Source organism: Zingiber officinale, chromosome 4B, assembly GCF_018446385.1.
Source record: "Zingiber officinale cultivar Zhangliang chromosome 4B, Zo_v1.1, whole genome shotgun sequence".
Classification (NCBI taxonomy): domain Eukaryota; kingdom Viridiplantae; phylum Streptophyta; class Magnoliopsida; order Zingiberales; family Zingiberaceae; genus Zingiber; species Zingiber officinale.
This window is the reverse complement of record NC_055993.1, coordinates 83,395,422-83,467,510: the sequence shown is the minus strand read 5'-3', so window position 1 is coordinate 83,467,510 and position 72,089 is coordinate 83,395,422. Positions and strand designations below refer to the sequence as shown.

The 72,089-nt window shown below is 36.3% G+C and overlaps 3 protein-coding genes across 4 annotated transcripts; all 3 read left to right on the top strand.

The window, feature by feature from the left end:
- Positions 1–13,454: 13,454 nt before the first annotated feature.
- On the top strand, positions 13,455–36,475 carry LOC121975324 (DNA mismatch repair protein MLH1-like). The gene is made up of 17 exons (XM_042526903.1): positions 13,455–13,775; positions 17,829–18,001; positions 18,084–18,156; positions 18,249–18,383; positions 18,493–18,703; positions 19,127–19,275; positions 19,395–19,493; positions 24,273–24,342; positions 24,430–24,565; positions 27,566–27,660; positions 27,758–27,866; positions 29,462–29,627; positions 30,120–30,281; positions 30,664–30,829; positions 30,907–31,064; positions 35,808–35,928; positions 36,034–36,475. The coding sequence occupies exons 1-16, from the start codon at positions 13,509–13,511 to the stop codon at positions 35,850–35,852; spliced, it is 2,214 nt and encodes a 737-aa protein (XP_042382837.1). The 5' UTR covers positions 13,455–13,508; the 3' UTR covers positions 35,853–35,928; positions 36,034–36,475.
- Positions 36,476–38,600: 2,125 nt separating this feature from the next.
- LOC121975323 (GDP-L-galactose phosphorylase 2-like) lies at positions 38,601–42,245 on the top strand. Its single transcript, XM_042526902.1, has 6 exons — positions 38,601–39,066; positions 39,161–39,273; positions 39,358–39,660; positions 39,749–39,934; positions 40,050–40,310; positions 41,759–42,245. Exons 1-6 carry the CDS (start codon positions 38,958–38,960, stop codon positions 42,092–42,094), a joined length of 1,308 nt encoding a protein of 435 aa, XP_042382836.1. The 5' UTR covers positions 38,601–38,957; the 3' UTR covers positions 42,095–42,245.
- A 4,792-nt stretch (positions 42,246–47,037) lies between these two features.
- On the top strand, positions 47,038–62,605 carry LOC121975322 (autophagy-related protein 2-like). Of its 2 annotated transcripts, XM_042526899.1 has the most exons (14): positions 47,039–47,454; positions 48,407–49,446; positions 50,208–50,353; positions 51,298–51,551; positions 51,659–54,781; positions 54,891–55,003; positions 55,367–55,571; positions 56,775–56,888; positions 58,632–58,739; positions 58,827–58,959; positions 59,406–59,608; positions 60,327–60,523; positions 62,059–62,240; positions 62,315–62,605. In XM_042526899.1, the coding sequence occupies exons 1-13, from the start codon at positions 47,269–47,271 to the stop codon at positions 62,117–62,119; spliced, it is 5,883 nt and encodes a 1,960-aa protein (XP_042382833.1). In that variant the 5' UTR covers positions 47,039–47,268; the 3' UTR covers positions 62,120–62,240; positions 62,315–62,605. The 2 variants fall into 2 exon arrangements, with proteins under 2 accessions (XP_042382835.1, XP_042382833.1); XM_042526901.1 differs by lacking the exons at positions 56,775–56,888; positions 58,632–58,739; positions 58,827–58,959; ... (2 more) ...; positions 62,059–62,240; positions 62,315–62,605 and having other exon boundaries at positions 47,038–47,454; positions 54,898–55,003; positions 55,367–55,508.
- The last annotated feature ends 9,484 nt before the right edge of the window (positions 62,606–72,089 follow it).

Sequence of the window (72,089 nt, the reverse complement as noted above, 5' to 3'; positions counted from 1 at the left end):
TTACTCTTTGCCAAGATACTGCATCTTTATCTTGGAGTGCTTCATCATATGACCGGAGATCAGGTTCATGTCCTCCAGGGATCGAGTCCAAAAACTCTCCCAAAACATGAACCTATTTAGGTTGCATAACAACCCTCCCACTACAACAAGATACTTTCTGTAATTGTGTATCAATTTGTGATACGTGTTGCAGTTTTCTTGTGGTATCTCATCTTGTACAGTTGGTACTAGGTTAGACATGTCCTTTATTATTTCCTTAAGAACAAATTTACTTATGAGCACGTGGTTCATTATATAGTCATTTTCTAAAAATCAGCCATTGATGCTAACAATGACCTTCTGATTTTTTAAGACTATAAACCTACTTTTGTTTATCTAGGATAACTTACAAACAAGTGAACTCCTATCCAACTTATCATTATCTCTCTTTAACATATGTGCTAGATTACCCAAATCCGAATATGCTTCAAAATAGGCTTACGCCTATTCAGCAATTCTATATGAGTAGAGAGTTATGACTTGGAAGGAACTATGTTCACTTTCATTTTCAGAGTTTATCCTTAAAACAAATTTGGTAATTTTCTGAATAACTCATCATCTATCTAATTATTCCATAAGAGTTCTTTACCTTCTTTCTACTACACCATTCTGTTGGGGTGTACCAGATGCAGTTAGTTAGGATTAAAATCCAACTTCTGATAAGTGACTCCTAAAATCTCTCAAGAGGTACTTGCCACTACGATATTCCATAGTGACTTTTTACTTTATTCCTCCGCATCAACCTTGTACTCTTTGAACTAATCAAAGTACTTAGTCTTGCGGTACATTAAGTAAATTTATTTGTATCTTGAATAGTTGTCTATAAATTAGACAAAATATTCAATACTACCTCTTGTCTGGATAGTCATAGAATCACACAAATCAGAATGAACCGATTTCAACATATCTTTGACTCCATACCCCTTGGACTTAAAAGCTTCTTGGTTATTTTTCTTCCAAGTAAGACTCGTAGGTTGGAAAGATTTCCACTACCAATGAATCCAAACGTTCATCAACTACCAATGAATCCTACTCAAGTATAACCTAGCTTTAGATGCCAAAGATATAATTGGTTCATTTCCGAAGGTTGCTTTCTCTTAAAATTAGAAGATGTGTTACTAATTTCCATTTGTTGCATCGTGGAAGTTATTGGATTATAAATTGTCAACCATCATACCAGAATAGATAACTTTCCTATTTTTCTTGATAACAACTTTGTTATCAAAATAGACACAATATCTATAATAGTTTAGAAACTGAAATCAGGTTCTTTCTAAACTTGGTACGTAAAGACAATTACTTAAAATCCATATTTTATTCTTATCATAAGATAAACATCTCCCACTGCAACAGCTACCACTTTTACAGTAGTGCCCATGTGGACGGTGATTTACCTTTCATTTAGTTGTTGGGTTTCCTGGAACCCTACAATGAATTGCAGACATGATTAATGGCATCTTGTATCTACACTCCAGGTTCTGGTAGATAACACCACTAGACATGTTTCAACTAATGAATTAAATACACCTAAATTGTTCTTAGTTCTAAGAAGACAGTCTACCTTAATGTCCAAGTCCTATTTCCAATCATTACAATTGGGACTACTAAGTCTTTTCCTATAGTATGACTACTAGGGATTGACAAACATCCTAAGAATTACAAAAATATTTGGTCAAGACCAACTCCTTAAAATCTCCATGAATTTTGTGTATACAAAATCGAAGAGGAGATTTTATTCATTAATTTTATTATCTCGTCAACTTTACTTTATGACGAATAAAATTAATAGTTGATCTGTCTTTGATCAAATATTTGGTCAAAACTCTTTGAATTTAAAATAACATTGATTCCTCAAACAATATTATTTAAATTTACCAACACCTCAAACACCATGAATTTTGCATGCCACGTTAGTGTGGACGTATACAAAATCAACATTTGTAAGAGGAGGGTTTTACCCATTAACTATCTTGTCAACGTAACTTTATGACAAATAAAATTATATCAAACACCGTTAATTTTGTATGTCACGTTAGTGTGGACGTATACAAAATCAATCATTTGTAAGAGGGGTTTTTAACCCTTTAATTTTATTATCTTGTCAACCTAGTTTTATGACAAATTAATAGTTGGTTTCATTTGGTCACACAAATAATAGCAGTGACTCCGATGGGGAGGATACTATTAGATGTGTCTAAGTGCATACCATTACTTGACACTAAGTCCATTAATAAGATTATGCCCCTTCCGTTGGGGAAGATCACACGCTCTTAATTAACTTCCTATAGTCATCCAAAAATGGAAGTCTGTTCTAGTGATCTGCAAACAAGCTCATCCGTTATGGAGGAAGGCACTCAGAGCCAACGCGAAAGCTTGTTTGCATCACTTACAAACCAGTAATGGAGACCATGTGATTTACTTAAAAATCCCTCTCCCACTTAGTTATTTATAAATGAGGAATTTTTAACTATGCTAGCCTACTAAACTTGTAAACTAACATGCACACACAGCACAATATAAAAGTAATAAATAGAAAATCTAATTTTCAACTATTATGGCTTTTATCTATGGTTGTCCTCCGTGTGTTGTCATCCCAAGCTGCTGCCATATTTGGCCACCGCCATCGGGTCTAGCTGTCGCATCCATCTTGCTCCTTGTTCCGCTGCGCTCTGGTCCTTAGAAGGTTCCACGCTTTGCAAGATTCGATCCGCGACATAAATAGAATTTTACAATTTTGATCCTATATTCCTCGAAAGAATGTACATGTAAACTAGATCGAACATAAAATAAAAATTTACATCCATCGATCCTATATTCCATAAAAGGAATGTACATGTAACTAGAACAAAAATAAAATCCTAATAAAAACTAAATACAGCTCTTGCTGTATTTTATAATACAATCATGCACACACATATAAATTGCCCTTGACATGTCCAAGGGTCCAATCACACACATAAAAACTATAAGCCATAATAGTTGGATCCTGCATCCACAAAGTTAGCACATCCTACTATTAACCTACCTAAATTATGTATGACATGTGCATAATTAAACTAATACCAAATACACAGATGCAAAACCCTAGCTCTGATACCAATTGTTGGTTGCTACTCGGAAAACCTAGAGGTTCTACTGTACAAAAATTTGTACAAAGGTCTGAACCTTTTCCTAGCTACCATGTGTTCTTTTAAATTAAATTTTGGATCGCCTGCGGAACTTAACACGTTTGATCCAAAACTTAATCTATTTGTTCTTTTAGGTTTTGACTTAGATCTCCTGCGGAACTTAACACGTTCGACCCAAATCACCTTAAGTTATTAATTCCATCAAATATTAATTTCCATAATTGGTTCCCAGTACTGACATGGCGAGGCACACGGCCTTCTTGGATATGGGAGCAACTACCACCGACTAGACAAAACCTTTTATAGAAATCTAATATTTAATTTCCTAAAATAACTTTAGGTTAACCAAAAAGAACAATCAAATCACAAGGAAAAGAAAAACCAAAAGAACACAACATCGAAAAACATATTCGAAATTCTAGAACGTAAGCCTCTTGTATTTGGTATTATTTCCATAAATAACTAGCATGATGCGGAAAGAAAAATTACTAGTTATACCTTGTAGAAAAACCTCTTGATCTTCTACCGTATTCCTCTTCTAACCTCGGACGTTGTGTGGGTAACGATTTTCCGAGATGAAAAACCACCAACCACCTTCTTCTCCTCCTAGCTAGGTTCGGCCACAAAGAAAGAAGCTTCACCAAGGACGAAGAATAAAACACCAACCAAGCTCCAAGGGATACAAGCTTTCTCTCCTTCTTCTTCTTCTTCTCCAAGTAGTATCCGGCCACCACAAGAACTCCAAGCAAGAGATAGGTTTCGGCCACCACAAAAGAGGAAGAAAGGAAGAGGATGGCCGGCCACAATAATTTTCTTCAAGGATGAAGAATTTCGGCCACCACCAATGCTCCAAGGGATGCTAGAGACGAGACTTGCTTTCTCTCCTTCTTCTCCTTCCTTGATCCGGCCACAAACAAAAGCTCCACCAAGAAGATAGGTTTCGGCCAACAAGAGGAGAAGAGAGAAAGGGAAGGGCCGGCCACCACACCAAGGAAAAGAGGGAGAAAAAATAATAGAGGTTTTTCCCATGAAGGCACCCTCACCTCTTCTTTTATATTCCTTAGCCTAGGCAAATTAGGAAATTTAATTACAAAATTTCCTTAATTCTTTTGCCATGTAAAGAAAAATTATTTTAATTAAAACAATTTTCTTCTTTTAAAAACAATGGTCGGCCACTTTAAAACAAAACAAGGAGAGTTTTAATTAATTAAAACTTCCTAATTTGTCTCCAGAAATTTTATAAAAAAGTTCTCCAATAATTTTTATCCCTTTTATGATTGGTTTATAAAAAGAAATTTCTATAATTTTAATTTTTCAACATGTGAATAATTTATAAAGAAGAAAAATAAAATATCCTTTCTAATCTACAAATAAGGAAAGAGATTTAATCTCTTTCTTTAATCTTTTGTAGAGACTTATAAAAGAGATATTTTAATTTTTAATCTCTTCAATAAATTATATCTTTCACATAAGAAAATTTTAAAATTAAAATTCTTTTAAATTAAATAGGGTCGGCCACCTAAGCTTGGGTTCAAGCTAGGGCCACCCAATGGTTTGGCCGGCCCTAGCTTGATCCACAAGCTAGCTTGGCCGGCCCCTATAACATGGGTATGAAGGTGGGTATAGGTGGGTATAGTACTCTATAAATAAGAGGCTACGATAGGGACAGAGAGGAGGAATTGGTTTTGGTCTCCCGATAAAATTAAGCATCCCGTGTTTGCCCCGAACACACAACTTAATTTTATCAATAATAATTCATTCCACTAAAGAACTATTATTGAACTACCGCACCAATCCCAAATTACATTTTTGGGCTCCTTCTTATTATGAGCGTGTTAGTCTCCCTGTGTTTAAGATATCGAATGTCCACTAATTAAGTGAGTTACTGACAACTCATTTAATTAATATCTAAGTCCAAGAGTAGTACCACTCAACCTTATTATCATGTCGGACTAAGTCCACCTGCAGGGTTTAACATGACAATCCTTATGAGCTTCTCTTGAGGACATTATCAACCTAGTATCTCTAGGACACAGTTTCCTTCTATAATCAACAACACACACTATAAGTGATATCATTTCCCAACTTATCGGGCTTATTGATTTATCGAACTAAATCTCACCCATTGATAAATTAAAGAAATAAATATCAAATATATGTTCTTGTTATTATATTAGGATTAAGAGCACACACTTCCATAATAACCGAGGTCTTTGTTTCTTTATAAAGCCAGTATAAAAGAAACGACCTCAAATGGTCCTACTCAATACACTCTGAGTGTACTAGTGTAATTATATAGTCAAGATTAACTAATACCTAATTACACTACGACCTTCCAATGGTTTGTTCCTTTCCATCATGGTCGTGAGCTACTGTTTATAATTTATAAGGTACTGATAACATGATCTTCTGTGTGTGACACCACACACCATGTCATCTACAATATAAATTAATTGAACAACTACATTTATCATAAATGTAGACATTTGACCAATGTGATTCTTATTTCTAGATAAATGTTTATACCAAAAGCTAGACTTTTAGTATACACTCTAACAGCAAAGACTTCCTATATCCTTGAAATTACTCTTTAGTTAATGGCTTAGTAAAAGGATCTACAAGCATATTACATGTAGGGATGTACTCAAGAACTATTTTTTTCTTGTTAACAATATCCCTTACAAAATGATATTTAATTTTTATATACTTGTCTTTGCTATGATATTTTGGATATTTGGAAAAAATTATAACAGCTTGACTATCACAATACACTGTAACAGGACTCTTACTATCCTCATCAATCTTTAGATACTTCAAGAACCTTTTCAACCAAATAGCTTCTAGCATATCTGTTGCATAAACAACACAAGTCACACAGCTTACATTGTCAACAAGGCTACATAAGCCTACTTCTTGTTATTCCATGAGATGTTACCATCATTCAGCAAGAACATAAAACCAAATGTGGATTTTTTGTCATTAAGGTCTCCTACCCAATTTGCATCTGTATAGCCCTTCAGGCTCATCTTAAATCCTCAAAATTAGATACAACAATCTGTTGTCTATTTAAGATATCTGAATATCCTTTTCACTGCTTTCTAGTGTCTCAATCTTGGGTTTAACTAAAAATGATTGACTAAGTCAACAACATAACTTATATCTGGATGAGTACACAACATAGTGTATTTTATTTAGCTAAGTTCCTATGAATTAAATAGCTAAATAAAATTCCCAAAACTAGTTAGGGAAAACCTTAATCAATATGATCATTAACCCTAACTATTGATTAACCTCACTAATCTAATCCATCAATCAACTATCAAATAACTATCAAGAATCAATACTAAAACTTATCCAATTTCATTTCCCTCCACTGTTGATTCACTGTCTGAGGAGATGGCTATCAGAAAAATAGTGGTCGAAGCAAACAGGTATTGTTGTCCTCCAACCTAAAACACCTCAGATTTGTATAGAGCAAAGATCTGGCACATCCCCGAGTATAGATATGGCACAAGGGAAAAGAATGATGACACACGGTGAGGAGATTCCGGTTATCACCAGTGAAAGGGATGAAGGAAGGTTGTGGGTGGTAGACCTAGGACACCACAGCGTGTTCTTGCTCATACCTGAGGGTCACCGGCTCGAAGTGGACTGACGACAGTCGTCTGGAGGTAGGTCAAGTGACAATCTGCCGGAAAAACTCCTCGGGTGGCAGCAGTCGATGCTCTACCTAGATCCGGAAGGGAAAGGGTCAACACCAGGGATCCAAAGATAAGAGGAGGATCGTTGACTCATACCTGTTGCGAGGAGTGACCGAACAGGCTCGCGATAATCGGGAGAGGAGATGGAAAGCTCGATCGCTCCATCGATGGTCAATGTAGCCCTCGCAGCGGCGGCGACAAATCAAAGCTAAGGCATGACTCTCTGCCCCTTGGTCGAAGGTTGTCCCGTGTAGAGAGGGTGACTCAGAGAAAGGAAAGAAGAAGCTTGGCCAGCGGTGGCCCAACATCTGTCGGGCGGCGTGGCGTCGGGCGGCGGAGTCAAAGAGGAGAGTCGGTGGAGATCGGGGAAGAGGAAAGAAACGGAAGAGCCTTTAGGTATTTATAACTTGAACTTAGGTTTAGGTAAATCAAAACCTAAGTTTATTCCTCAATTAACTCTCATTTTTTGGTATTCCAAACAGACTTTTCCCAAGCCTATAAATTCATCCCCTCGAAGTACGACATACGAGCTCCGAAAAATTTTCAGAAAATTCTTAAAAATTCCTTTAAGGTTATTCGTCCATTAAACATTATTAATATTATTATTTTGTTACGGTATTTTACATTGGGAGTAGGGTTGCTTATATACCTCTACTCGGGATGCCTCGAAGGGTTCCAGGTGCCTAGAGGGGGATAAAATTTTATTCCCTTCACAACAGATCGCGGTCAAACGCGATCTGGATAAAATCTGATCTCGGGCGCCTGGACCAGGGAAGTCAACCAAGTTGACTTTTTCCAATCCAGGCTTTTCGCTCCGGTTTCGCTCGCCTCGGTGTGGGTCTTCCACTCCAGTTCCTCTTGCTTGGGTGATCTCGATCATCCGGAATAGGGCTCACCGTACCTAACTTTCGGCCTTCTCGAGCAAGCTTCCGCTCTGACTTCTCGTCCCTCGGAATCGTCGCGTGCTTCCTTCTCGTCCACCAGCGTACTCTTTCTCAACTCTTCATCCCTCGGATGCACCGAGCTCGTTGGCTCTCTCTTGTGCCAACCTTCTCGCTAGCTACGTCTTTTGCTCCTCGAGCAATCTTTCGCTCGGGCTTCTTGTCCCTCGGAAGCACCGCACTCTACCTTCTCGTCCGTCGGTGTACTCTTCCGCAGCACCTTGCCCCTCAGATGCACCGAGCCCGTCGGCTCTCTTTCGTGTCGTCCTTCTCGCTAGCTGTATCTTTTGCTCGACTGTCTGTGCTCTTAAGGTCCTACACACTTAGACACAGGGTTAAACACAACAGGACCTAACTTAACTTGTTTGATCACATCAAAACTACCTCGAGGTACCAACAATCTCCCCCTTTTTGATGTGAGCAGCACAGGTTAAGTTAGGGTAAACCAACATAAAAGTGAAGGATATAAATTTTACAATAAAGTACAAAATGTAAAAAAAAATAAGCTATCCCTCCCCTAGACTTAATCTTCATCTTCTCCCCCTTTGATCACATAAAAAAATGGGGTACAAAAAAAAATTTAAAGGGAACTTGTCAAAAAAAAAAAAAGAAAGTTTTTAGTTCTAAGAGAGGCTTTGATTTTCCAATATTTTTAAAAAACTTCTCAAGTTTTTGAAAAACTTAAAAATAATTTTGATATCACTTTTTAAAAAAATTACAATGTCAATATTTTTAGAAACTCTAAGTTTTGCAAAAAAATTCTAAGTAAAAACAAATTTACAAAAAAAAATTCTAAGTTAAAAAGACTGCAAAAAATGTTTGAGTAACTATTTAAAGCATTATTTAATTATAATTAAATACTTTACCAGGTAGTCAATTAAACATTTTATTTCATTAATTGGCTACCAAGCTGTGGCGAGACATTAGATCCTCTTGATTATTGGAACAACAACCACTTTCTAGACAAAACCTTTTAAGGAAATTAAACATTTAGTCTACTCTCTGAAAGCCTTGAGTCCAATTAAATTTTAATTTAGACATGATTTTGGAACCCAATATAAATTCCTTCCAACTGGATTAATCAAGAAACTTTTGGGAACATATTTTTGTGAGATGTTCTTAATTTGCCCCTTATGATATTTAAAATACTAGTTCAAATTATTATATCTCTTATTGTTTTGATTTTTAACATTTAAGCATGCACGATTTTTTAAAATCTTCTACTTGTATTTTCAATTTATCAATTTTCAATTTTAATTTTTCAAAATCTTCTAATATATAAGATTTGACTAGAATTAACTTTAATTATTTATTTTCTTTTTCTAGTTTGCAACGGTCTTTAGATAATAATTTAATAAATTTAAATAACTTATCGGGAGGAAGAGATCGTACCTGACTTACCTTGTCGATCTCGTTATCCGTAACTCCCATGAACTGTTGCTTTCTTCTAAAGACTCTTCCCCTTCATCGATGCTCATCTGCGATGAGCTTTCTGTGTCCTCAGAAAGGAATTCAGCTATTAGGGATGTCCCGGCAATTTTCTCGGTCTCGGATTCTTCTGACGATGACTCGGTGTCCATCAAGGAGTTGGTTTCGGCTTCAATTGGTTCTTCGTAGAGTTTCAAGAACTTTTCCCAAAATTCTTTTGCACTTTGGTAGTTGCCGATTTTGTTGAGATCCTCCACCAGCAGTACGCTTATTAAATGATATTCAGCCTTACCGTTTGACGTAAAGTCGTCGCGCTGCTTTTTGGTCCAGAGGTATTTTTCAATTTCTTCTCCATTTGTGTTCTTTGGTACTTCATAATCATATTTCATTATTAATAAAATATTAAATCTATTTTAAGAAATACATCTATTCATCGCTTCCAAAACGTGAACTCCCCCTCGAATACTGGTGGGTAGATGCTGGCTCCGACCATCATCTTTTGCTTCGATCGACGGTTAATCCTCCTGAAGCGTCATGACTCTGATACCACTTGTTAGGACCTCGACGGCCAGCTAGAGGCGGGGTGAATAACCCCTGTAGAAATCAAAATAAAAAGAACCTTTCTCGGCTTATAACTTAAATAAAATAAACACTTGCATAAAAATGAATAATAAACTGAAAAGAAAGAGGTACATCGAATTACTTGATTACAATTGGAAAGGTTGTTAATCCAAGATGATAAAGTGTACTAAAAAATCTCCTCTGGGTGGAGAAGCCTCTTACAACATTCAAAACTCATAAAACAAAGCTAAACAAGAACTAGGAAGTGCACAAGTGTTGCTTCAAACTATTCGGCGTTGATTTTTAGTTTTGGGAGCAGGGCTACTTATATAGCCCTGCTCGGGGCACTTGAAAGGGGATAAATTTTTATCCCCTTCGCAACAGATCGCGGTCAAACGCGATTCGGATAAAATCCAATTTTAGGCGTCCGGATCAAGAAAGTCAACCAAGTTGACTTTTTCCAGTCCGGGCCTTTCGCTCTAGTTTCGCTCGCCTCGGTTCGGGTCTTCTGCTCTAGTTCCTCTTACTTGGATGATCTCGGCCATCCGAAATAGGGCTCACTTGAACCCAACTTCTGGTCTTCTCGAGCAAGCTTCTGCTCCGGCTTCTCGTCCCTCGGAATCGTCACGTGCTTCCTTCTCATCCGCCAGCGTATTCTTCCGCAGCTCTTCGTCCCTCAGATGCACCGAGCTTGTCGGCTCTCTCCCGTGCCGACCTTCTCGCTAGCTACCTCTTTTGCTCCTCGAGCAATCTTCCGCTCCGACTTCTCCTCCCTCGGAAACACCGCACACTCCATTCTCGTCCACCGGTGTACTCTTCCGCAGCACCTTGTCCCTCAGACGCACCGAGCATGTTGGCTCTCTTCCGTGTCGTCCTTCTCGTTAGCTGCGTCTTTTGCTCGACTCCCTGTGCTCTGAAGGTCTTGCACCCTTAGACAAAGGGTTAAACACAACAAGACCTAACTTAACTTGTTGATCACATCAAAACTACCTCGGGGTACTAACACATTATTCTCGAAAAGAGATATCAACTTCATCAGTCTCTTAGACTTTAGAGTAGTCAAGGGCGTGGTGTGGTCGTGGTTCGACACCAATGCATCGATTTTGACCTCCCTAGATGAGAGGCACGTCCTCCACGCCACTGTTGTTGAAGAGACCGGCCCGCTCCATTTGCATTGTGAACCAATATAACGACCTCAGCTTCATCGACTTGAGGAGCCATGCCGGCGGCGTGTGGTGGAGTTCAAGGAGCAAGCTCACAAATAGGAAAGCTCCCAACAAGAGAGTTGCTACCCCAAACCTCCGACGCACGACGACCAGCTCTTCTCCATGAACGGTGTTATCTCAGTCTACTACGGGGCAATGGGTGCTAAAATGCGTGACAGGGGAGAATAGAGTCACGTGCACATCACATGCCATTTCCGTTTGATATTCACAGAGCAATTAACGGTAGGAATATTATCAGGAACAAAAATAAAAGAGGAGAGATATAAATGGGAACGAAAATATTTTAGGGACATAAATGGGAAAAACTGGAAACAAGAGGGACATGATAATGTATTTCCCCTAATAGAAGAGAATAGTGCAATGTAGGTATTTATAATATCTATGTATAATTCTGATATTCGTATGATAAGTTATATGTGTGTCAATTACTTTAAAGTCATTAATTTTGAAAACCTTCTTATTATTGCTATTAATGACTTAAGTTGATATCTCTGAGCACATATAGACTCCGAAGTACGTCAAAAATATGTAGCATTTAGAATGAGTCATAACATGGTTCTCTAGGTAATTGGCAAAAATGTCTTGTATGTACATAGATTGATATGCAAAAATTGTATAGTCATGTTTCCCCTCGTGTTTTTTCTAATTCTGATATTTCTATGATAAATTATGTCGGCATGTAATTGTTTTATAATCATAAACTTTAAAAATCTTCTGATCACTATTATTAAATAACTTCACGCTAATATTCCTGGGCACATTAGACATTTTAGAAACCTTTGACACATAGTTTTAATTAGTTTAAATAATTCAATTAATAATTACTTTCCACTTCACTTGAACTCCATTACAAATTCAGAAATCAAACAATTCTATAGTTTAGTCTAGTCATAAAAAATCATTTTTTTTAGATTCATTTGTATGTAAAACTCCGTCTAACTCTTTTAATTAGTCTTCTTGTTCATTTAGATTCCACTTTCTTTGATTTTTAGGGCGAAACTATTATTATTATTTTTAATGTATTACTTCATTTATCTAAGGACTCAACTTTTTATATTATTCTTATTTTGGTCCCACTAAATGATTTTGTTACTTTTGAATTGTATGTCTAAAATAATTCCCACGTCGAAGAAGTGCACTGTTTATGTATTCATAGGACATAATATCAAAAGTTATCAGGAAAAAGAGAGATATCATCAACTTTCCTCGACATGTGATGAATCTAAATAGAGGGAGGATAGAAATCATGTACACCATTAAACCTTTTTAGTTAACTGAGAGAATATTTTTTTTCTTTCAATTATTTCTAATATTTTATTAGCTTTGGAGGTAAAATATTTATTATTGATATTTCATTTGTAAAATTGATTCAAATATTTATTAAATGAATAAAAATTATGTATTCATATTTTAATTGTATTTTAAAATTTTTTATTTCTATTTTAAGTGATAAATGAATTGTGATAATGTCAAAATTTTAAATTTAGATTATATATTTTAAATAAATATTAATGATAATTGTATATAGTTAATATCACATCTTAACTGTAGTGCGCGGTGCGCGTTGTGAGTATTTTTAACTGCACCAAGCATCACGCATCACGCATCACATACCACGTAGTGTGAATGTTCTTAACTATAACGTGCGTCGCGAATGCTTTTAATTGCAGTATGTGGTGCACGTGGCGAATGCTCTTAATCGTGATGTGCAACGCGCACCATGAATGCTTTAATTGCAACGTGCGACACGCGTTGCCGACAACTTATGGCTTTCAATAGCTTAGTTGTGCATCATATATGGATGTGCGTTACGAATAAAATAATTACGTGTTACATAAAGTTAAATTTGTTTTAGTATGTATCAGTTTGAAGTTGATAAAAATGATGATCAGAAGCTTTTCAAAGTTTATGAATTTAAAAGAATTGATACACACATATAATTTATTGTAGGGTTATCAGAATCTGACATCGTAAATATTTTCGTTGTACTACCTCTTCCATTATATATCAATTTTTTAAAAATTTAAATCTCATAGATTCATCATGAATTTTGATCAAAATATATTAATGGATATAGAAATTTTTTATTAGACCCATTCTAACTATTATGAATTTTTTTAGTGCTCCGGAACTATAATAGCATTGATGGTGTTGATATTAAAAAAGGAAAAATAAAAATTGAAAAAAAAAGAGAGAAAAGGGAAGGGGAAGAGAAGAAATATATTAACGACCAAGTGTTCATGGGACGGAGGTAATATGAAAATTAAGTACATTTTTTTTTTTGAAGAATAAAACTTTGATACAAGTGGTAAGGGTAAGATGAGAATTATTTTTTTGGGGAAAAATGAAACTGGACATTCGGAAATTTGAATAAGTTCAAAAGTTTATATATATGTTATGTCATATTTTTTAATCAAGTTGAATTAAAAAGATAAATAATTTACTTTAATAATTTATGAGCACCGAAGTTCTCTTTCCCACGCGATGGAGATCGACGAGTCCAGTAGTGCAGCGGCGACGATGGATGAGCCCCAGGAGGAGGCGAGCGCGGCGCAGCCTCCACGGATCTACAGGCTTGACGAGTCAGTAGTGAACCGTATCGCGGCGGGGGAGGTTATCCAGCGGCCTGTCTTGGCCGTGAAGGAGCTCGTCGAGAATAGCCTCGACGCTGGCTCCACCTCCATCTCAGTTACCGTCAAGGACGGTGGTCTCAAGCTCATTCAAGTCTCCGACAACGGCCACGGAATCAGGGTATGCCACTATCCTCGATTTGATGCCCTCGTTTGGTGAGCCTAACGAGTAAACCCTCGTCGGGGGTTTTCAAAGTGTGCAGGTTAACCGACGGACTGCGGATATTTCTTTTCTTATGATAGTTAGGTCTCAGATGCTATCTGCTAATTCTTTACGGCAATCCCTTGCTTCATGTCCATGCAGGTGGATGGAGAGTTGTTTGATGGCGATTAATATCATACTTGTGCTGTTGTGCACATATGTGTTCTTCCTGTTGGTTGCTTCTATAAATGCTTAGTTTACTCTGGGGTGCAGAAATCAAAATAGTCTAACTGAGTGGAGTTTTGCCTTGATCACTGCAGTTTGATGGACTATTATTTATGCCCAGCAAGTTTGATCTCTCTATTCAACACCATAATTCAAGATCAAGCCCAGTCCACTTACTCTGTAAATGAGCTTCATTCGAGCTCAACTTGAGTCCAACTTGTTCACAGTTCAAGTAGCTCAAAATTGATTTAGGATGGTCACTCAGCTTAAGATTGACCTCAAGTTATAATTTGATCTAATAACACCTAAAAACAAACTCTTTTTCACGGCAACAACTGAAAAAAAAATATCCTAGTTTACTCCTGAAACAATGTCTTGTCTGTACATAGATTGATGTGCAAAAATGTTTAATACCTATTGCTAGATTTGAGATTGTTTCCTATAGGGCCTTGGAAAAGCATTTCTAATTGCGGGATTTTTTTTTTTTTTTTTCCCAACAAGGTGGCTATGTTACTGAATTTAACCTAAAGGTCTGATCACAGCACCTCAATTATATTAAGGACTGAACATTCAACAAAATGCTCAATACCTTTACAGTATATTCTTCTATAAGAATATTGTACTGGATAAAAGAAAGCTATAAACAATGATCAGCATTTACTTGTCATTAAGGCAAAAGAGGTATTTACAGACTATATAGAACATAGAATAGCTCTAAAAGTATGCATGCTTATAATTCTATATGTATGCTCATATAATCCCCCAATAAGGTATTATTACTAAACACATGTTAAGTGATCTACATTTGGTGGGCATATACATGCTTGAGATGTATTGTACACATACAGTTTGTTACATGCTTATTAGCAAGGATTTTTATAGGTTCTACACAAGTATGCTCACATGATTATATGGAAGCTTCCTGATAAGCCAAATGAGTAAATCTTTATAATGCTAAAACTCTAGTAGATCAAACTTGTTAAGGCTAAGCTCAGCTTGGCTTTGCTAAGAAACAACTTAGTACTTAAATACGTTTTCCATGAGCTGACGTGCCTTAACTAATGTTTTCATGAACAGTTGTGAACCTGTGAAATAAAACAAAATTGAACATTTAGTATGCTGAAGTGAATCAAAACAAGCAGGTTGCTTGAAATTGGTGGAAACATATAAAAGTCAACTCTTAATTTTGATAGCATTTTCCTTGCTTTACTTTCTCAAGGTAAACAAATGGAAATGGGAAGAGGTGGAAAGATAAGACTAAAAGCGAAACCTATATGGATAGTGAAAAATAAACTATGACAATTTTTTTAACCTCACTTCAATGATTCAAACATGCACTAATCACTAATGAAAACAATATGTTTGACAAGTTGCACACCTTCGATGTTCTATATGACCTTTTTGTTACAGTGACAGGTTAAAAATTCCCTTCATATTTCAAAATCCCTATCTTTTGTGTTGTAGCTGAGATGCTTACTTTGGATATCATGAAATAGGTATCTCCGTCACTGCATAGAGTTGGGAGCAATAGAATCTTGAGGTGGCAACATGGAAATGTGACAAGACAGAGAGACCCATAGCTCAAACTTTATGGTCCAAGAGAGTCTTATCTGCAACAAAACAGACTTACTCTAGGAATATCTTATTCTAAGAAAAACTTAAGGGAATATTTTATTCTATAGAAAATAACGGAAATAATCCTAATTAATCCCCTTTTCTAGGATCTTATCATCTTGAATGTATATTTTGCACTCTAAGAGAAATTAGTGTAGTTGAGAAACTTGATGCCTAATTATAAAAAATAGAATCACAGTTCTTGTATTTATAGAACCTAAACACGACTAATTCTATATAAAATTATGCATATTACTAGGTGTGCCTTGGACTCAGTTATCTTTAATAATTATATCTCACACCTCTCATGTTGGAGCATTTGATATTTATCATACCTAGCTTGTTACACACGCGTGCACAAACATACACACACAAAAGGGTAGTCCATTACATGAAACTCCAGTCAATGCGGGGTTCTGGGGAAGGGTCTATTGTACACAACCTTACCTGTTTTGCAAGAGATTGTTTTCGAGACTTGTACCCTTGACCTCTAGGTCACATGGCAGATAACTTTACCTTTGCGCCAAGTCACACGTGCACACAAAAAAAAATTGTGTAATAGAAAAAGATGAGAGCATTAGAGAGAAAGTCGGAGTTACATCTATTGAGGGAAAACTCCGAGCGACATGTTTAAGATGGTATGAGCATGTAGTTAGATGACCAATAAATGCTCTAGTTAGGCGATGTGAAATTATGACGAACACGCATATCAAACGAGGAAGAGGAAGGCAAAAAAAAACACTTGGTTAGCAATAATAAAACAAGATAAAAAAGTATAGATGATAATATAGTAGGAGATAGAGCTCAATGACGTAAAAGGATCCATATAGCAACCTTACCTAATGGGATAAAGCTTGGTTGTTGCTGTTGTGTAACAGAAGAAGCTTAGTAAAGATGTTGGTAATTTGTTCTAGCTACATTGTGGATGAAGTGGTAGTTCATCTTAATGTTTGTTATGCTCATGGAAATAGAACATTGGATTGATTACAATATTGGTGGTTGCCTGATTGCCATAACACATATCTATTAATTTTGTAATGTTGAAACTGTGGTCATCAAGAAAGGGCTTTATCTACATTATCTCATAGGTTGTATGTGTTATCCCCCGTATTCTTTTTCATCAATCTAGATTGTGCTACTATGTTTTGTTTTTTGCTTCTCCATGATATAAGATTGCCTCCTTCACAAACTGGCTCTCGATCAATAGTAGATCTAGTATAAGTACCATCAGAAAAGACAACTATATTTAGTTCTTTTTTTGTAAACTAATCTTTTTCATAGGAATCCTTTATTATTCTGAAGGATACTTAGCACAACCTCCTTGTGACTCTTCTTGAATCTCTGCACGAACTAATTCACAATGTTTACTTTAAAGAGTATTTTTGGTCTAGTAATTGTGAGATAGATGAGGTTTCCGACCTGCCTTTGATAACGACAGAGTTTTCAAATTCATCATCACCTTACTTACCATAGATTATGATTTTGTACAAGTGGAGTCTCTACTTTGCGCTCAAGATCATCGTTGCTTGCAAAAGATTCATGCTTATTTGCTTTGAGATAAAGATGTTCTTAAGAGTTATAAGCAACTTCCATTCCAAGGAATTAATGAGGCCTTTCTAACTCTTTAGTGATAATTTTGGTTCTAAGGCATTTTTATATCTATTATACTCTGCATATCACTTCTAGCTAAAAGGTTGCACTAACATAAACTACTAAAACTCGAATATTAGCAATACTTTATCAAACAAATACTGAATGATTTGTTTTCTTGCACTATTGCACATGAGGCTGACTTGAGTAACTTCTTGTCCATTCATGGATTTTGTTTGAGACCTCTTTGTATTTGAGTCTGCTCCTGAGCAATATACTTGAAGGTCTATGCCAACTTCTTCAGAAAGATCATCATACAAACAACAATTTTAATGATCTAAAATATTTGCAATTATATTTTACTTTTAATCAACAAGTGACTAGGTCGAGGGCGAGAGAGTAATTAGTATGGGGACGGTGGAACGAGTTGGCTCTGATGCAAAGTTGAAAAAACTTAATATCTTATTGTTAATAAATAGATTGCAATCCATGGACAATTTTGCAAAGAAGGGATTGAAATACTATTGGTAATCATCTTAGGTTGCTAAAGCAGCAGAGTGTTAACCTATGCTAACATTTATGTTGTGGTTTTGTTGATGTCAGCATGAAGATCTGCCTATACTATGTGAAAGGCACACCACATCAAAATTGTCTACTTATGAGGACCTGCAGACAATTAAATCAATGGGTTTTAGAGGAGAGGCTTTGGCCAGCATGACTTATGTTGGTCATGTGACAGTTACAACTATAACTGAAGGCCAGTTGCATGGTTATAGGTGCATTATCTCATATTTATACTTTCATGTTTATGGTGACATTTTTATATATTATTTTAATATTTTTCTTTCACTAATGCAGGGTTTCTTATAGAGACGGAGTAATGGAACATGTACCCAAACCTTGTGCTGCTGTAAAGGGGACTCAAATAATGGTGATAAATATGTAACTGTCCAGATATTATTGAGTTTTCAAGTCTAGCTCTCTTAGCTTATTATGGATCCTCGAACAAATTTTTTGTTCCAGGTTGAAAACCTATTTTACAACATTGTTGCTCGTAGAAAAACATTGCAGAATTCCAGCGACGATTATGCAAAGATTGTAGATCTCGTTAGTCGGTTTGCAATTCATAACACACCGGTGTGCTTTTCCTGCAGAAAGGTCAGTGAACAAAAAATTATTGAAGTGTTTTAATTTCAGGAAGCTTACGCATTGATGTGTCTGAAGGCTTAGTATTATATTTTTTTTCTTTCTTTTCTAATCTTTTCAGCATGGTGCAAATAGAGCAGATGTTCAAAGTGTTACTACTTCTTCCAAGCTTGATGCTATCAAAACAGTATATGGTATTTCTGTTGCTCGTGAATTGATGGAGATAAGTGCTTCAGATGATAATCCTGATCAATCAATATTTAAGATGACAGGCTTTATTTCTAATGCAAATTACATTGCAAAGAAAACGACGATGGTTCTTTTCATAAATGGTACGTGTCATTGACATGTATGGCTATACAAGTACAAATAATGTCTAATGTTTTGGGCTATGATGTCCAGTTCATCATAATCATAATGGAACTTAGGATTTCTGCTGAGTTAAAGTGGCCAGTAATTTGGAAATGACTGTTTCATTTATGCCTAGAAAATTGCTATGATTTTTTCATAATTAGTATGTGTCATTGACGTGCATGGTTATGCAAGCACAAATAGTACCTAATCTTCTGGGCTGAGGTCCAATTTGTCATAATCATAACGGAACTTAGGATTTTCTCCTGTGTCATTTATGATAGATAAATCTGGGGGGTGGGTACACCTGCCATTTTGTATAGAGATACAAATGTACTATTCCTCTCAAAATCTTGGAAATCAGGTTTAGTTCCTCTGCATTATCTTAAGGTTTTCTTGTTTAGACAGGCTGGTTGAATGCTCTGCCTTGAAGAGAGCTATAGAAGTTGTGTACTCTGCAACACTGCCCAAGGCAGCTAAACCTTTTATTTATATGTCAATTGAACTTCCATCTGAACATGTAGACGTGAATATCCATCCCACTAAAAGAGAGGTATGCTATCAGAATTTGCCAGAAAATAAAAAAAACTAGAAGAAACATTTTTTTAATCAAGTGATTCATTGAAGTTTATAACATAATTTGGTGGCATGTTGCTTTCTTGTTCTATGCAGGTGAGCCTTTTGAATCAAGAAAGTCTTATTGAAACAATACAGAGTGCTATTGAGTCTAAATTGATGAACTGTAACAATACAAGGACATTTCAAACTCAGGTAACTTTTATCCTTATACATATTACATACTTTAATTTTGGGAGCTGTAGTTGGTAGATGCCTCAGTGCCCTCATGCAGAAAAGCTGATAAACTAGGTTTTGCGCTTGGCATGATTGTTTGCAAATCTTAAATCCACTCAAGCTTGTTCCAAATATATAATCTAACTTATTACTGACATATTCAATTTTAGAAGCTTGTAAGAATTTGATAAGTAAATCTGCTAGTTGACCATCTAATTACAAATGAGGTGGTATTTTTATTGAATTACATTTTCTTCTGGTAAAGTGGCAGTCAACTCTGTGCTTTTGACCTCTCATGAAATACTTGATTAGAAGTTACATGCATAAGTTTGTTTGTAACAGTACAACTTTCATAAGTTCAATGGGAAGATTTCCAACTTGGTCATTAGGGTGGGCACACTTTAGTTTATCCTTTTTAGTGAGAATAATCAAAACTCAAAAGTAAGAGAAACTAGTTTTCAAGCTAAATTTCTATTGAATAACAATAAAACTTGTACTTTAAGAATTATGTTGATTAGTAAACATAAAAAATAAATAAACCATACTAATTAACATACTAGTTTTTTATATACATACATATACATATTATAAAATTCTTAACTATTTGGTTCAACTTTAATGGTTTGTATAAGCTCACACTAAAAACAAACTAAAATTGATAATTTTACTTACTTTATCTACCACAACAAAATTAATAAACTATATCTGCATAGACAATAAGAAGGATACATTTTAATTGAGAAATGCAATGAAATAGTAATGTTGTGTTTACTTTTTAATTGAGAGAAAAGGAAAAAAAAAAAAAAGAGAAAGAAATTAGAGGAAGGGAAGAGAGGGGGAGGGTTTTTGCTCATCTTAATTAATAAACTAATTAAGGATATGTACGAGAATGTAACGACTAGAGTAAAAACTTCAAGCGGAGTAACCAAAGCATTTCCAATAAAGATAGGGTTGCACCAAGGATAATCTCTAAGTCCCTATCTTTTTACAATAATTATGGACGAACTCACTACATACATTTAAGGCACAGTACTATGGTGCATATTGTTTGTAGATGATATTGTCTTGGTAGATAAAACATGTGAAAGAGTAAATGTTAAATTAGAATATTAGCGGGAAATACTGGAAGGGAAAGGTTTTAGGCTTAGTAGAATAAAGACAAAATATATAAAAGTTAAGTTTAGCAATATTAGACATAATGAGACAATTGTTAAGATGGAGATGACGAGTTGAACGGAACCGAGAACTTTAGATATTTAGGATCATTTTTGTAAAATGATGGAGAGATTGTGAGAGATGTCTTACATAGAATACAAGCAGAATGGTTGAAATGGAGGAGAGTGTTGAGTGCTTTATGTGGCCATAAAGTACCTCTAAAACTTAAAGGAAAATTCTATAAAATCGTAGTTAGACCTGCTATGTTATATGGAGTTGAATGTTAGGGTATGACTCGAGCACATGAGTAAAAGATGAGAGTTGTAGAAATGAGGATGTTAAGGTGGATGTGTGGACATACAAAGAATAGATAGAATAAGACATGAGAGCATTAGAGAGAAAGTCGGAGTTGCGTCTATTGAGGGAAAACTCCGAGAGACACATTTAAGATGGTACGGGTATGTACTACGACCAATAAACGTTTCAGTTAGGCCATGTGAAACTATGATAAACACACATATCAAATGAGGAAAGCTAAAAAGACTTGGTTAGCAACAATTACATAAGATAAAATTTATTTAATTATAGATGATGATATAGTAGGAGATAGAGCTTGATGGCGTGAAAAGATCATATAGTCGACCCCACCTAGTGGGATAAAGCTTGATTGTTGTTGTTTCCTACTAGGCAAATAGGGGGAAGGGGGTCACATGTTTGGAAATTACACTCTTTCATTTTGGAAATCATGTTATTCCGTAAATTTGAATCCATCAATCTAAATAAACACAACATAAGTGATATGATATGCTTCTAGTCATGCCATATTAGAGAAAGACAATTAAAAATTTTAAACTAAGCTCTTGAATGTTGCTTTAACCTATACAATGATTTCTTTATCTTTTTCACTAGGTCAACTCTGACTCAACAACATATATTAAAACATAGTTTAAACAGCAAGAGTGTGTTAAGTAGAACAAAGTACCTTTGCCAGTCAGGCTAGTCGGCCACGAGTGAGCCCACTTGGGCTTGGGTTGGATTGCACATATGATGCTACCAATCAATTGCTGGGTGATAGCAATCGATTTTTAAATCAATTCAAACTAACACAACACTTCCAAATCGATGGGCGAACTGGTGGCTAGAAATTGATTGTTGTGCCTCAGCAATCGATTGATGGTGGTCAAACAACGTGGAAAGAGCCGTTGTAGGTGTCAACGGTTGAATTACAATGAAGCAATCGATTGGTGAAGGTTAGCAATTGATTGTTAGGCGGAAATTAGCCTAACAATAGCTTATAAAAGAGGTTTTTGAGGTAAATCAGAGGCCTCGCAGGTTCTTGAGAGGTTGGAGACGAAGTGTTGCTGCATGTCTTACCACCAAGAGGCAATCCAAAGCAACAAGAAAGCATCCAAAGCAAAACTCACTTAGTGTAAGCATATTTGTTTCGATTTCTTTTGATTTCATTTGTATCATTGTATTTGGCTGTATTTGTTGCAGAAATAAGTTGTAAGAGGCTTCTCCACTTCCGAAAGGTATCCAAGAAGGAGAAGGTTTAGTGGTGGTAGATTGCTAGGGTTAGGCCTTGTAATAGTTGCCTTGGGAGGCGGCAAACCAAGTAAAATCTTAATGTTGTTCATGTGGCGTCGAGTTTCATTCAAATTTTTGTTGTGCATTCAATTGACGCTGTCAAAGTTATTCACCCCCCTCTCTCTAGCTCGCACGGGTCCTAACAAGTGGTATCAGAGCAAGACCTCTCCTTATCGAATTAACCGCTGTTGGAGCACAAAGCTAGAGGAGGAAGAAGGTCTGATTTTTTTGAAGCTCTCCAACACCAAAAAGTTCATCGAACTTATCATTAAAGTAGTTAAATGGAATTCAAGGAAGGATTTGGATATGATATTCAAGCTCCACCGCCTTTCGGATTAGGAGGGTTTGCTCAATGGAAGGCAAGGATGAAAAATTTCCTTATGATGGATATAAAACAATGGTTTGCTCTAACAAAAAGAGCTCCAAATGATAAAAAAGAAAAACCTTTTCAAAGGAGCAAATTAAGAGATCCGGGAAGGTTCACATTGAAGTCTAGATTTGTGATGATGGTATGTGACAGGAGGGTTGGAGAGACTCAAGGAAGTGATGGAGCATCCTTAGGTTTCTAGATAAGTTATTTTGCGTTGGCAATCATGTCTGCAAGGTTTGAAGGATTAAAATCTTGTCCGAGTGCGGTATATGGTTAGATTAAAACTAGAGCTCCTAAAGATATTCAATCACACTAATCTTTCAATTAAGGATGATGATGTAATAATAAGAGCGAAGATTACAGGCGGATTAAGCAAAGTGTTTCCTATAAAATTAGGATTGCATCAAAGATCAACTATAAGTTCATATCTTTTTACACTAATTCAGGATGAACTACTGGACACATCTAAGATAAGTTGCCATGGTGCATGTTGTTTGTATATGACGTCGTTTTGGTTGATGAGACTTGTGAAAGAGTAAATGTGAAGTTCGAATTTTGGTGAGAGAGACACTAAAAGGTAAAAGTTTTAGAGAGTAAATATAGAATATATGAAATTTAAGTTTTGTAGTAGTAGATGTAGCAATATAATTCTTAAGACGGGAGATGTTGAATTACCTATCATTGAAAGTTTTAAGTATCGAAAATTCTTTTTGCAAAAGGATGGATAAGTTGATGGAATGTTTTACATAGGATACAAGAAGTACCTCTAAAGCTTAAAGGAAACAAAACGATGATTAGATTTGCTATGTTATATAAAGTTAAATGTTAGACTATGAAACAGATACATGAGCAAAAAAATGAAGGTTGTAAAGATGAGGATGTTAAGGTTGATGTGCGGACATTGAGGATCAGAAATGAGAACATTAGAGAGAAAGTCTGAGTTGCACATATTAAGGGAAACTTCAAAAGATGCATTTAAGATGATGTGAATATGTACTTAGACAACTAATAAATGCCCTAGTTAGAAGATGTAAGATTGTGACAAATATGCACATTGCACATTTATCGTGGAAGAGAGACCAAAGAAGATTTGGTTAGCAATGATAAAACAATATAAAATTTATATAGATGATATAGTAGGGGATCAAGCACATAAGAGGATCTATATAGTCCACTCCAGTTAGTGGGATAAATGCTTGGTTGTTGTAATCTTTCAATTCATAGTGCTTTTTGTTTCACATTCATGATTGATAGATGATGATTTAGTAGGAATATGATATGTTGGACAGTGTTTACTAAATTTTATTGAAACCAAGTCATCAATATGCTTGAAGTTTGTGCCTTTTGAGTCCGAAAATCTCTTCAGATCTGCATTGGACTGCTCATGATCAGATAGCAGATAGTGGAAAGATTAATTAACCAGTGTTGATTAGAACTGAGACCAACCTCAAGTATTTTAAAATTTTCAAATTAATGTGAAGAATTTATCCTGTAATATGCAATACTAACCAGGTATAGATATATAGTCACTTGCTTCTTATGAGCTGTTATGTAGACATCAGTTTAGGAATTCATAATATTTGCATCAAACCTGTTCTTTTCAATTTTCCTCCTGCTTAACCATTATTTTCATTGGTATGTGACAGGCTGTAAGTTCTGCACCAGAAAGTAGTTTCTCTATCAGAAAGGACATTCAGAAGAATCCTTCCTCTTCTGGTACCAAATGGTTTTCTGTAATGTTGTCCTTAGCAAATGATATTTTGATTCTAAGGATGTGCAAATTTGACGAATCATGTAATGTAGGAGGAAAATTCCAGAAAACGCCAATAAATCGAGTGGTTAGAACAGATTCTCGTGATCCTTCTGGAAGGTTACATGCTTATTGGTCAAATGGTCCTTCTTCACAACATCAAAAGAAGTCAGATTTGGCTTCTGTTAGGTATATAAATTGTTCCTTATAACTTTCTTTATTGGCTGTGTGTTTCATGATACATTCAGGGGGCGTTTGGTTCTCTTCTAGGAATCGGAATGGGAATGAGTATCATAGTATTATGGAATAGGAATGGGTATGAGCTTGGGTATCATTCTTAAAAATGATGTTTGGTTAGTTAAATATTTTCAATCGGAATGAACCTAAATTTCTTTTTTTACCCTTACAGGAAAATAAGAGAAAAAGTTAGATGGGAGATAAAGTTGAATGTGAGAGAAACATATAATGAGAGAAAATGATGAGAAAGAAAGTGTGATGAGAGAGAAAGTGTGTTGGAAAAAAATGAAGAGAGAGAAAGTATGATGAGAGAAAATGAGGAGAGAGTGCATGATAGGAGAGATTGAGAAGAGAAAAAGTATAATGAGAAAGAAAGTGTGTTGAGAGAGAAAGAGTGATGGGAAAAAATGAAGAGAAAGAAAATATTATGAGAGAAAATGAAAGAGTGAGGAGAGAGAAAGTACGATGAGAGAGAAAGAGTGATGGAGAAAAATGAAGAGAGAAAGTATGATGAGAGACTGAGGAGAGAGAAAGTATACTGAGAGAGAAAGAGTGATGGAAAAAATGAAGAGAGAGAGTATTATGAGAGAAAATGGAAAAGTGAGGAGAGAGAAAGTATGATGAGAGAGAAAGTGGGTTGAGAAAAAATGAAGAGAGAGAAAGTGTGATGAAAGAGAAAGTGTGATTAGAGAAAAAAAGAGATAGTGTGATGAGAGAAAATGAAGAGAGAGAAAGTATGATGAGAGAAAACGAGGAGAGAGTATGCTAAGAGATTGAGGAGAGAGAAAGTACGATGAGTGAGAAAGTATGATGAAAAAATAAGGAGAAAGTGTGATGGAAGAGAATGAAGAGAGAAAAAATGAGGAGAGAGAATGTATGATGGAAGAGAATATATAGAGAAAATGGTAGAGAATGTGTGATGAGCGAGAATGAGGAGAGAGAAAGTATGTTGAGAGAGAAAGTGTGATGATAAAATAAGGAGAGAGAAAATATGATGAGAGAGAACAAGGAGAGAGAGTGTGAAATTAAAAAAAAATAAACAAATATACTAAGGGTATTTTTGTCTAAAACTTAATTCACATTCTTATTCCATCAAAACCAAAGGGAGGGGGTGGGTTTTATCCATACCCAAATTTTTGGGTTTCATTCCAAAATCTTGATTCCATTCCCATCAACCAAACATAAGGTTTGGGAATGAATCTATTCCCTCATTCCCAAACCAATTAACCAAACGCCACCTCAATGTCAATGACAAATCCAAAGACAACTAAATTACATTTAGGAACTTACAAGGGCATAGAGAGTTGCTAAATCACAATAACAATCAGAAGCCAAAAGTTTGTTCTAGAAATACAATTTTTTATCTAACTATTAATTGAATTATTTTTTGACCAAATAATTGCTATTATTGAATCGAATCCTTTCCAATTTTCTAATCTTGTCAAATCTAATAATTTTGCCTTTCACAAGTGATTCACTATTGAAATTGTATTTTTTTTCTTTTTTAAATTACAAATTAGAAACTTGATTAAATATTTCTAACTTTGTTATCACTTGATTTTAGCCATAGGTTATTAACTCCTAATATAAAGGTATATAATCTTGAGTCGTCCTAGAATTTCGGCCTCCAACCAGAATGGTATAGAACTGGTGTCGAGCTATGCTGTTAGGGACTGAATGTGGTCCAATGTCTTGTAAATATTTATTTGTCTTGTATGCTATTTTGTAAACTGAGTCATCTGTAACCTTTACTCTAGGCCAAATGCTCAAACATTTAGCTTCATTATAATGAGCATGCTTTGATATATTTTAATACCTTTTCATTTATATCATTTACCTTAAAAAATAAAATATACCAATCACACAATCAATTGGATATATTTTGTAGTGATACTCGATGCACTTTAACATGCTAAAGCGATAAGTGTGATGTGACGAACTTAAATGAGTATCACTTATTTAATCCTCCAATCTGATTATTTCCCCTTTAAATAGACTATATCAATTATATTTATTGAATTAAAAGATACTTTACTCATTTTCCCCTTGAATGTATTACAAAATGAATTCATATAAATTTTACTCATGTAATACTCTCCTTAATTTGTTTACCTTTAAAAATAAGGTAGCATTTAGATAACTAATTGAATTTGAAATTTTAAAAGACAAGCTAAAAACACTTGAATTCATTTTGACGCATACTAGAGTGTGTTAAATTGTGCCGATGGACATAGGCTAGACAAGTGAGATTATCCATGTCGATCAATATCGGGCAAGGGTTTGAAAATTTGTTCTATGTCAATTGGTATGGGTGGAGTTTTTTGTTTTGTTGGCCAACCAGGACATGAAACATGTTTGAAATGATGAAGCACTGCCAAATGACATCTTGCAACAATGGTGACAACTTCACGAGACTCTTGATGTGACAATGAAGCTTCCACATCGTAACAAACGCTTCCTTGGAATTCTAGCAACAATGACAACCTTGCTCAAGGTCAACAAAGAAATTGTGAGCTCCTGAGACTTCTACCGACTGCCATGAGCTTTCAAAATGCAGGCAACCACTTCATGAGCTCCTGAGATGCATGCAACCATTTCCGAGACCCTCTCCGACTTCATCACTGCCTAAGGCAACCTCAAAGTCCTCTTATTTCTTCTTGTGTTTGGATTAGGTGTTCCACATGCCTTTCCTCCTCTCCTTCCCCTATCTCGTCCTATTATGGTGTTTGGTTTCAGCACACTTTCGGCATCCATACTAAACACGGGAGGCACATCTTGAGCCAGTTGGGACCTGAAAATTCTATTTGACTTGAGATTTGAAACATTAGTACTGGCTCGGTATTGTGTTTTAGTAATTTATTGGTTGGTACTTTTTGATTGTGCCTCCCACATCACATGAGATTTCAGACCATGCTTCATATTGATTTTGGCTAGTGTTCTATTTATTGCAAGAATTGCTGTGAGACAAAGGAGGAACCCCAGGGAATCTGCAGACCTTACCAGCATCCAAGAGCTTCTAAATGATGTTGATCAGAATATTCATTCAGGTGAGATTCAGACTTGGAATGTCAATTTCTTAACCTCTGAGATAAAAATTTAGTTTATCTATGGGTTTGGATTGATTTATTTGCTTTATCAACACAGGACTCTTGGATATTGTAAAAGATTGCACATATATTGGGCTTGCTGATGATGTTCTTGCAGTACTTCAGTATAGTACTCATTTGTACCTTGTAAATGTGGTAAATGCAAGGTAAGAGTTTATACTTCGTTTCCCTTTTATTTATTCTAATTAAATATTTGTTCATTTATTTTTTAGTATGTTTCTATTATCAAATACTTGATCCTTGAGGGGATTTGTTTTTGTGTTTTTATATTAATGGCTGTTAGTGCAAAAAACATACAATCATTTGATCTACTATTTTGTGCAGAAAACAAATCTTAAATTGCCCTGTACAATTTATGTTCAACTACTAGTACAATGAACAATCTCATCTTACTGTATGGTATGCATTGCTGTCTGGAAAAATGCCCAAGTTAGTTGTAATCCAAATCAGGTCATATGTCCTAGCTTTTATCCATGATTTGGCACTGCACAAGGCAATTTAAAAATTTAGTATCAAATTTTAACTTATTATATCTGAAATTTAAATTTATGATTTATTGTATGTGGCTTGATACTTAAGTATTTTTGTTGGACTCTGCTTGAAGTTAGGCAAGTCCTTTTATCCATGAAAGACCAAGGACAAATAGGTTTTGTCCATATTAGGATGAATGCATACATCGCACCACCATGGACAATACAATTTCATATCTATCCTGTATTTAGGACTTCATTAAACAGCTACGAAAGGCTTTGTACCTGAGCATATTACTTTTCAAGTATAAAAACAAGTTTTACTGATGTGAATTTTATCCAAAAAGATGCAACATTTTATTGATTTTAAAAGCCATGAGTCTTCACCATGCAGCAAATGTTTACCTGCAGTCTTGCTAGTTTTAGCTATGCTTATGACATTTTTGTAGTTTTAATCGTGCTGTCTGCACAAGCTAATGTTATGGATGCCAACTAAACCTGGAAATAATCAAGGGGAATGAACTACAAAGGTGGACGGTCTTATTTGGAAATGTATCTACAGTTAAGCCTCGATTGAGTGTTATCATGTAATGACTATAGAAGTTTAAATGTTACAGCGATATGGACAAAGATACTGAATTATCTGCATCATTAATCCTTGTCGTTCCCTGTTTGCATATGCAATTCACATTTGCAAGTCTCAAAGTTCATATTCTTCAGATCTTAATAATTTTACATCAGTGTTTGTGTATTTGCATTTATTAAATAAATTATGTGGTGCTCAAGTTCATGGATCTCTTAATGATCCTTATGTCTTAGATGTTCATATGGACTCAGGAGTGTGCAAGATATTGAAATGACAAAGAAATGTTGTTTCCATTTTGAACCATTGGAGCAACTCAGAAATGGTTAGAAGTGGTGATTTAGAGCATAACATATAAGGTGATATCAATAGACAAGGTGCCTCACCTATTTACTTGCTTACATGAAGACATAAGATAATCACTCTGTATTGAACGAGATTTAATATTGCCTAATTTGATTAGTGCTGCATCATTACAGCTCATCCTACCTAAGTAGGATTACCTGCAGTTATTGTTGACCCCAGGCATAATATCCTTGTGCTTGGATGTGTATACTTACATGTATGTGTATTTGTGCTGTAGATAATAACCGTGTCCTTTATGAGACAAATTTTCATTTATCACAACTCTTTGATGAATTTCCTTAAACTATTTATTTATCATCAATATCTTGTTCCTTCGAATCAGCAAAGAACTTATGTATCAGCAAGCCATACGCCGGTTTGCCCATTTTAGTGCCATTCAACTTAGTGAGCCTGCACCAATACCAGAGTTACTAATAATGGCGTTAAAAGATGAAGATTTAAAATCTACAGATGACAATGATATGGATTTGAAAAATAAAATAGCAGAGGTAATAATCATTCTTCTTCATATGCTTCTTAGTTGAACCAACTTTTTTGTATTATTATCAGTCTATTTCTTTCTACCAGCATAAACCAATGTATGGGTGGATTAAATGTAGCTAGTTTCTCTCAGTAAAATTACCTGGATTCATTGGTTCTCTTACGCCCAGATAAGCTCAATGAAATTAGTTCTGATTTGTCATTAAGAGTATTTTCATCCAAAGGAACTCCCAAACTCGTTCAAGATGTCTAATTCATAAATTGACTTTCAACTTATATTTGCTCGGGTTCAGCAGTCTATTACTTGGATAGCTAAATTTTTCTTGATTACTATCCTTTAAATCTTTGAACTTTGTAATGCCTGTTTGTCTACGATAGTCTAATGTCTTGAAAGTGAGATGTTTATTAGATTACTTTGTACTGTAATATATGCAAAATAGGTGTATATTTGCATGTATATGATGCATACATCTGTCTGTTGCTTTGTCTTTGCTTGCCAGATGAATACTGAGTTACTCAAACAAAAGGCAGAAATGCTCGAAGAGTATTTCTGCATAAACATAGATCAAGAAGGAAACTTGATGAGGCTTCCTGTTTTACTCGAGCAGCACACTCCTGACATGGACCATGTTCCAGAATTCTTGCTGAGTTTGGCTAATGATGTATGTCTATATCTTATGTATATGTATGGAAAATTTCTCTGAAATTTCAGGAGGATCTATGATGCTTGCCTTGATAAAAAATTGGCTCTCTGGAGTCCAATGGCCCAACTCCTGATATCTCTCTCCCGATGCTATTTTTTACTAGTTATGCACAATATGCTTGTAATTTAACTCTATTAATATTAGTATCTAAACATGTGATCCTATTCGGAAAGTCAAGTAGAAGTATACAACTCTCTGTCATTCTTAACAATTAGCATGATACCTGATGTTGATCGTCTGGTAGTATATGCATTTTAAGGGAACATTTCCAATATATTTTCTACCTTATGCTATCTTTCACTTTTCTACTTTTTGACACATTGCTGTATTCTTTTCATAGGTTGATTGGGAGAATGAGAAAGAATGTCTCCAGACAATCTGTGCTGTTCTTGGTAATTTCTATGCCATGCATCCTCCTGTCCTCCCCAATCCTGCAGGTGATGGGATCCAATTCTACAAGAAAAATCCCAAGTCAATTGACGATACTGGTGATGACTTAAAGAATGGTAATGAAAATTGTTAAACAATATATGAAGTTCCATTTACAGGAATTGCTTTAAATTGTCTTTCCTTCTTATAACAGAGAATCCTGAAAAAGATGATCTGGATCAAGAGCTACTTGCTGAGGCAGAAACCGCCTGGGCTCAACGGGAGTGGAACATTCAACATGTATTATTCCCATCAATGAGGCTTTTTCTCAAACCACCAAAATCTATGGCAACGGATGGAACTTTTGTCCAGGTTAGCTTCTTTTGTGTACTTTTGTTGCAAAATGTGATTCCTTTTATCCCGCCAATGTGTTGATATCTTTATAATATGGGTATATGGATCTTCAGTGTTGAGATCCAATAGTTGAGCTCGGTTAGTCATCTCGACGATGAATCGATGACTCTAACCGGTGGAACTCGGTATGGCGATATGGACCTTGTCCCATTTATACTCTCGACATCCCCTTTCGGTTATCGAAGTATCCCTTCTGGTAAGAGACATACCGTTCTTGGTATCGTCGTTACCGACTTAATCTCGTTGGTCGTCTAGTTATCCCTTCGGATATCGACACAACCACTTTGGATAAACTTATCCCTAAGGATAAGAGTATTAAGGTCGAGGTGAAGGCTAGATCTTATTTCCTTAAGACGATATTGCCCCGCTCAGGTGCTCACGGTTTATTGACAATTATCTCCCAAGATACGACGACTTGCGTCTTGAAATAAGAGTACTCCAAATGTCGAACCTTGTCGAACTTTCGAAGCCTTGAAACTCTTAAGAGAGGAGAGAGAGAAGAGAACTTAAGAGGAGAATTCACAACTTGAGAATTGAGTGAGTTGAGTGGAAGACATGAGGTTTGTTTTATAGGGATGAAGGGTTTCTCCCAAGAGGTGAAAGGTTTCTTCTAAGAGGTGAAAGGATATGGGATGCGTCTTTTCCTTTAAACCTTTCACTTAAACATTTTCATTATAATTAATTTAATTGATTAATTTAATTAACTATTTACTTAATTTATTATAAATATTAATTAATCAATTAATTAATATCACAATGACTAATCTTTTAATCAATTAATTAATCAACGAAATTAATTATAATTTCATGCCCCTCAATGGTTCCACATACTCGAATTAGCGTTCATCAAACTCATATGCGAGTCAAACTTTCGTCCGATCATATCAGACCAATCCTTCTTTGACATTAATTTTTCATTTACTCGAGAAATTGGTTTACGACGGTCTACTCGCGAATTAACCGTTTTATCCCTAATGGTCATCAAAATCAATTTTCCAACAACCTCCCACATGAATGGAAATTATGGATAAGTTTCAAGTCTTAAATAAGAGTTACATCGGAAGACTATTGCATCAGGAGAGATAGCTTGTGGTTTTGAACCTTCTGTAGTGGAATATGATCAGGTTTACTTGATTGCCTAATGAACTATGCCTTGAATTGTTCAGCCGTTGGTATAAACCAAGATAATTATATCCACATAATAGCATCCTAGGCTTTTACTAGTTCTCTATCGTGTCCGTTTTGGCCATGGACAAAGCTTAAGATTCATAAATGTTTCATTAAAGCAGTCTGTCTTCACACTTATATAAGTGATCTCCAATTAAGAGTATCCTGCAATACCCTATTATACCCTTTGTGATATAATATAGAAATAATTAAGAATTTTTGTTCATCCTTTACTCATTTTTTAGGTAGCACATTTTGTCTCCAGGTATGAGTTGGAGTAATTACTCCTAAGTGACTCGAATCTTGTAGCGTAGTTGTCCCTTTTGAATCATGATCTTGGGATCTCCAGTAAACATGGTTGAGTTTCCACTACTCGATTTAAATATTAAATTTTAGACTTATTCCTTTAGACATGCAGTATAATTAATCTCTTGATAGGTCTAGCGGATCCACACAATTCTCCATATTCAATGGAGATTTTACCACTAGAGGTCTACTGCTTTAATGGTATTAAGTCATTTCAAAACTTACTATTTTACACTAGTGTCTTTCTCATAATTTCATAGATACAATAATGTATCATATATATATTGGCTCATTAGTTAATCCCCACATTTATATGCTTCATTAGAAGGTTCATGACTTTTTAATGCTTTATAGAGATTTTTTATTTTTATCTCACTAGGGCTTGTGGTTTACCGAGAGGAGAATTTTCCTCAAAATTTTCAAGATAAACCCAAAACTTATCAATATAGCTTTTATCATCTTCTCAATGTTTAAGCCACCATTGTTGAATTGAGGTGAATGTGATATAGTAAATTATTGAATGTTACTCTTCCTTGAGAAACATTTCTTGAGTTGCATTCTCTTCCTCGATCACATGGATGATCTTGCTTAGTTGATTTTTCCAACCACATTTCTAGTGTTTTATAAAACACACTTCAAGGGTCTCAATCTTGCTTAAAAGCAAGTTTTCATAACTTCAATCTTCTGATTTCACCGAGTTAAAATTGCGGTTGTCTAATCAGGATGATGATCACAATTACACTTGTTGTCAAAAAAGTGCTTAATTTAGAAAGTATGCATCACTTGGTCTTCTAATTTTACTGAGCTAGAGCTATGATCGTCTAATTGGAGTGTTGACTAGACTCAAGAGGTACACATCCCTTGGTCTTCCAATCTCGTTGAGCCAAACTTATGGTCATCTGATCGGAGTGCTGACTAAGATTGTATTTACTCTTCGAGAGACACTCAACTCAAGAAGTATACATCCCTTGGTCTTCCAATCATAGCGAGCTAAAACTGCGGTTGTCTAATTGGAGTGCTGATCAGGATTGTATTACTTTTTGAGAGATATTTGACTCAAGTAGTATACATACTTTGGTCTTCCAATCTCATCGAGCCAAAGTTGTGGTCGTCTGATTGGAGTACTGACCAGGATTGTATTACTATTCGAGAGATTCTCGATCTCATCGTGCCAAAGTTGTGGTCGTCTGACTGGAGTGCTGACCAGGATTGTATTATTTTTAGAGAGATACTCAACTCAAGAAGTATACATCCCTTGGTCTTCCAATCTTATTGAGCCAAAGTTGCGGTCGTCTGATTGGAGTGCTGACCAAGATTGTATTACTTTTCGAGAGATACTCGACCCAAGAAGTATACATCCCTTGGTCTTCCAATCTTATCGAGCCATAGTCGTTTGATTGGAGTACTGACCATGATTACATTTATTCTTTGTGAGACACTTGACTTAATTCTTCAACACATGTAATGCAATCCTTTTAACTTATCTATTTTAACCTCCACTTAGGTCTTAACGAGTTAGACTCAAGTCTAGCTTTTTACTAAGTAGGCTTGATCTTCTATCTGAAGACTTTCATTAGCCCTCTTTTTGGATAGTCAACTTTGTGACTTTAGTTAAATGACCCCCACAAACCCTTGACCATCATTGTTACATTATACCCATGGTATAATTTTGTTTTCCATCCTTTTAAGGCTTGATTCTTACATAGGAAAATTCTATTATTCCTTGTGAGTAACTCTTACATTACTTGAGGTTCACTTTTAGATGCGCTAGGACATCTTTTGATAGTAACCTTAAAAGATACATTTTCTTCAACTAATACAATGTCTTTTGCTGTCATCGCTTGAAAATGTTTACGGAGAATTTCTCCAATTTCTTTCCGGTATGAGTGAGACCCACGGTCACCATAATCGCCAATATCGTCTTAAGATTGTTGGTATCTTTACAATATGGACATATGGATTTTCGGTGTTGAGATCCAACAGTTCAGCCCGGTTAGTCATCTCGACAATGAATCGATGACTCTAACCGGTAGAGTTCGGTATGGCAATGTGGACCTTGTCCCATTTATACTCTCGACATCCCCTTTTGGTTATCAACGTACCCTTTCGGGTAAGAGACATACCTTTCTTGGTATCGTCGTTACCGACCTAATCTCGTCGATCGTCGAGTTATCCCTTCGGATATTAACACAACCCCTTTGGGTAAACTTTGTCTCTAAGGATAAGAGTATTAAGGTTAAGGTGAAGGCTAGACCTTCTTTCCTTAAGACAACATTGCCCCGCCCAGGTGCTTATAGTTGTAATCGTCTCCCAAGATACAACGACTTGCGTCGCGAAATAGGAGCACTCCAAATGTCAAGCCCTGTCAAACTTTTGAAGTCTTCAAACTCTTAAGAGAGGAGAGAGAGAAGAGAACTCAAGAGGAGAATTCACAACTTGAGAATTGAGTGAGTTGAGTTGAAGAAATGAGATTTGTTTTATAGGGATAAAGGGGTTCTCCCCCTATGTGAAATGTTTCTTCTAAAAGGTGAAAGAATATGAGATGTGTCTTTTTCCTTAAACCTTTTCACTTAAATCTTTTCATTATAATTAATTTAATTGATTAATCTGATAACTCATAATGATTAATCTTTTAATTAATCAACGAAATTAATTATAATTTCACACCTTTCAATGATTCCACATACTCAAGTTCCGATCATATCAGACCAACCCTTCATTGACATTAATTTCTCATTCAATCGAGAAATTAGTTTACGACAGTCTACTCGCAAAATAACTTTCTTATCCCTAATGGTCATCAAAACTAATTTTCCAACGCAATGTCAGTTCAATATATATATAATGATCTAGCTATACAATATAATTAAGGACATCATAGTTATCACCATTTGGCAAAAAATGTAAAATATACTGTATTCTGGTATCCCGAGGAACTTCAGGTTATGTAGATATGGAACTTGTCATACTTGCAATTTTACAACAACGCTTACCTTAAAGCTCGGAGCTAACAATCGTAAAGTGAGGAAACTTGCTTAATTCTGAATCAATTAATACTCGTGAACCGGCAAGCAAATTGGCTAGTTTTTTGTAATTCCATAGGTGCAGTGTTTTCAATATCACTTTGAACTTTCTGGCACATTAAGAACTACTCGGTACAAAAGAGGATCTGTATTCAATTGTCTAAGTAGTCCCCTCACAACTATCTTCTGCTTTGATATATGACAGGTCGCTTCGTTGGAGAAGCTCTACAAAATCTTCGAAAGGTGTTAGAAAAAGCTTCTTTTCCATATATAAGGAACTTTTTGGCTAACTTACTTTTTGGCTCGACGGCTGATGCACTAATCTTGTACGTGTGTTTTTCTTTTACATGAACAAATCTCGTGTAGTTTTATGAAAATGGACCAAACTTAGAACTCAAATGCTATTCCCTTTCATTTTTTTTTACATGAAGTCTTGGCTGGGATCGTTGCTACCCTTCAACACTCAAGAGTAGTTCATCATATGTTTTATAATGATCAGCTACCAGTCATATATTCCAGAGATAGTCATATATGGCGGGTGGATTTCCTCGGGGGAAAAAATCTCTCCCATCCATTAGTCAATTTCGCGGTCGGCTATAAATCCTGTGATTTACCTCCCTTCAAGAGATGAATTGTGAGAGACGTCTTGAGTGAGTGTAATCATCTTTTGTTACAATAGAGATAGTCAACTAATTGTTAGTGGATGTACAATGTCTTGTTGGGTATATGATCTTTTTAATGTAAAGGGTCATTGTATTAGGATAAATATTCTCCGTGATTTATCTCCTTCGGTAGAGTGTGAGATTATCTTGGAGGGGTCATTAACGTGACATCTTTTGTTCTAATAAAGATAGTCAGCAGACTACTTAAGCATACACTGTCTGCTACTTAGGCATACACTATAACACTGTCTGAAAAATTTGAGATGAAAAATTTGAGAGGTAGGTGGTTGGATGAGGAGCTATCCGTGTTTCCGGATTTATATGAAGGATGCATTACGGGGGAAGATAGTTCGCCTTTAAAATTAGTCCGAATCTCATGCCTAGATATTTGGATCATTAAAAAAAGAAGTTAACAGGTTAAAATATTCAAAAGAGGATTAGGATTAGGATTAGAATTTAAAATAGGATAAATATTCTAGAAGTCAGCTTCGCTTCTGAGTATACGATTGTGCTTTAGATGGTACTGATTTCCAAAGTTTATCAGGCAAAACTTATACATTTAAATTTTAAAAATAAAACTAGTCAACAGGAGACCTCTGGCCACAAAGCAAAATAACAAACGTGTGAATTGAGGTCCAAGCAAAGTTATAAAATAAAAATAAAGAGCAGGAAAAATTTAGCCGTCATTATGTTTTTGGCCTATCAGATCAACTTATTTAAAAATAAAACATTGATCACTTATTTAGAAAAATTGCTCCTGTTTTTTCCTCTCTCAAGAGTAAGAGTAGATGTTTCATTAGCCTCGGGAGATATGATAAGCTTCTTAAATAATAATAAGGATTTAAATCTCATCTAGAACATATTATATTTGCAGAGTTTAAAAAAAATATGACCCGTAAACTGTCGGTTAGAATTCATTTGTACTTCTTGATATTTCTTAATTTATTGTGACTGATGAAAAACTTTTATATAAGTTGGATCAGTCATCTTGCATGATAAAAATTAGTTAACTGGATAATCACGGCGGATGGAAAATTCCATGATACCTTTTGAATTAGTTGGGCAAAATTTATACATCTAGATTTGAAAAAAAAAACCATAAAACATAAATAACAGAAACTGACATGTGAATTGAATTGAGGTCCAAATAAATTATAAAATACAAATAAAAAACAGGAAAAATTCAGCCATCACTTTTGGTCTGATCTTGGCCTATCAGCTCATATCTCATACTTAAAAAGGAAAATTTTGATCAACTTTTTCAGAAAAAATTCTCCTGTTTTTTCCTCTCTCAATATTTATATGTTTCATTTCTTGCTTGACAATTGAGATCATAGCTGAAGTCATGCATGATGTCAGCCACTTACTCCCTAAAGTCAGAGGCAAGATTTCTTGGATCATTTTGTGTGCTCCAGGGGGTGTGACACTCGTATTTATGGTTGGATCATGACAATGATCTGGTCATAAATGGTTACAATCCTTTTTTAGATTTATCGTCTCCATCAGATTATAGATTTTGTTTAGAGTGGGCGATCGGAGGCCACCCGAAGTCTTCCAGTGGTGGATAAGTGATCAGGTTATTGGGGGCCGAGCGAGGGGTGTCCTCCGGACGACCTCCGACCGCCCGCTTCGAACAAAAATTATAACCTGATGAGGACGATAAATCTAAAAAGGGATCACAATTATTTATGGCCGGATCATGATCATAATCTAATCGTAAATACGAGTGGCACATATTTGAGATCATAAAAAAAAAAAAAAAAAAAAAAAAAAAAATCCAAGAGACCGTGCTCCTAAGATCATTGAGGATGATAAGAAACCACGGAGATAATCATTCACAAATTCCATTTTAATTCTCTGATTCATTCATTTTTTGTTATATAATATTTTTATTTTATATATATTGAGAAGATTCTGATTTATGAATGAAATCTTGCACTTAAAGGGTGTAACTATTCATGAACATACAATGATCAATAATATTTATAAGGAAATTAATTAATCTCAATTATTGTGCTCATAATAATAGTAAAATGATATTCATATGAAAGCAACTACTCATTATATGGCATGCCTAAATGAAATTATTAAATGTTCATAGTCAAGGGCTAGTGGTTGATCGATGGGAAAACTCGAAAAATATTTTATTAAATATTAATGCGGTTCATGACATTTAATATTAATGTGGTCCAGTCCAATTAAAAATCGCTGAAAAAGGATCTATTTCATAATAATAAACTACATTTTTAATTCTGTTAAAATAAAAAAGCGAAATTGGAAGCGGCCCACAAAGACAGGGACCCAACTGTTTACCTGTCTTCCGCGCTCGCGCTCTTCCCTCCATAAATTGGAGGAGGAGGCGACAAGGAAGCATCGGAAGGGAAGCAGGCGATTTCCGAGACGAGATCGAGTTCGAGTTCGGCAATCACGGCTGGTAACGTTGGAGCGGGACGGTGGGGATCCCACCGCCGCTTCCGCCGTCTTCCGCAAGTGGAGACCACTCCTCAGCGTCGTCGCCTCTTAGACAACGAGCGCAGCCCCTCCCCGAACGGTGGTCGCGGCGCCCTACCCTCCGCCGGCGGAAGCCCCTCTGACCTCCTCTTCCTCGCGGGTGGTGGCCGTTCGCCTGCCTGCCCTAGTTTTGTTATTTAGCTTCTTTGTTATATCCACTCGCAGTATAGGAGAAGGAAAGGATGATGACCATGACAAGAATCCCTACCGTTCTCTCCAATTACCAGGAGGACGACTCGGCCGAGCCCCGCGCTTGCGGCCGGAATTGTCTCGGCAAGTGCTGCTTGCCTGGTAATCCGCAAAATCCCATCTTGATTGCTGAAAAATATCGTTCCTCCCTTTATTTTTTAATAGTGTTTTCTCGTCGGTTTGATTGTATTTGTAGTCTCCAAACTTCCACTGTACTCTTTCAAGGGTGATGCGAATCCCAGGAACTCTTCCGCCGGCACGGACGAACCGCCGCCGGATTTCTTCCTCAACAACCTTTTGCTTGGACAGGTACCGCTCTTCAACAAGATCCTTTCGATTTTGGTTTTCATGGCAGTCTTTCCGTTTCTTAATGCAATATTGAGGATTTCGTAGTGGGAGGATCGGATGAGCCGTGGCCTGTTCCGATACGACGTGACGGCATGCGAGACGAATGTAATCCCTGGGGGCTGTGGCTTCATTGCGCAGTTGAATGAGGGCCGCCGCCTCAAGAAGAGGCCCACTGAGTTCCGGATCGACCGTGTCCTCCAGCCCTTTGATCCTGCCAAGTTTAACTTCACCAAGGTCGGCCAGGAGGAGGTCCTATTCTGCTTTGGGGCAGGGAAAGATCGAAAAGCTCGCTTCTTAGAGAGTGCTACAGTTGGCGAAGAAAACTCCTCCAATGTTGTTGCTATCAATGTGAGAGCTAATTCTTGGATGCATTTGTTGTATGATCCTAGTTTGAGTCACCCTGCTATTCTTTTCCCCTTTAATCTTCCTGCAACAGGTGAGTCCTATCGAGTATGGCCATGTCCTGCTGATTCCCCGGGTGTCGGATTGTTTACCGCAGCAGATTGATCCTAATAGTTTCTTGCTTGCTCTTCGTATGGCTGTGGAAGCTGGAAGCCCATACTTTAGGCTTGGCTACAATAGTTTGGGTGCCTTTGCAACCATCAATCACCTGCATTTTCAGGTGGTTACTCTGGACTTGTTCGGCGAAAAACTGGTTACTCTATTGTTAATAGCTACTTGTCATTTTATCGAATTCACAGATGTCGATAAAAAAACAAGTTTGTTGGTTTATGCAGGCTTATTTTTTGTCCATGCCTTTTCCTGTGGAGAGAGCTTCTACTCAAAGAATTCCAGTTGCTAAAGGTCTGTGCCAGAGTGGAGTGAACATCTCACGATTGCTGAATTATCCAGTGAGGGGGCTTGTTTACGAGGGAGGTAATAGTTTGAGAGACTTATCTGATGTGGTTTCCAAGTCTTGCATGTGTCTTCAAGACAACAATATCCCATTTAACGTTCTTATTTCTGATTCCGGCTGGAGGATCTTCCTCTTTCCCCAGGTATAAAATAATTGTTTCCATTTCTATCTCTTTATGTAATTTTTTACATGATTCTTTGATGTGTTATTCCCAGGATATTTTATGTTAGTTGATGAGTATACATAGAATAACTTGGAGATTGAATTGTGAGTGAGAAAAATTAAGATGAATAAATAAAATTAGATTTGTTATTCAATAAAAAGATATTTTTGAAGAAACTATCTATCTTAAATTAATAAGGAGCTTTTGCAACCCTAGTTTGATTATGGTTTCAGTGTTTGGCACTTAGGGAGCAACAAATAACAAAGAATAATGTATTAAGATGAATATGTGATTATTAGAGAAGATAACAAAACATACTACTTAGGTGCAGTTAAAGATGATAAAATAAGAGAATAGATACATTCAAAGATGAACATAAATTTTATAATTAGATTAAGTAAATCAAAGAAAATTAGAGTTAAAAGGGCAAGGGATAGAAAGAGACAACGTTAACTGAAGTTTTTTTTAAGCAGCTTGAATACAGTTTCCTGTGAGTACACTTTCAGTGGAGTTTAATGTCGGGGTAAGATTTATGGCTGCTTTATGGTGCACTCTTTCAACAACCAGAGAACAACTTCAAGAATCGATAATCCCATAATGGGTTTTCTTTATGGATAGATTCAAGAATTAGCTTATGTTATTTAAGAATCCCATACCGCTTAATGTGCATAAACTTGCCATATATTGTTTGATGTTATTGGGCTTTCAATTCAAGCTTATTTGATTATTTGAAACTTTCACATTTTAAGCTTGTTTAGTAACTTAATAATACAAACTTATTTATTTATTTTAAAATTTTATTTGTTTATTTAGCATGTTGATAAGAGTTTTATTAATGAACATGGTTCATAAACTTTAACTTTGTTCATGAACGTTGTTTACGAACATCAACAAGCACAACACATATATGTTCACGCTTATTTGTTTAGTTTAACGAGTTGTTCAAACTTATTCATTTAATTAATTTTGTGTGTATTGAACGAACATAAATAAGCTCTTATCAAGCCGAACACTAAGCTTGTTCATGAACATTTGATTCATTTACAGCCTTATGAGTAGGTGGGATTCATGGTTGCTTTATGGTTCACTCTTTCAACAAGAGAAAACAACTTCGAGAATTGATAATCCCATTATGGGTTTTATGGACTGATTCAAGAATTAGCTTATGTTTATTCAAGAATCCCATACTGTCTAATGTTCACAAACTTGCTATGTTATTGGAATAAGTAGGAAGCACAAATCCACCTTGTTGCAGATAAATCACTATCTTGGCTGATTCGTGCTTCTCGATGTGTAGATATTGCAAGTCGATGTCGCTCTTAGCTATTCTTTACCACAGTCAATTGAATCACACATCCTCTCAGATTTTGATTTTGATAAGGATTCATTCTGAACGTTTTTCTGTCTCTGTTTTCTAATTTCTGCAGTGCTATGCTGAGAAACAAGCCTTGGGTGAAGTGAGTCAGGAGCTCTTAGATACGCAAGTAAACCCGGCCGTGTGGGAGATCAGTGGGCATATGGTGTTGAAGCGCAAGAAAGACTTTGAAGAAGCAACAGAGCAATATGCTTTGAGGCTACTAGCCGAGGTCTCTCTTTCGAAGGCAAGGTTCGAGGAAGTTAAAGCCTACATCTTTGATGCCATAGAACTAGCAGAGTCTGTGAAGGAAAAAATGGAGCCAAAGAAGAAAAAAGAAACTTTATTTCAGTCATCAGCTCTTGCCACTCATCATCACTTGGTAGAAGGTTGCCTAGTCTTGCAGTGACAAAGTTGGCTGTGAGTTGCCTACTGTTGCTATGTCCTTGTCTTGGTTATTTCCAAACGAATTAAGTGTTGCAGACATTATCCAGTATTTGCTATGTTCAATCTTGTGATGTGAATAAGTTTATTGTAGCAAAGGTGATAACCTTCATTCAGCAGGATTCCTCCGGATTGCCCTATGCGATCTGAAAGTATTAGACTCATTATGTATTTTACATACGTTGGGAATCGATTGTATGATCTATTACAACATCATATGCAAGAATTATACGGTCTGGGGGGCAAATATTTACGCTAGTACTGCTAAAGGTTAAGTTTCTAAGATTTCAATTTTTCATTGATACGGGTTATGATGAGCGGACCTAGAATATAACGTGAAAGTCAAAGTCAAGATAACGAGGTGGTCAAAGTCAAGAGGGAGTGGTAGTCAAAAGCGAGAAGGGAAAACACCCCTCACTTGGCTTTGATTGGTTGCCCAATGCTAAGGTTCTCTAATTCAATCTGATCGAGTTACACATCGGCCGGGGAGAGGTGATCCGCCCTTGAGCCGATTGAACCTAAATTAAGGACGGCCGACCTTGAGTGCCAAATGGGACTGGCTAGTTCATTCCACGATAGACCTGAGCGATCTTGGTTGCGGTCACTTTAATTGGTTTCTTGGTGACAATATATAAGTATATCCGTCTAGTTATAAAGTTGGACAAGTTCGTACACTTCGGTTGTACAGAAAGTCGGTCGGGCATAACATAGGCTAACTTAACATATCAAAGTCAAGATGACGTGATGGTCAAGATCAAGGGAAGAGAGCACCTCTTATCTTGGCTTTATCGCTCGCCCTAGGGTGCTCGGGCTTTATCTCGACCGGGTTACAACTCAAACGGGATAAAGTCATCCGACCTTAAGGCTGGTCAAAGGTAGGGGGGTTAAGGCATTACTCCGTAACCAAAGTTCTCCATATATACCTGGCTGGATAAGTTCGTTCGGGAACAAAGGCACGTATCCCCATAAAGTCTCCAAAGTGAATTAGTGATACATAGGTCATCATATCGCTCTCAAAGTGAACTTTTCACAAACCCAAAGCATTCTAGTATTGCCAAGATGACCTAATGACATCATTCTGACAGGGCGGCCGGCTTAAGGAGCGGCCGAGTTATGCTCAGCAGACATCATCATCCTAACAAGGCGACCGACTTAAAGACCGACCGAGTTATACTTAGCAGCATCTTAACAGGGCGGTCGGCTTAAGGACCGACCGAATTATGATCAACAGACAACATCCTAACAACTTGTCAGAATAACAACCATGTGTTAGAGAATATTCCTTTGAAACTTTCTTCAGGGACCATCGTGTTTCCTATCAGTAGACCAATTATAACAGCACATTCCTTCAACAATCACAGCTACAACAGAAGGTATAAACGATAAAAGAGGTATACATTTGGGTGAAGGGCAGATTCCTCGGATAATTATAATATCTTACCTAGGCTGTATAATTCTCTTTACTTAACAGACTCTGACATATTCCGCCACCTCACGACTGCGGAGGTTAGGTGAGGAGGTATATAAAGGGAAGTCCTTTCCGTGGTAAAAGTACACTCTCTGGATATCTACAACTTTACTCTCATGTACACGTTCTTACTGTTCTTCATCCACCCATCCGGATTGGTATTAACTTGAGCATCGGAGGGTCTTCGTCAGAGACTCCCACCTGATTTCTAAGCACTGACGTTTTGTTAGCACGTTTCCTTATGCGTAGGATCGAAGAAAAAGCTGCTTCTGGAAAAGAAAAGTCTTTTGTCAATCAACCATTCATCCATCGTGCCTAACGCGTCATCTTTACAGTTCAGACAAGAACATTCACCATTAATGATGAAAGTAATTTAAATAAACAATTATGTATTTTTGAATGCCTCCAATTGTGCGACCCATTGACATTTGACAAGCCACGACAAAAGATTGTGGTACCGAATACAAAGTTGTCAAACTTTTCCTTTTTTTTTAATCTATAATGATATCTATATCACGCCTTGCGTAGTTGCAATATCTAAGAGTTGCAGTTTTGTTATAACATGACAAGAAAGTTTGATAGGACCAGAGAGGCGGGCGTATATTCTTAAAAAAAAATAAAAAAGAAAAAGTCACTTGACGATCAGTTATAAATTGATTCGATAAGTTATTTTCTTTCACATGACTTACGGGCTAACTGTGAATGACGTCTAGGATAAGACTTATGTTTTTAATAAACAGTCGTTAGAACCTGGTCACTGCGACCCTTTTTATGAGGAGGCACCCCTTCTTCCGAAGTTACGGGACTATTTTACCGAGTTCCTTAGAGAAAGTTGTCTCGTGCCTATAGTAATCATCTTTTAGTATAATATATAAAAATAGTTTAGTATATTTGAAATTGGATAGAAAATTAAAAGATATTTTTTTTTAAAAAAAATCTAGATATCTAGTTCTTCAAACTGATTAATTCTAGAGGTGTTCAATTCGATTCTATAAAAAATTCCCATCGATAAGAATAAATTCAAAAGGCATAGATAGATTTTGACGAATAGTCAACATCAAAAGTGGTTGAACACCATTGATGTATGAGGTGCCCCCACGTGAGATCATTGAGGATGATATTCTTTTTATTATTATAACAAAAGATGACTATGCTCACCCTCAAGCAGTCCATCCCTAGATTACATAAAGATAAATAAATTATGAAATCAATTTATAATTGACCATTACGTAATTAGAGGCAGGGAGGAATTTTTTTTTCTACGGTATTCTTTTTATTAGAATCTTAAAAAGGATCCTATATTATTTATTATTAAAACAAACATTTCATTTAATCAATCCTATTTTTTAAACGCTTTTATATGCGATGTTGTTATAACGGTGGTGATTTAGATATTTTAACTTAATCAAGAAATACTATGTTATAATAATAGTTATAAACATAACTGCTATAACCTAAATACTTCACTTCTATTTAACACTAATCAATATTATATTTTACTAATTATTATACTATAAATATTTAATTTTTAATTAAACACTAATTAATGTTATGTTATGTCGCTTATAAATTCTAGCCATTACAATTATATAAGTTATTTTTTAAATATTATAATAGCTAATGAAGCCATTGCTACAACAGCAGGCCGAAAATAAAAGTTTTTTTAAAATAAAAAAAAAGATGAGATTGAGAGCGTTATTTTGATAACAAATAAAAAAATGAATACATATTAATAAAAAATGGCATTTTAATTTTTTTGTCCTTTAAATTTTTCTTTTTGCCTTATCATGATACGAATCACACCAACTCACAAAGTACAATTAATACAATATAATAGAGAAAGTTAAAAAAAACAAAAGAGCTGCTTTTCCCCTCTCCCGATCTGACACACACCCTTCTTTTTCTCCCCTCTCTCCCTGCCAAATGACGCATGTAACCCCCTCCTCTTTTTTTTTTTCATTTTTTTTTTAATTTCATATAATTTTTATTTAGTTTTAATTTTTTAATTAATTTTGTTTAAAAATAACTCTCAGTATATTTTAAATTTTCTTTTTTAATTAATTTAATTTATTATTTTTTATCAATACTTATTTTTTCAGTTTTATATAAATTTCATTTAGTTTTTATTTTTAATTAATTTAATTTATTAATTAATTTAGTTTTATTTTTTAATTAATTTTGTTTATTATTTTTCATTAATACTTATATTTTTTAAATTTTATTTAAGTTTTATTTTTAATTAATTTTATTTATTATTTTTTTAATATTTATTTCTTTAATCAATTTTATTTATTATTATTGTTATCAAATTTTTTTAATTTTTTTAATTTTATATAATTTTTAAATTACTCATTTCCTGTAAATTACTTTCCTAATTTGACACTTAAATTATCCTCATCCAACTATTGATACATGTCATAATTTTCTCTCCTTTTAAATCATCCCTCCCTCCAACTATTGACATGGTTGGAGGATGGGTAATTTAAAGAGGGTGAGAGATTCTGACATGTGTTATGTGTCAATGGTTGGAGAGAGGGATAATTTAAAGGGAGAGAAGATTATGACATGTGTCAATAGTTGGATGAGGGGTAATTTAAGTATCAAATTAGAAAGATAATTCACAGGAAGAGAGTAATTTAAAAATTATATAAAATAAAAAAAATTTAAAAAATTTGATAATAATAATAATAAACAAAATTAATTAAAGAAATAAAACTAAATAAATATTAAAAAATAATAAATAAAACTTAAATAAAATTTAAAAAATATAAGTATTAATGAAAAATAATAAACAAAATTAATTAAAAAATAAAACTAAATAAATTAATAAATATATATAAGTATTAATGAAAAATAATAAATAAAATTGATTAAAAAATTAAAATTAAATAGAAATTTTAAAATATATAAGTATGAATGAAAAAATTAATAAATTAAATTAAATTTAAAAATAAAACTAAAAAAAATTAAAAAAAAATCAAAAAAGATAGAGGGGCAGAACAGACATTTAAAGGGAAGAGAGAGAGGGGGGAGGGGAGGTGGGCGTGTCAGGGAGGGGGGAAAAGTAATTTACAAAAAACAATATCAATCCAAATAGTAAAAAAAAATTGAAGCAAATTATTAAATAATTGAAAATGAATTGGATTTTTTTTTTTTTTTTTTTTGTATTCTATGTTTTTAGTATTTTCATTGGTGATAAAATGACAAATTAATTTTAAAAATTATTATTTTTTCAAAAAACTATATAAACATCTAAATTTTATTAACCAATTAATATATAAATTACATTTGTCTATAATTAAAATTGAATTTTCATAATTAAGTTTTGTTTTCCGGCCCAACTGGAAAAACCAATACGAATTAGGCGCACGTGACTCCTCGCACGTGGGCGTGGCTCGACAAGCAACCGGGCCGCCGCGTTTCTTAAGTCGTGAAATAAGTCGTAAGATTTTTATCGAAGGGGCGACATTTCTCACGGATTCCTTCTCGCCGTCGCACAATCTCCTTCTGGTCCTGCGAGATTTCCAGGTCGTATCGATCCACCGTGCTGCGATAAATTAGTCGAAGAATCGGATGGTGGCGTACGCCGGTTTCCTTGGCTCGCCTCCTTCACATTCTCGTCATTTGATGGGCAAACCCTAGGGGGAGGAGCAGGAAGGCACCTTAATCCAATGTTCTCGCGGTGGGACTTCTCGCGGTCGAGCGTGATCAAGCGCGTGTGCAAGTTCCTGCTAAAGAAGAAGCTTGGGGAGGTGATTTTGGGCGACATCGACCTCGATCAGCTCGATGTCCAGCTCGGCACCGGCACAATCCAACTCTCCGACCTCGCGCTCAACGTTGATTTCCTTAACCAGAAGGTGATCCCAACGATATTCCTTTCTCACGCGTTCTTAGCGCTTTCGTATTTCTATCTTGCTTGCTGATTAGCAATTGGGAGGTTGTTTGTTTGTATTATTTTCAATTCTTCTTCCACTATCCATTTCCTGTACCAAGGAAGTAATTTGTTACTGGGACTTCACATTTCGTTAATTGATTTGGGCGATTGTTATTATCTCGCTGAAACTTCGACAGTTTCGTTTGGTTTGTATGCTTATTGCAGGATTAGCAAATCCCAGTGCATTTGTTATAAGAATTATAATCTCAGGTTTCTGCATATAACCCTAAGTGAGAGTAATTTTCTTCCCTTTATATTAGAAGAAAGTGAGAAGTTCCAGGTTGTGGATTTTCTCTACATTGACCCGAGCTGGATGATTGTTGTTGGGTGTGCCTTTTCAGATTTTTCCCCTAGAGATAAATCCTTTCGAGAATTATTGCACGTTTGTTGTTGGATTCACACAAGATAGTCATTGTTTGAAAAAAAAAAGTTACCTTGGCTGATCAGCATAGTACTTGGTCACTTCATGGCAACAGATGAACTAGGTTGAACTTTTAGGTTGGAAGATTTTGTAAATGCCATAAAGATTCCTTATGAGAATTTTTTCTCCACTTGAGAAACGTAATGATCTAATATTTTCTTTATGGTAACATTATGTGATAACTATGGTGGTTCTATTATGAAGAATCTAACTCAGTGAGTAGCATTTAGCTATTGCAAACTTCTTTGAGTGATTTCACCTTGATGAAGTGAATTTTTTTCCTTTTTTATTTGCATTTCAACATTGTTTTTGTCTTTCTTTCGGGGGAAAAGAAGTCTAATTACTCGTTTAGTTCCTTCCCGATAGTACATTCTTTTAATTTTTCTTTTTGATGTATGCCTTATTGTTGGTTCCTTTATTTCTAAACTATGATCTTCCTTTGTTCCCATTTCAGATTGCTGGTGCACCAATTGTGGTTAAAGAAGGATCAATAAAGTCTCTATCGATTAAAGTCCCCTGGAAACTGAGGAATTGTGAGATAGAAATTGATGAGATTGAGCTTGTGCTTGGACCATTTAATGGGAGCTGTGCTACTCAGGCTCATGCTGACAGTTCATTGCCACATGATTGTCAACATCATATGAATGACAATCCTGATAGGATTGAGTGTGAGATTGCTCAGGATTACCATGGTTCTATCCCTCTAGACATTCATGAAGGAGTTAAAACAATTGCCAAAGTAGTGAAATGGTTTCTTACTAGCTTTCATGTCAGACTAAATGGGGTTATAGTTGCGTTTGATCCTCGGTCACATCTGGATGAAAGAAGAGACAAATCCTGTAGGCTTCTAGTTCTTCGAATTAAAGAGACCGAGTTTGGAACTCATCTTTCAGAAGATTCAATGTCTAAGTTAACAAACTTCATGAAATTCCAAAAAGCTAATGTTGAGTTTCTTGAAATGGATGATATAGATGAAGGCTTGGAGGTTGACAATGTTACAGGGAGAGGCCTTAATGGAAGGCTCTTGAATCATGGTACCACTTCAATTTTGACTGGGGCAGATGGTGGGTTCTCAGTGACATTAAACTTGAGCATTCCATGGAAGAATGGCTGTTTGGATGTGAGTAAAGTTGATGCGGAGGTTTCAATTGACCCAATAGAGTTAAGGATCCAACCCAGCAGTATTAATTGGGCGATAGCTATATGGAATTCTCTCGAGAACACCAAAGCATCTGAATGTGCACACTATCATAAAGCTTCAAATTCATTTAACTCCACTTATAGAAGCCATACAGCTATGACAAATACTATCTATTTAGATGTTGATGCTGATACACTCATGAGGGGTAGTGAACTAAGTAGTGTGTTTTCTGCAATCACTCCAGAAACAGTTCCTGATGCTTTGCTTATGAGGACAAACTTCATTCATGATTGGGTTCCACAACATCTTTATCAAGAAGATCCTAGTAGTATGGTGCCAGACCTAAGTGCAAGGTTTGTTTCTTAATTTGGATGATTATTGCATAGAATTACAGGACAGTATGGTTCATCTGATTATACATCTCCCCTCTCACTAGTCATCATCTTAGCAATGTGATTTGATCTAAGATTGTTATATAGACATGCAATTAGCAATTGTTCTGTTACTGTGGTTATTGTGATCCTCCTTTTTTTTCATTCATGTTGTCTTAGCTAGTCTCGTGAAATGTATCAATCTCACATTTCTCATGCATTTGTTAAGTTGTCAAAATTAAGTTCCTTTAATCAAGTTATTAACTATTAGATGATCATAATTAAACTTATTATGGAAAGAGTCTTTTGATAGATATCTAAGTTGATGCTTCAACACTCCATCACTTCAATTCATTGAGCTTCGATAAAATTCATTGTTCAGATAATCTGTTCAGGGATGTAAATCACATATGGATATGCATACACTGAATTTTCTCATTATTTTTGCTCTTGTTATTTTCTTACAACTTTCTTGTGAAGTGCCATTTATGATTCTGTTATTCAGTGGCAAAGCAAATTATCAATCTATTCATTCAATGTCTTGATAATTAGAATTAAAATTGGTTTAACAAATTATCATTTTATTGTATAAGTTCTTTGTTTATATATTTCAAGAAAGTGGGGTTAAATGACTATTTCCCATAATGTGATTCTGTCACTGCTTTTCATGTTTAGCTTTTTTTTTTTCTATCATAATTTTCATTGTGAATGATCTCTGAATCAATTATGATTATTTTCTGCAGCATTGATCAATTCTTTGAATGTTTCGATGAAATAAGTTCTCAAGGGTACTCAAGTAACGGAAGTATATGGAACTGGACACGTTCTGTTTTCAATGCAATATCTGTTGCATCTAATCTCGCTTCTGGGATGGGCGATGTTGCTAAAGGTAATTTCTAATTTCTATTATTCAATTACCTTTCACTCAATAGTTTAACTTGTAAATTTATGTGGCTATAAAACAAGTTTAACTCATATATCAACATTTCAAAACATTTTGGTCTCGTGAAGACATTAACATTAAACTTTCACGAAGATTTGCATCATCCAATGATAAAAGTTCTATCAAAATTACCAACATGAATGTTTAGCAGGAAAATAACATTCTTAATGCAACCATGAATGATCTTTTTATTGTTGGTCCAATTTATGAATTTTCCAGTTCTCCTAAATCGGATGAGAAATATATGCCCTTATTTTCTTGTAACTTGCATGATAAAATAACTTTATGAGTCTTTATAACAATACAAGTGGTCTTTATATAGATGCAAAGAGTTATAGAGTTTTAGGTCTACACAACCATCCATCACATAACAATGAGAGATCTCTTAACATTATTCTACCATCCTATATGGGATAACATTGTGGTTTCCACTTATCTAGTCAGATTTTTTATTATAACTAAAACTAACTATTTAGTAATGTTAGCCCATAATTATGGAAAAATTTCAGCATTTAGATCTATTGGTTGGCAAAATTAGCTGTATCTAGGCAGTTTTAGATTACATACATATGTTCTCCTCTCCCTAACATTGATATTGAAGCCAATTGTTTACTTCTTTTTTCAATCTCTCTTCTCATGTTGCTATCCTCCAATATTTCAAAATGCAGCCCAGCCTACCATATTGTCAAGCTTATAACAAGGCCCAAATAGTTGGATCATATGTTTGATCTATGAGTCTACTTCTTTTTGGTTGCTTTAGCAGTAAACATCTATTAATTTAAGGCACTGCACTAGAACAAATGCATTAATTAGATCTTTTCTCTCACTGTTTAATCACACCAGTTGTATAATAATTTACAAAACATCTATTGGCATCTGTTTTGATTCAGAACAACATGTGGAGACTAGTTTACGAGCTGCAATAGCTGGTATCAGTGTCATTGTTTTCCTTGGTGATGATCAGCATTATTTATGTGGTTCAAACAATTTATTTGAGCCATTATTGGATGAGATAAATTCTAGGTCAATAAGCTGTCCTTCGTCGGCAAATATTTCTGTTTCCAGATCAAACAAAGTCACTCCTGTTGATAACAAGATGCATCACATTGAAGCGAAGTGTCATAATTTAGTTCTAGAATTTGAGGTGAAGGTTTCTCTTACACTCGTTATGTTTTACCTTTCAGTATTTGACAATTCTATTCTCTCTCAATTGTATGCAAACTAATTTGAGATATTTGATGAGGAGAACAGACTTATTCTGGAAATACTACATTTAGTGCATCAGTGGAACGTGTCAAAGTTGATGCATACTATGATGCTCAAAGATATTCCACAGGCTTTCTGTCAAGTGGTGACCAGAATACCTCCAATGAGCAATTGTTTCTAAACCACCATATAAAAGAAAAAATCCAAGATTCTCTTCCTCCATTTCCTTTTTGTATATCAGATTGTGATTCAGATTTGGCTGGGAAGGATAGTACCTTGGGTGGCATACGTCAGTTTAGGTTGTTTGAGTCATTTGGCAATTGCAGCTGTAAGTTGAATGTCAACCCAAAAGGCTCAAATGGCTTGATGGCGCTGACATCCTTTGTTGTCAATTTCCCACCTTTCATTTTGTGGTTTCACTATAATCTGGTTGACATGCTTCTGTATCTCTTTAAACATGTAAATCACTCAAAGATAAACAATCAAACCAAAGATGTTCAATCTGATATGCTATGTGAAAGGACTACTATCTCATCTTCTGAAGTTGCTAAAACTGACACCACTTCTATTACAAGTGCGCCCCCAAGAACATTTCTTCAAGGAAATTTAATTTTTCCTCAGTCTAGGATAATCATTTGTTTCCCGCCAGACTATTATGGAGATTCTCGGAGCTCTTCCCTTTTGGATAAACTCATTGTACTTGAGCATTCTACACCTTTGAACCCTAAAGAAGCTTCAGATTCCTTTTCTTTTCCAAATGTAAATTCTGCAAGGGATCAACCATCCATGTCTTCCAGTTCAATTCACTTGAGTACACAAAACTTGGATGTTTACTTGGTTGAATCTTCAAAGGAAAATGGTTTAGATGGTGGAGTTTGCACTCCAGAAAAACAGTTTTTTTCTTCTGTGAAGATCATATCAGTTAGCGGGATAAAAAAGGATTCATGTTCTGGAATTACCATGCTTTGGCAACAGGGTTCACTGACTGGTAGTTGGATGGTAGATCGTGTTTGGAGTTTGGCTGTATCACGTGATCAAAACAGAAATAAAATTATTGGAAAAGGATCAGAGTTCTCCTCTATAACTGATGCAGATGACCTTGAGGAGACACACTGTAATATTCGCCAGGAGTTGATTCTTAATTCTTCCTTTTTTTTGCATATTCAGTTGTGTTGTGTATGGATCAATCTTGATAACCATGATTATAAATTTTTGACTTGTTTGCTAAATAATGTCATTGATGGATTTTCCAAGGCAACAATTGGGATGGACAGTAATATAAACACTGATATAATGAAGAAAAATATAGCAGCAACTACCACCGCATCACAAGCATCTGTTCTTGTGAAGTGTGATGTCATAGATGCTTGTATTAGATTAAATGAAACACTCGAGGTTAGTCACTTAATACAAAAGGAACTACAGGGATTATGGGATTGCTTTAGACTGAAAATTGACAAGTTTGAGTTGCTATCTGTCTCTAATATTGGTGAAAGTTCTGGCACAAATTATTTATGGATCAATCACAGAGAAGGTGATTTGTGGGGTTCTGTCTTTAATGAAGCAAAATCTCCTACTGTTGCACATGATAAAAAATATTCTCAAGTTATACCAGATATATGTCTATTAACCTTTCGGAATTCTGCAATGAAACGGGGTAATGGTGAAGGTGCTAATGCATTGAGTTTTGGTCTTGCTGGTACTGCTATAACTAACATGTGGAATCCACTGTTACAACAAGGTTACACATCCATTATTGTTCGATGTGGGACAATTATTGGACCTGGTGGTCGGTTAGATTGGATTAGTTCTATATTATCATATTTCAATTCATCTGATAAAGAGAGAGAGAATTTGGAGAATGATGGAACGAAATATAAAGTGCTATTTTTCTTGGATTTGGTGGATGTTGCTTTAGGATATGAACCCTACGCTACAGCACACTTCGTTGTTGGCAGTAAAGATCCTGACATCAGGCATAATTGTGATTCGGAACCTGACATAGAGAAAGACACTGCAGTCACAGCATGCCTTTTGGCTGCTTCATCCTTGAGCCTCTATAATCATACTAACCGAGATTCAACTGTTGATTACAATATTCATCTGAAGGATGTAGGCTTTCTTATTTCTGAATCACATGTATCCACATCAGATGTTGATGGTTATTCTGTAGGCTATGTTCAAAGGGCGGGATATTCAAAAATTGCTCAGGTTTCCATTCTGCAGGCTATATTAAGAATTAGAGGGCTCTTCTGGGAACTTGAATTTTCAGAATCACATGTCAGTCTAGAATCTTGTAGGGATACAACATCTAGCCTTTTCCGTTTGATTGTTCAGCTTCAGCAGCTTTATGCACCTGATGTTGAAGACTCTTTGATGCACTTGCAGTCTCGGTGGAATCGAATGAGAGATGTCTCCACCAGTTCTTTGCTGTCAACTAGTGTTCAAGAGGAACCTACATGTGGGTTATTGGATGGCATCCTCGAGAATGCTTTTGAATCCAATCCGACATCTGATGTTTGCAGCATGGCTCTTGTTTCACGTGAACAGCACAAGCTAGAGGACATACTAAAGTCTGGAGCCTCTGTGGATTCTGCTGCTGCTGATTCATCTTATAGTAAAGGAGTAGGTATATTTTTAGACAAACCTGTTATGCCTCAGGTAATTGAGAGGTACTATCCACCTGACATGCTTCCATCTGCCCAGTTGCACTCCATCAATCATTATCCAGCTGAACATGACAAATGCACACTGGATATTTCAACTCATAGAGACACTGAATATAGACAAGGTGGATGGTATGTTGATGATGGCTTTATGATTGTTGAAGACCATATTTCAACAATGCAAAAACAGCCGGAAGGAAATTCTCTTTTAGATGAAGAATTTGGATGTGAAAATATTTCCACTGCTGATCATAGCCCACCAAAAGGGAGAATACTTCTTAAAGATATGGAAGCAAGTTGGTGCATGTATGCTGGACTCGACTGGGCTAAATCAAAGGGAATTGATGGAAGAGATAGGAGCACATTCTTGGAGCTTAGTTTGGTAGGGTTGTGTCTTCAATACGACATATATCCTGAAGGTGAAATTAATGTATCAAAGCTCTCTCTTACAGTACAAGATTTTAATCTGTATGACAGAAGCGATGATGCACCTTGGAAGATGGTATGGACTTTGTCTTGGCTTTCTATTAACTTCAATTGTGGTCATAACACTAGAAATACTGATTAAAGGTGCTGACTGAATTCTGAATTATATGTTACTAATGTTTAAGGTTTTAGGCAACTATCATTCAAAAAACCATCCAAGAGAATCCTATGCTAAAGCATTCAAATTGAATTTGGAAACTGTAAGGCCCAACCCAGTCACACCTTTGGAGGATTGCAGGTGATTGTCAGATGCTTTTTTTTTTTTACATCTATTCTATTTATTAGATCGTGTAACAATTTTCTCATTTATGTTTAACATTACTTATTTTTAGTGCTAGTAATTGCTTTAGAAAGTTGGATAAGTTACTCAAACTTGCAAAGCAGGACATCCCTAATCCCTGACAAAACTTTGAATACATCATTGCTAAATTCGCATATATTGCATGTAACTTGTTTTATCTGCTTATTATTAAAGAATGATGGAGATTCATGAAAGTTCATAAAAACACCTATATAATGCATTAAAACCTATTTCTTTTCCTGGATTGTGTATCCATGCTATTTGTTGAATTAATCAGTGCTCATATTTTGGTGTTTTCAGGTTACTTCTTGAGCTTCTACCTCTTCGGTTGCATCTTGATCAAACACAACTAATTTTTCTCACCAATTTTTTTGGGAATGAGTCCTTTGATGACCCTTCTCCTAGTTCACCTAATATTTTGGATGGGTCTGATACGTCAACTTCATTGAGCCGAAGGTCTGGAAAGCAACTAGTAGTGGAGGAGGCTCTACTTCCGTTTTTTCAGGCTAGTTTTTGAAACCATTAATCCCGGTGTTGGCAATTAGGTTGTAACTTAATTAGAATGTTTTGCTGACTTTTTATTATTTTAGTTCGCATTTCACAGGTAAAGTATAGCTTCCTTATTAATTTTGGATAATGAATCAAAAGATTTGAACATTAGCAATATACCTCTTATATAAAGTTCAGTAGAAGTATAAGATTCCTGACCAAATAGTTGGGCTCATGGTTGTTTGTTGTCATCGTTGCTCATTAACTGGTTAACCCCTGAACTTTGTATGGGACCTTACTCCATGTTATAATGGTGTTGCCATTGTTGAAAGTAATCTATAGATAGTTGGACGAAGGAAATATGATGCTTATCTTTTCATTCAAGAGTTTATGATGCAAAGATCATCATCAAGTTGTGTTTCTCGAACTATTTGGGGTCAGCCAAAAGTTTGAGATATGCATGAGAAAAATAAAGAAAAAATTGTGTCATCTTTTCTGCAGTAGTACTTAAAGAGATCTAACCTCAAAATTATTCTGTCATAATGAATTCCACATTAACATATTATTTTAAAGCCATAATGAATCAATTTTTGGATCTGGCTAACCAGTTGTCTCCTGATGTAGTATGCCACTAAGTAGCCAGAACACATATTGGCCAGGATCAAATTCTATTTACAACTTGGTTTATTTGACTTATTCTTTTTTCTCCAAGTAAATAACCTTTAAGAAGTAAGTTTGAAAAACAATCAGGTGATGAATAACTAGTGCTTCTATGTCGGATTTGGATCAAACTTATAGATTAGTTACTCAGCCTTTACTGATCACTAGATGTTGGCATATCCATTACATTTTCAGATTGTGCTGAATATTTCTTAAGTTGGATATTGGAAGCCAGGTTTTAATTATTTTCTGATGTCATTAACTAACAATTGGTGTTACTTGAATTGACATTCGAACTAGTAATGACTAAGAATTTGGTTCTGTAAACAACAAAAATAGTTTCTGACTATATTATGTGGTTATATGATTTTCTGCCTCTAATTTTAGTTACAATAGCAGTTTTGTGTTAATCGGTGTTCTACCAAAAACTGCTTCAGCATTTTTTTTTGTCATGCTCCTATTCTTCTGAATTGTTGCGAAGTGCAATTATGTACTATGATATTTGGCAATAGTGGCAAGCCTCATCATGTCTGATCTTTTCCAATCTTTCTCATTGTAGAAATGTGTTGTTAAGCCCCTGATTGTATGTGTTGATTATATCCCTCGTCATTTTGACCCAGCTTCACTAAGAAGAGGAAACTATGCTGAACTTCTCAATTTAGTTCCGTGGAAGGTATTTTACTAACTTAAGGTTGCTGTTTTTTCATTCTTCCATTATTATGACTTGAAGAGACAACCGTAGCTGTTCCTTTGGTAGTATACTTGTAGAAATGATGTTTTACTAAGGTATCTCGAGGGTCTACTATCATTGCTCCCCTGAAGTGGGGTTGAATTGTTTGCATCCATTGTGACCTTCCAGGTTTACCCTTCAGGTTGCCATTAGGCTGTTCATTATGAACTTGTATTTGATTTTCTACCTTTTGATGCAATAAACCATAACTTTATAAATGCCATTTGGAAGATCCAATCAGATATAATAGCTGCAAGACAAATAAATAAAAATTGAACTCATAGGATCATTTCCCTTTTTCTTTTGTTACATTCGTCTTGCTTTATTGAATATACTTACATGATGGAATCAGTCTGTTTCCCTTCATGCAAAATTTTGTTGCTTGAACTTATAATAAGTTCCTTGACATCTCAGCTTGTTTTGGTTCTAGTTATTGTATGATAGGACAAACCTGAATATCTACTGGAGATAGCACGCACATATGTAATTTTGTGAAAGAACTTGCTCAATTAATAGTTTTGGGATAACAAAAAATTTAGTATTTACTGGAGGTGGAAGAAGTCACTTAAGTGGTGAAGATGTTTTGTTTGGAAGTGGTTGACATTGGGTTCTGCACAAGTGTGAGAGAGATGTTACATGTTCTGCACAAGCATGAGTGAGAGTCATGTTGCATACATGTTTTATGTATCATGCAACCATATTTAGATTGGAAGCAGTCATATGTGTTCGGGTCGTTGCATTGTGGAACTTTTCAGGGATTGATAAGTGATAATTCTCAAAGATTGAAATGCAGATCCCATACGTTGTACCTCTAAGAGGTGATAACAGAGTCTAATTTGCTTGTCAAGATATCCTGTCTACTACAGAATGATTTGAACCCCCTTATTTTATATTTTGCTGGAGTATCATGCTTTTAACCTTGTGCCTCACTTGCAATGGCTATTTCCTTTAGTGAGCTCTTTGCACAATGATGTAGCACAATCCATGAACAATTCTCACAAAGAAAAAAAATTAGCAATCCTTACCCCAAGCAAAGTTGGCAATTCTCACCTAGAGAAAAGGATATTAGAAATTTTATTAACTTCAAAATTAGGTAATACATGGATCCTAATCCTTTTTTGAAGAATGATGATTTATTTTTCACAAAAAAGTCTTAGTTTATTCCAATAAAAATTCTAATTATCCTATTTTTTTATAAAAAAAAACTAAACAACCTTCTTAAAATATTCCACTTATTTCTAAAAATATAAAAACTAAATAAACATTTTTAATTTCTAACAAATTCTAAAAATTAATGACTTGAACAACTATTGCTTTATTCAAATTTTTGTGCTTTTATAGGATATGTTATTATTCCTAAAAGTGAACGCGATTACTATTTTATATTCTATTCAATATTGCATCCTGATGGCAGCAATCATGTGCTAGCATTGAAAACTAACATAAATAGATTACATAAATTTGGTTAATCTTGATAAGGGAAATAGTTATACTTTTTCATTCCCATGTTCGCTGGTTTCTTTAAGATCATTTTGTGATTCTGGACTTGTGAGAACGCTCTTGCATTTCAAATCACTTGAGTCCTATATCAATAATATTAGTTTTACTAAAAGGAAGCATGTGGAAGAGAAACTTTTTTCTAGTAAATTTTTGCTATGTTCTGATTTTTGTTGGCTTTGTTTGCAGGGAATTGATTTGAAGCTTAAACAAGTTTGTGCCATTGGGGTTTATGGGTGGAACAATATTTTTGAAACTGTCATTGGGGAGTGGTTGGAAGATATTGCTAACAATCAGGTCGTTTTCCTGTTATCTGCTTCTGCTGGATTAAAATTATGAGGATAATGTATTGGACTGTTATACTAATTAGAATGTGTAGTTTAGGTACGGGAGCTGTTGAAAGGGCTTCCACCCATGAAGTCTTTGTTTGCCGTCAGTTCTGGTACTAAAAAGTTGGTTTGCTTGCCATTAAAAAGCTATAAGAAAGATCATAAGTTGCTGAAGGGAATGCAGAGAGGTAAACTTTCATGTTCTGCTGTCTTGATAGAGACGATTGTCTTATCTTGTGTTATTCTGATATTAGACTTTAACAACAGATAACTAACCCATTTAAGATAATTAATGTTTCTTGTATAAAATGGTTGCATATCATGTCTTATCCTTAGAATGCTAATAAATCTGTTTAGAAAGTGCAAGATGTGGTGATTTTTCCCAAACAATGTAAATAGGGATGGTTCATAGTTCTGATATATCTCTGAACAGGAGAGTATCTTGGATTTAATTATTATAGGAAGTTGGGGGAAAAAAAGAACACTGAGTTCTTATGAGAAACTCAAGTTAATCATTATACTTTTTGAGTTTTTATATGCACTAATATTATACTTACTGATGAATTTGATTTGTTGTTTGCCATCTACGTGATTCAAAATTTAGCTCCACTAAATTGTCTGCCTCATTTTGCAGGTGCAATGGCCTTCATAAAGAGTATTTCAATCGAGGCCGTTGGCTTGGGGGTTCATTTAGCTGCTGGAGTCCAGGAAATCTTGCTCCAAACTGAATACTTCGTAACAAGTAGCCCTTCGTCTGTACCATTGTCTGAGATAAAGAGGAAAATAACAAGTGTAAGAGCTAATCAACCAGAAAATGCACAGGAAGGTATCCAACAGGTATGATCATTCTCTAGTTTCCCAAGTTATGTTGATGGTGTGATGAAACTTTATGAATGACTCATGCTTTTCTCTGTGATTCTGTGATTGACGATTAACTACTGCTGAATCCTTACAAAGTAAAAAACAGCAAGCATATCTATCTTGATGCACTGTGGTACAAGGTTATGCTAAGCGCTACATAACTAACATGCTTGGCTAAAAAATTCTTCCACTACTACGCGTGATCTTTTGAAGTATTGTCAATGCAGTTGATAATGCACCTCCCAACAATACAAGGTGTTTCATATAGTAGGTGTTACTTTCTAATGTTACACAACAATGTAACCTATTAGTTGCACATAACTGAAGCGAAAAAGATAATCCCATATCACTGTCTTCTTCATAAGCACAATCAGGAGCATTTTGGGTGTGCACAAACATTCATTGAATTTTTAGACATGATCTTTTGAAGTAATAAGAAATGCTTTGCTCCATAAGATCTAAACATGTAATATATAGAACAATACAGAAGGTGTGACATCTTAATGATCCATTACTAGAACTGCAGAAACCCACTGATGGACACGAAACTCAACTAATTCCTTGCTAGCTACACTAGGAAGTGAAAATGCTAATAATGTATTTTCATTGTCTTCTTCATAGCACATCAGAGTGTTTTATCAATTAATGAATGCCCAGCAGGTATATCAATGATAACTTTTACTCTCATCTGCAGGCTTATGAGAGTCTAAGTGATGGCTTTGGTAGAACTACCTCAGGTTTGCTGGGGAATCCTTTAAAGGCTTATCAGCGTGGTGCTGGTGCTGGTTCTGCTCTTGCAATGGCTGTTCGAGGAGCTCCTGCTGCTGCTATAGCTCCTTTTTCAGCTTCTGCTCGTGCTGTTCACAGCACACTGCTTGGATTGAGGAATAGGTAACTTTTCCTACGGCAAACTGTTTATTGAACTAATTTTATCCATCCTACAAAGTGATTTCTGTTGTATTTGATGCATAGACTATGTTTTTATCTGTGGGCAAGGAATTTGAGCTGTAGGATCAACTATTAGAGATTTAGAGGAAAAATCAATTAATAAAACTTGTGGTAGAATGGCAATTCCCCAACTCGCATATATTAGTGTTCTGTTTTATGCACCACACTGTTATATACCAGGGAATTTGGCAGCGCCAATGAATTATCTTTCTCGATGAATTGGCTAAATGATTAATTGATTTACCATTGTTCTAGTTTGGCAAAAGCAATGGAAGGTTCTCTTAGAAAAATGTGAATAACCTGTCAAACACTTAAATAGGATCTTTTGCTCACTGATGTTGAAACAAGGAAGCGTCTATTTTGGTGGAGTCAACTACTTTATATATGCAGCAAAGAGTGTTCTGCTAACAAATTCATTAAGCATCAAAAGTTGATCTCCTTTCAAAGTGGTTGACATTTAATAAGCAAACTATGGTTGGAAAATAACAACACCAAGAATGACGACAGGATTAATCACTCTTCCTTTTTGCATCTTTAAATTCAAGTGTTCCAATAATATTACTTCACAGGACAACTTTAATAAGCTATCAATGAAAATAAACATTTTGAACCCTTCAAACTTGATTGTAGGGTTCTTCATGCTCAACTTCATTAATTTGTGTAAACTTTTTTGAAGGATGTATCAGAAGAGAATTCAAGTACATTAAATGATTTTAAACTTGCATGTTTGACCCAAATTATTATTATTTTTATTTTTTGTCCTTCAGTTATCTGTTCATTTTCAGCTATGTTTTGGTCATTATTCCTATTTCAGATTTTTAGATGGTCGTTTACATTTGTGTCAAATTCAGCTTCAGTGCAAAATAAATCAGAAGAATGTTCTATCAACCAGTATGACCAAAGTTAGATTTAATTCCCCCATTTAAATGTGGTATATGGTCTTGCTTGTGGTGAAGGAGGCCTTTGTCAATCATCATGGTTTATTTTAATTATTCTGAATAGGTGCTAAATTAATTCATGTGTTTGAATGAAATTAGTTAGCTTCCTCGCATGCAAAAAATGCAACGTTTTAGGCTTCTCAATTTCTATATTCAACCCTTAAAAGCAAGGATTGTGGTCTCATGACCTGTTACAGCCCATAGCTCTGGTTCAAAAGGATGTTGAGACTGATATGAAATACCCAGTTTTGTGTGCCAGCAGAGGTTGTTGTCGGCAGTTGAATTTTATTTGTTAGTAAAGGATTTGATTTGGTACTAAGAATCTTTATGCTGAAGCTTATTATCATTACTAGTAAAAGATAACTTATACCATTCGATAAACAAGGTTAAAACATTCTAAAATTTTCCCAGCTAACCTGCTCTAGTTATTTTGTTCCTCAAAATTTCTATTTAGGTAAGATTGAAACATTAAACTACTTATTAAGGACAATACATAGTCACTCAACCTATTTTGTTAATTGTGAGATTTTAAAATTGCAGCATGGATCCCGAACACAAAAGGGAATCAATCGAGAAATACCAGGGGCCTTCTCAGTCCTAAGATTGACATTTTTCTGGTATTGGTGAACTTGCATGTGTCCATTTACATGGCATTTCGAGATTGTTGGATCATTTCTGCTCATATGCTTGCTCTCGGTGCCTGGGTAGAAAGCTAATTCACTGTAAGCGAATCCTCAAACTGAGATTCATCATGTTGCCTGCATCAAACCATGATTCATATTCTTGGATGATGCAGGTTGATTCGTCGTCTAGCTAAAGAATATGCAAGCTAGAATAACTGGCCACTGCTGTACAGAACTAGGTAATCCATGTGTTCTCCATTTTTTTTTTTTGTCAAGATTGTAAATGTAAAATTTGTACATAGAGCTTGCTCATTGTTTATTGTTCATATTCTTTGCACTCTTGGAATAGCTAGGTTAGGTTGAGGTGATACACGAATAATAGACTTACTATTCTAATGGCTGTAAATATGATTGTCGCATTTGTTGGTTGTCACATGTTCCTGTCATCCTCGTTTGTTCGTTCAGGTGGTTCTTACCGTTGATGATTCTTGCCTGAAGGCTTGCGCTTTTTTATGTTTTTCATGGCATTATCGCGTTCTTTGTGCTTATGAAATCACATTGACGTATGACTTTTATTATTATTATTATTTTTGAAAAGGAATTTGGGATGAACAGCATGATTAACTAACTATATGTTCCGTGATACATGAGATAGGAAGTTTGAGATAACCAGAACAGATTGCGAACATTTCAAGGTAAAAGCAATTTGCAAAGAATTGTTTAAGATGGGCGACTAGAATGCTCTAAAGCATGAACATTGTCAGCAAGAAATCAACTCGATTGGCCTCGATCCTATTCGAAATTTGAGTCAGATGGATCGTCGGGTGAGGTGGATAGAATGTTGATCGAATCACGACGTCCTGGAGGAGGGTATGCTGAGATGGTTTATGCGTTGATCAAGTCGTCAGAAGTCCTCTGGTCAACGTTACCTGCAACCAGCGATTGAGTTGCTCCGATCTCTGGTACTCCGATGCTCAAGGTAAATTCAACGAATATGTAAATAACAGACTAAGACGCATAATAATGAAATGCGTATATAATATGAACGAAGAACGTACCTTGGCTCGGGGGATGTCCTCGGATGGATTGGTGAGTTGGTCGAGATGCTGCTCGAGTTGTTGTGACATGGAATAATAGATGACTCCGAGCGGGATGAAGAGCTGGATTTGACGACGACTAGCCGAGCACGATCTGGATTCGGCTGGAAGATGACACGCAGATCGAGATCTAACAGCGCACAGGTCGGGATATGACATCGACATTTAGGTTGAAATATGATTTCAACACGCAGGCTGAGATAAGACACTGACACACAGATCATGATAGGACATCAGCACGTAGGCCGAAATAGGATCTCGACACGCGACATACAACAGACAAGCCCGAATAAGACAACGATGCGAAGATTGGAATATAGCCTCAACCCGAAGGCCAGAACACAGAGGAAGTGGAATATGGTCAGATCGGCAACAACAACCATAGTAGCCAGATCCGTGCTAGGGGATAACAGATCCCAAATCCCTGTCGGGGATGGCTGTAATAACTGTGAAGGGAAAGAGTGTTGGAGTGTATACTAAAAGCCTAGCTTATGTAAACATTTATTTTGAAATAAAAGAATCACATTGGTTAATGTCTGCATTTATTTGTTAAATGTAATTGTTCAATTAATTTATATAGTAGATAACATGGAGTGTGGTGTCACACTCAGAAGATCATGTTATCGGTTCTCTATAAATTATAAATAGTTGTTCACGACTAAGATGGAAAGGAATAAACCATCAGAATAGTCGTAGTATAATTAAGTATTAGTTTATCTTGACTAATAAATTACACTGATACACTTTAAGTGTATTGAGTAGGACCATTTAGATAAGTTCTTTTTGTACTGATTTAGTAAAAGAACTAGACTTTAGTTATTATAGAAGTGTGTGCTCTTAATCCTAATATAATAACAAGCACATATATTTAATGTTTATTTCTTTGACTTATCAAAGGGTGAGGTTTAGCTCGATAAATCAATATGCCCGATAAGTTGGGAAATAATATTACTTATAGTGTGTATTGTTGATTATAGAAGGAATCTGTGCCCTAGTTATCTAGGTTGAGAATGTCCCCAAGAGGAGCCCATAAGGATTGCCATGTTAAACCCTGCAGGTGGACTTAGTTCGACATGACAATGAAGTTGAGTGATACTACTCTTGGAGCTAGATATTAATTAAATGAGTTGTCAGTAACTTATTTAATTAATGGACATTTGTTATCTTAAACACAGAGAGACTAACACACTCATGATAAGAAGGAACCCATAATGTAATTTGAGATTGGTGCGGTAGTGCGATAATAACTCTCTAGTGGAATGAGTTATTATTGATGAACTTGAGTTGTGTGTTCGGGGCAAGCACGAGATACTCAAGCTCATCGGAAGGCCAAAACCAATCTCTCCTCTAGGTCCCTGTTGTAGGCTCATTATAGTCTCAAGTCCATCCAAATGTAAGACTCTTCTTGGTGTCCAAGAAGTAGGCCGGTCCAATGCTTGGTGACCAAGCAAGGGTCGACCACATCCTCTTCTATAGGGGCCGGTCCTTTGCTTGGTGATCAATCATGAAGGGGCCGACCACTATAATTCAAAAAGGGAGAGTTGTTTTGAATTTTTAAAATCTTCCCTTTGTAGAAAACTATGAGTTTTAAAAGAGAGATTTTAATTTTTAAAACTTTCCTTATTTGAATTAGGCCACATATTTTAATAGAGAGTTTTAAAAGTTTTAAAACTTTCCTTTTTTAACCATCCTCATGGTTTAAGAAAAAAAAAGGAAGATAAGTTTTAAAATTAAAATTTTCTATCATCATGTTAAAAAAGGAAATTTTATAAGAGAAATTTTAAATTTTAAAACATGGTTTTAATTTTTTAGAACTTTCATTTTTTAATTCCTACTTTAGGAAAGAGAGCTTGTAAATTTTATAAGAGGTTTTCTTCTTGTAAAATTTTAAAAAATATATTTCCTTTTTCCTTGATGAGGTAGCCGGCCACCTTGCTTGGTGCCCAAGCAAGGGGCCGACCATAATTAAAAAAATAAAAATCATCACAAAATCAAAATTGGTGTTTGATTTAATCAAGAGGAAAGAAAAGGAAAAATAAAAAGGGGAAAGGAAAAACTAGAGGATGATTTTATTTTTTGTAAAAAGTTTTTCCTTATTTGCCTTGGGCAAGTAATATAAAAGAAGGGGTGAGGGGGTTTCATGAAAAACAACTCTTATTCTTTTGCTTGGAGATCTCTTGGTGGCCGGCCCCTCTCTCTTCTCCCTTTCCCTTTGCTCTCTTCTCCTTGGTGGTGGTGGTGGTCGGATTTTAGAAGAAGAGGAGGAAGCTTTTGGGTGGTGTTCATCTTGGAAGATCGTCGCCCACACGACGTCCAAGGCGAGGCGAGGAATACGACAGAAGATCTTGAGGTCATTAGTTTACAAAGAGAAGGTATAACTAATAGTTTTCTTCCGCATCATACTAGTTATTTTTCTTTGTATGAATTCTAAATACAAGAGGCAATTAGATCTAGTTTGTCGAATTTAATTTTCGAGTTTGTGTTTTCTTCTTTTTCGAATTTGTGATTCGATTGTTCTTTTTGGTTAACCTAAAGTTATTTAAGGAAATTAAATATTAGCTTTCCTTAAAAGGCTTTGTCTAGGCGGTGGTGGTTGCTCCCATATCCAAGAAGGCCATGTGCCTCGTCATGCAGTCCTGGAAGCCAATTTTGGAAATTAATATTTAATGGAATTAATAACATAGGTGGATTTGAATCAATAGTGTTAAGTTCCGCTTGCGATTCAAATCTAAACTATTAAGAACAGATAAGTTAAATTTGGAATCAATGATGTTAAGTTCCGTCTGCGATTCCTAATTTAATTTCTAAAAAACACAATAAGTTATTTAAGGAAAGGTTCGACACTTGTACAAAAAAATTTTGTACAGTGGAACCGGTACATTTTCCTAGTATTAACTAACAAAGGGGAGGTGACCCTTGGCCACCGGCGGACCGAGGAAGAAGTACGTAGAACCGGGGGCAACGCTCGGACTACCAGCGTGCCGAAGGAGGCTGTGTAGTCGGGTAGACGGTGAGGGAGGTAAGAGGGGATTGCTCCGACAACAGAGGCTGTCAGCCTAGAGATGAGGTAGTGCTGGCGGCAGCGTGGAGAAGAGAAAGGGGAGGAGGTTGTAGCGTCGAGAGAGGGAGCGGCAGTGGCGTTCGCGATGAGGGTCGTGGGGCGTGCGTGGGGCAGAGAGGCCTGCTAGCATCGGTGAAGAGGTGAGCGTGAGAGGGAGGAGGCGGTGGCCGGAAGCGACAAGGGTCGCGGGGCGCGCGTGGGGCAGAGAAGCGATGTTGACGACAGTGTGGAGAGGAGAAAGTGGCTCCACGTGCTATGCAACAGTGACAACACGAGTCCGATGATGTTTCTGTGAGGCGGTGATGACCTGAGAAGGAAGAGGAGGTGGCTGCTGAAGTGGACGTTGGAAGCGCCATAGATGACGATCGGTGTTCGACGAGCGACGTCGCTGGTCCCATGGCGGCAGATACGAACCACGAACACCCCCCTGGCGGCGGAAGGGAGAGCCCCCCTTTTCCACGGGTGAACAGTGCCCTAAAAGGGCTGCTATAGTACAATGATCAAAATGCCCTCCTTCCCCCTCCTAATTCCTCCTCTACCCTTAAGTCATATCCATATCACAAGTCTCCCCTTCAAGTCTAGTCAAAGGCGGAGCAAGTCCGACTGACTAGACTCAACCAAACAAAAAGAGAAATCTGTCCTGAATGCATAGTCCGATCGCTGGGCTTGTCGTATAACATCAAACGAATAACGACGAATGACAAGCAGTTGGCAGAGCGATGAGTGAGATGCGAACGATGAGTGACGAGTGAGATGCGAACGATGAGCGCCGGACAGAGTGACGAGTGCGATGCGAACGATGAGCGCCGGGTAGAGTGACGAGTGAGATGCGAATGATGAGCGCCGAGCAGAGCGATGAGTGCGATGTGAACGATGAGCGCAGGGTAGAGCGACGAGTGAGATGCAAACGATGAGTGCCGGGCAGAGCGACGAGTGAGATGCGAACGATGAGCGCCGAACAAAGCGAAGAAATGAGGTGAATGTCGGCCATGCCATAGGGAGAATATCGAGCGAGTCGAAAGATGATGAGCAAAGGATTCCGAGGGCATGATCAAAAAAATGTCGATCGAGCGACAGTAAATCGCGACTGGATAATAGAGAGAACGATGGACGAGTAGAGCCGTGGGTGTGACCGAGAAAAATGCCAACCGAGCGACAGTAAATTGCGACTGGGCAATAGAGAGAATGATGAACGAGCAAAGCCATGAGCGCGACCGAGAAAAATGCTAACCGAGCGATAGTAAATCGCAACCGGGCAATATAGAGAGAATGCCGAGCGAGTCAAAATACGATGGGCGAGCGGTGTCAAGCACGCGACCGAGAAAATGTTGACCGAGCGACAGTAAATCGCGACCGGGCAATAGAGAGAATGATGGACGAGTAGAACCGTGAGTGCGATCGAGAAAAATGCCGACCAGAGCGACAGTAAATCGCGACCGGGCAATTGAATAATGTCGACCTAGCAATTGAAAAATCCCGACCGGGCAATCGAAAAATGATGTCCAGACAATCAGAAAATGTCGAGAGGGTCGAAAGACGATGGACGAGCGGTGTCAAACGCGTGACCGAGAAAATGTCGACCGAGCGACAGTAACCGCGATCAGGCGACAGTAAAATGTCGATCCGGTGATCAGAGAATGTGACCAAGAGACCTAAAAATGTCGACAGAGCAATAGCGATGATCGAAATGCGAATGGTGAGTGCCGGGCAGAGCGACGAATGAAGCAAGTGTGAGGAGTGTCAGGCAGAGCAGCGATTGAGGTGAGTGCGAGGAGTGTCAGGCAGAGCGGCGAGTGAACGGTGAGTGCAACAAGTGCCGGGCAGAGTGGCGAGTGAACGGTGAGTGCGAGGAGTGTCGGGCAGAGCGGCGAGTGAGATGAGTGCCTGACTAGGGAATAAACTCGACTGACTAGTAGTTGGCCGCGAGAGCCCGACCGAGAGGCCGTTGGTCGCGAGAGCATGCTCACTTATAACTCGCACTGGGCGAGAGTCTGGAGCCCGACCGGGAGGTCGTTGGTCGCGAGAGCATGCTCGCTTATAACTCGAACTAGGGCGAGAGTCTAGATGCGTGAGAGCATGTTCACTTATAACTTGCATTGGGATGAGAGTCTGGAGGCGTGAGAACCTACTCACTTATAACTCGCGCTGGGGCCAAAGTCTGGAATCCCGACCGAGAGGTCATTGGGCGTGAGAGCATGCTCACTTATAACTCGCGCTGGGGTGAAAATCTGAAGGCGTGAGAGCATGCTTATTTATAACTCGTGCTGGGACGAGAGTCTGGAATCCCGACCGAGAGGTCGTTGGGTGTGAGAACATGCTCACTTATAACTCGCACTGGGCGAGAGTCTGGAGGCGTGAGAGCATGCTCACTTATTGTTGGTTGATACCCGGAATATCGTACCGGTTCCTCTGTATAAAAATTTTGTACAAGTCCTGAATCATTCCTAACAACCTATTGTGTTCTTTAGAAATTAAATTAGAAATCGCAAGCGGAACTTAACATGATTGATTCCAAATTTAACTTATTTGTTCTTAGAGGTTTAGACTTGGATTACAAACGATGCTTAACATTATTAATCCAAGTCCAACCATGTTACAAAGTTGATTAAATATTTATTTCTAAAATCGACTTCCAGGTTAAACATGGCGAGACACTAGGCCTTCTTGATTATGGGATCATCCACCACTTCCTTGATAAAGCCTTTTAAAGAAATTCAATATTCAATCTCCTTATAGTAACTCTAGGTTTAATCAATAAGAACAATCGAATTACAATATCGAAAAAGAAACGAAAAGAACACAAACTCGAATCACAAATTCGAAACCTAGAATCATATGCCTCTTGTGTTTGATATTTTAAAACCTATACAAAGAAACTAGTATGATGCGGAATAGAATTACTAGTTATACCTTTCTTTGTAAGCAACAACCTCTTGATCTTGTATCGTATTCCTCTTCTTATCTCGGACGTCGTGTGGGCGACGATCTACTGAGACGAGAATCACCCAAGCTTCCTTCTTCTCCAACAAGTTTCAGCCACCACAAGATCTCCAAGAAAAGATGAGATTTGACCACCACCACCAAGCTTCAAGGGATGCTAGAAACAAAGTCTCCTATCTCTCCTTCTTCCTCTAACAATATCTGGCCACCAACAAAAACTCCTTGAGATGAAGATGCCGCCGGCTAAGGAAGAAGAATAGGAGATAGAGAGGAAGAGAGGGGCCGACCAACAACCAAGGAAGAGAGGAACCAATAGAAGAGATATTGTTATGAGGTGAGACACCTCTACCCTCTCTTTTATATTCCTTGGTCTTGGCAAATAAGGAAAGTTTTATTAAAACTTCCTTATTCTCTTTGCCAATGAAAGGAAAGTTTAATAAAATTTCCCTTTCAAACTTTATATGGCCGACCACCTTAATCCCTCCAAATAAGGAAAGTTTTAAACACAAAATTAAAACTTCCTAATTTGTTTCCGAAAATTTTTAAATAAAAATTTCTCTTTAAAAAAAAACCTTCAAGGTTGGTCATAAAAGGAAACTTTTATAAATTAAAGTCTCTCTCTTAAAACATGTGGATGATTTACAAAATGAAAGTTTTCTCTAAAATTAAAATTCTTCTTTCAATCTACAAATAAGGAAAGATATCAAATCTTTTCTTAATCTTTTGTAAAAACTATAAAAGGAAAGATTTAATTTTAAAACTCTCTTTAAAATTATGAGGATTGTTACAAAAAAGAAAAGTTTTATCAAAAATTTAAATCTTCCTTTTAATTATAAATAAGGAAAAATATCAAACCTTTCACTTAATCTTTTGTAAAAAGCTATAAAAGGAAAGATTTAAATTTTAAACTCTCTTTTAAAATCATAACTTCCACATAAGAAAGATTTTTAAAAATAAAATCTTTTTAAATTTAATGTGGTCAACTACACCAAATTTGGGTTCAAGCTAGGGCCGACCACCTAATGAAACCAACTCACCTTGGTTTGGCCGACACTAGTTTGGGCTCAAAGCTAGGCTTGGTCGACCACCTTAAGATGGGTAAGAAGGTGGGTAAGAAGGTGGGTATGAGTGGGTATAACACTTTATAAATAAGAGGCTACGATAAGGACCGAGAGGAGGAATTGATTTTAGTCTCCCGATGAAATTAAGCTTCCCGTGTTCGCCCCGAACACTGAACTTAATTTTATCAATAATAATTCATACCACTAAAGAATTATTATTGAACTATCGCACCAATCCCAAATTATATTCTGGGCTCCTTCTTATCATGAGTGTGTTAATCTTCCTGTGTTTAAGATATTGAATGTCCACTAATTAAATGAGTTACTGACAACTCACTTAATTTATATCTAGCTCCAAGAGTAGTACCACTCAACCATATCGTCATGTCGGACTAAGTCCACCTGTAGGGTTTACATGACAATCCTTATGAGCTCCTCTTGGGGACATTATCAACCTAGATTACTAGGACACAATTTCCTTCTATAATCAACAACACACACTATAAATAATATCATTTCTCAACTTATCGGGTCTCTTGATTTATCGAGCTAAATCTCACCCTTTGATAAGTCAAAGAAATAAATACTAAGTACACGTGCTTGTTACTATATCGGGATTAAGAGCACACACTTCCATAATAACAAAAGTATAGTTCTTTTATTAAGGTAGTATAAAAAAACTTACTTTAAATGATCTAGCTTAATACATTTTGAGTGTACTAGTGTAATTTTATAGTTAAGATAAACTAATACCAAATTACACTACGACTATTCCAATGGTTTGTTCCTTTTCATCTTAGTCGCGAGCTACTATTTATAATTTATAAGGAATTGATAACATGATCTTCTGTATGTGACACTACACACTATGTTATCTATAATATAAATTAATTGAACAACTACACTTAGCATATAAATGTAGACATTTGACTAATGTGATTTTTTATTTCAAAATAAATGTTTACAAAAAGCTAGGCTTTTAGTATATACTCTAACACTTATAACTCGCGCTGGGGCGAGAGTTTAGAGGCGTGAGAGCATGCTCACTTATAACTCACATTAAGACGAGAGTCTGGAATTCCGATCGAGAGGTCGTTGGATGTGAGAGCATGTTCACTTATAACTCATACTGGGGCGAGACTCTGGAGGCGTGAGAGCATGCTCACTTATAACTCGCGTTGGGGCGAGAGTCTGGAATTCTGACCGAGAGGTCATTGGACGTGAGAGCATGCTCACTTATAACTCGTACTGAGGTGAGAGTTTGGAGGTGTGAGAGCATGCTCTCTTATAACTCGCGCTGGGGTGAGAGTCTGGAGACGTGAAAGCATGGCCACTTATAACTCGCGCTGGGGCAAGAATCTAGAATGTCGTCCTTGAGGTCGTTGGGTGTGGGAGCATACTAACTTATAACTCGCACTAGGACGAGAGTCTGGAGGCGTGAGAGCATGCTCACTTATAACTCGCGTTGGGGTGAGAGTCTGGAAGTATGAGAGCATACTCACTTATAACTCGCACTGGGGCGAGAGTCTGGAATCCCGACCGAGAGGTCGTTGGGTGTGAGAGCATGCTCACTTATAACTCGCACTGGGGCGAGAATCTGGAGGCGTGAGAACATGCTCACTTATAACTCGTACTGGGGCGAGAGTCTGGAGGCGTGAGAGCATGCTCACTTATAACTCGCGCTGGGGCGAGAGTCTGGAGCCCAACCAGGAGGTAGTCTGGCAGCCCTACTGGGAATTAATCTAGAAGCTCGACTGAGAATTGGTTTAGAAGCTCGACCGAGAATTGG

Excerpts from the sequence above, each read along its gene's own strand:
- LOC121975324 (XM_042526903.1), top strand. The coding sequence starts at position 13,509 with ATGGAGATCGACGAGTCCAGTAGTGCAGCGGCGACGATGGATGAGCCC. Across the intron at positions 18,384-18,492 it reads TGTGCTTTTCCTGCAGAAAG|CATGGTGCAAATAGAGCAGA; the intron begins GTCAGTGAACAA and ends TAATCTTTTCAG. Across the intron at positions 30,282-30,663 it reads TGCTGAGTTTGGCTAATGAT|GTTGATTGGGAGAATGAGAA; the intron begins GTATGTCTATAT and ends TTCTTTTCATAG.
- LOC121975323 (XM_042526902.1), top strand. The coding sequence starts at position 38,958 with ATGATGACCATGACAAGAATCCCTACCGTTCTCTCCAATTACCAGGAG. Across the intron at positions 39,274-39,357 it reads ACAACCTTTTGCTTGGACAG|TGGGAGGATCGGATGAGCCG; the intron begins GTACCGCTCTTC and ends AGGATTTCGTAG. Across the intron at positions 40,311-41,758 it reads GGATCTTCCTCTTTCCCCAG|TGCTATGCTGAGAAACAAGC; the intron begins GTATAAAATAAT and ends TAATTTCTGCAG.
- LOC121975322 (XM_042526899.1), top strand. The coding sequence starts at position 47,269 with ATGTTCTCGCGGTGGGACTTCTCGCGGTCGAGCGTGATCAAGCGCGTG. Across the intron at positions 50,354-51,297 it reads GATGGGCGATGTTGCTAAAG|AACAACATGTGGAGACTAGT; the intron begins GTAATTTCTAAT and ends GTTTTGATTCAG. Across the intron at positions 59,609-60,326 it reads CACAGGAAGGTATCCAACAG|GCTTATGAGAGTCTAAGTGA; the intron begins GTATGATCATTC and ends TCTCATCTGCAG.